Raw genomic sequence first — 72,089 nt, forward strand, 5'->3', positions numbered from 1 at the left:
TGACTGTTATCCACTGGAGGTGAAAGAAGATCCCAAATGTTGAGTTGTCACCAAAACAGGAATAGAAGAGATATCTTACAATGAGGACACTAGTTCTGTTGACTAGCAGGAATATTCCTCACTTTGGAGGTATTTCCTCTCACTTCCTGTATTGGCTATGGAACAGAACGTTTCCTGACGACTGTTATTACCGCAAGTGTAAGAAGATCCCAAATTTTGGGTTGTCACCTGAACAGGAATAGAGGGAAAATCTTCCACTGGGGATACTAGTTCTAGTCAGGAATCTCCTACTTCCTGTTTTGACTATGGGACAGAAAGTGGCCTGGTGACTGTTATTAATGGAAGTGAAAGAAGTTTTGGCTTGCCAAAACTTCTCCAGCGGAGCCCCTCCTTACATCAGGTGTCCCCAGCGGAGGCCCTCCTTACATCAGGTGTCCCCAGCGGAGCCCCTCCTTACATCTGGTGTCCCCAACAGCACCCCTCCTTACATCAGGTGTCCCCAGCGGAGCCCCTCCTTACATGAGGTGTCCCCAGCGGAGCCCCTCCTTACATCTGGGGTCCCCTGTGGAGCCCCTCCTTACATCTGGTGTCCACAACGGAGCCCCTCCTTACATCTGGTGTCTCCAACGGCGCCCCTCCTTACATCTGGTGTACCCAGCGGAGCCCCACCTTTTTTTACAGAAAAAGTTTTTTATTGTTGCACAAATTAACAAAGGAAAACAGTGCAAACGCAGTACAGACAATGACAGTGACACGGTACATAGTTGAGATATACATGTGGGTAGATAGAAAAGTCAAACTGTAAACAGTTAAATTCTAAAAGCTTGCTGGTGTACATTAAGGACTGAGGAAGTAGTTGACCAATTTCAATCACTGCAGTATACTATAAGGAGGCAAGGGGGGGGGGGCGAAGCTTGGACGTAAAGGATCCGCTGTAAGCAGTAGAATGCTACTTAGTAGCATAGGACACCTCCCATGACACTACAATGTACTGATAGGAGTAAAACCCTGTCATTAAACAAGCTATTTGACCTTACAATATGCTTCAAGAGACGGAACCTTGTGCGTCTATCCATTGTGGCCAAACCTTGTCAAATTTTTTTGGGGAGGTTCCTGCTGTTGTAGGTCATTTTATATAGTGGAAGCACAGAGTTAATTGTTGCTACCCAGGATCTGAGGGTCGGAGGTGCAACCTGCTTCCACCTAAGGAGAATCTACCTCCTGGCATAGTATAGAGCGTAAAAAAGAAATAGTTTTACGTGTCTGGAGGCCACAGCATCCTCCAGTGAGCCCTTAGTGTCAGGGTCGGATCTAGACCAAGGGACCAGTCTCCAAACTCATTCAGGGCTCCTATCACCTGCTTCCAGAATGGGCGAATGAGGGGGCATTCCCCAACCACATGGAGAAATGTACAGAGCTACACCTGTTACAGAGGGGGCTTGTACCCGGATACATTTTTGCCAATCTCACCGGGGTATAGTAGGCCCTATGAATAAACTTGAGTTGGATAAAGCGGTCTCTGGCTGAAATCATTGTAGTAATATATCCACTCAGTAGATCCTCCCAAACCTCCTCAGTCAGTCTCGGAATGTCAGACTTCCACTTGTCATACAGTGTCGTCAAGGTGATAGCATGTGCAGAGGCAAGATAAAAGTATAGGGAGGATAGCGGTTTGTCTAGGGTTTTTGAAATCAGAAGTCGTTCTGTGGGGTCCGTCTGAAGAGTTATGGAGGTAGGAAATTGCGCCTGGGTAGCATGCTTAAGCTGATAATACCTAAAGGTCATAGAGGCGGGTACAGCGTATGCGAAAAGGGTGAGAGAGAACCTGCAGGCAAAATGTGTTTAATGGTAACTATACCTTTGGATGCCCAGAGCTGAGGGTCTGGCAGCTGGTAATAGTGCTTAAGCTGTGGGTTACCCCATAGAGGAGTATGCGGGGATAAGGTGAAGTCTGCCCTGTAAATGGCGCCTGCCTGTTGCCATACACGAATAGTCGTTTTCATTGGAGTCGTGGTGGCAGGGTGGGCCTTGGGTCCTCTATACACTAAGTTGCTCAGGGCTGTGTAAGATCCCAAGACCGCTGCCTCCAGTGTTACAGCTGGGTTCTGCCTGGGTTGGCTAAACCACCAGCGGACAGTCACCAGGACTGCCGCCCAATAGTAAAGTTGGAAATTGGGCATCGCTAGTCCCCCCTGTGAAAGAGGGAGCTGCAGAGCCTGCTTTGACCGTCTAGGGGTCTTCCCCGCCCAAACAAAGGTGGTAATAAGAGTGTCCAGTCTATGGAAAATCCGCTTAGGGATAGGGATTGGGGTATTCCTAAAGAAGTACAGGAATTTGGGAAGGTCAACCATTTTCAGCAGGTTTACTCTACCAACCGGTGACAGTGGCAGGGCTTTCCAGATCTGACATTTCGTAGTGAACTGGGCGAGTAAGGGCAAGATGTTATTTTCCAAGTAGGCAGGCAATGATCCCCAGACCCTCACCCCCAGGTATGTGAATTCCTCTACCCACCGAAGAGGCGTCCGAGTGTCTGTTCCAGATCCGGAAGGGTGATCAATAACCTCCAGGGCAGACTCCAAGGAGGCACCTGCATCAGCCAGGTACAGCAGCGTGTCATCCGCATACAGAGACACTTTTTCATGAAGAACTCCAACTGGAATTCCCCTCACCCTGGGGTCCCAACGCAAGAGGATTGCCAGAGGCTCTATCGCCAGGGCGAAGAGTCCGGGGAAAAGGGGGCAGCCCTGTCTGGTTCCTCTACTCAAGGTGAAGGGGCTGGAGAGGAGACCGTTAACTTTGACTCTAGCAGTCGGATCTTTATACAGAAGCTGGATCCAAGAAAGGAACTTGGGACCAAAGCCAAAGCATTCCAGTACCTGCCAGAGGAAAAGCCATTCGACGGAGTCGAACGCCTTCTCGGCGTCTAGAGCTGCAACCACCCCCGAACTCCTCTCATCAGCCAGGTCTATGTGAGTAAACAGTCTGCGAATGTTGATGTCCGTCCCCCTACCCGGCATGAACCCAGACTGGTCCAGATGTACTAGGGATGTAATAACCGTATTCAACCAGTTAGCCAGTATCTTAGCCAAGACCTTGGCGTCCTTGTTGATCAAAGAGATTGGAACGATAGGAATTACAGAGTTCTGGATCCTTGCCAGGCTTGGGGACCACCACTATCGCGGCCTCCGCCATCGAGGTCGGGAGGGAGCCGCTTCCAGAGAGGACAGTAAAATGGCATGAATCCTAGGTGCCAGGTCTTCCTCATAATGTTTATAAAATTCGGTAGGGAACCCATCTGATCCCGGTGTCTTACCCCCTTGAAGCGAGGACATCGCCTGCCTAACTTCCGTGAGGGTAATAGAAGAATAAAGTCGGTCTCTATAGGTCGAGGTAAGGACTGGGAAGTCCACATCTGATTTATGTCTGGTTTATGTACAGGTCTTCTGTGGAGTAAGTCATCTTAGTGGAGTAAAGTTCAGCATAGTAGGAAGCAAAGCAGTCATCGATGGCTCTGGTCGCTGTCTGTCGAGTCCCAGTCACGTCATGTATGCAGGGGATACTCATAGTGGCCGACTACTCTCGGGCTAGCTAAGCAAGCAACCTACCACTATGTTCGCCTTCCTCAAAGATTCTTTGGGATTGTTGTAATAGTTTTTTTTCAGTCAGGGAGGTGCGGAGCAAAAGGACCTCCCTAGTACTTTCTTGAAGTCGGTCATGGACCAGTGGGTCTCGGGACTGGACACACAGTTTCTCCAGAGAGTCACCCTCAACCTTAACCAGGTTAGCCTTCAGCTGTCTTCGCATACCTCCTATTAGCGTCTGATAGTGGCCCCTACAGAAGGCCTTGAAGGCGTCCCAGGCCACATCCTCTGAGGCAGTCCCCGGGTTCTAAGACCAATACGCCCGCAGCTGCTACTGGAGGCCAAGGTCCACTCCAGGGTCAGATATCCAAAATCTGGAGAGCCTCCACAGCCTATCCGAGGGATGTCCCTCAAGGGAGAGTCGGAACAGTACAGGCGCATGGTCCCAAATCCCTCTCGGGAGGATATCTATTTGACTAACTCTAGGGAGTATAGGGCCCCCCGCATACATCAAATCTATGCGGGAGAAGGATTTATATGTGACAGAGTGACACATGAAGGACCTGTCGAGGGGGTGTTTCCACCTCCACAGATCTACCAGGCCATATGCGTCCGCCCAGGTGGAGAGATCCGATGAGGATCCTCCAGCAGAGGTGAAGCGGTCAAGCTCAGGGTTAGGTGGCATGTTGTAGTCTCCCATAAGGACTACATTGTCGGTGCCATATTTGGCTGTAAGAGAGGTAAGCTTGTGAAGCAGTTTGGTGGAAGCAGGAGGAGGTATGTAAAGTCCCACTAAAACAACTTCTAATGACTCTATCATAGCATAAACCACCACGTAGCGCCCATCTGAATATAGTACTAGGTCTAAGAGTCTAAATGGCAGGGATTTATTTATAAGGACACTCACTCCCCTGGCAAAATTAGAGTAGCATGAGTCATACTGGTGGCCCACCCATGGATTTTTAAGGCCGAGCGTCTTCTGCCCCACTAGATGGGTCTCCTGGAACACACAGAAGTGCGGAGTGTAGGTCTTTAGAAACTGGAATACTAGGGACCTTTTGACAGGAGAGTTAAGGCCTCTGGTGTTCCAGGAGATCAGAGTAAAGGACGCCATTGGAGTGGTGGGATCAGCAGCATACAAGGAGGCTTAGAGAACAGTAGTCGCCTAGGTCGGCCACCGCCAAAGGACAATGCGCCAGTTTGTGAGCAGCCCAGCAAGGGTAAGCATAAAATGAGTACAAGTACACGTGTCACATATCTATGATCAAAGGAATAAATGAAACAACAATAAAGAAAAATATAAACCAGAACAAAACCCCCCCCCCCCCACCAGCCCCTCCAAAAATGGAGGTGGTATAGGTTCCCATCCCAGGCACAGCAAACCACCATGCAACATGGGCCATGCGTGAAAGTGGCATACAGTTCAATAGTCTGTTAGCTCCTAATAGCTAGGGTCGTCCGGAGGATAAATGGAGTGCAGGTCTCCCAGCAAGCTGGGGGTACAAAACTTCGTTACAGTCCCAGGAACTGTCTCGCCTGCGAGGATGTAGTCCAGAGCTCCATATAAAAAGGGTGATAAAATTCACAAGTTATAATGTGATCCTGTTCGGACCGGGGGGTTAGGGGGCTCAGGCCTTGAGGTTTTTTAGGCCAGGACAACAGGGCCTCACAAGCTAGGCTGTAGGCATGTAGGCATGAGCTCGGTATCCTGATCCGCCAAGGAAAGGCATAAAGGAGGTATTAGAGCACAGTCTCCCACCTAAACTGCAGGCCAGCAATCAGTGTTCCCAGGAAAACAAAACCAAACAGTACCTGTGAGAGCGAGGTCTAATCAGAGGTGCGGGAGATGGCGCCGCCATCATCCCAGATGGACAGTGTCCAGCCAGGAAGACGCCTTCTCAGGCGATGTGAAAAAGAGCACTTGTTCTCCATCTTGAACACGGAGTCTAGCAGGAAAGAGCATGCTATATTTGAGGTTTTTTTCACGGAGGTGGGCTCGGACATGGTCAAAGGATTTCCGCATCTTCTGAGTTGCAATAGAATAATCCGGGAATATGAGGATTTTTGAATTGTCAAACTATAGCTCCGCCACATTCCGGGCCTCCCGCATCAACAGATCAATGTCCCGGAAATTCAAAAGTTTAAAAATGAGGGTGCGGGGGGTGCCCCAGGAGGGCTTCTAGCAGGGGGAATGCAATGGGACCTCTCTACTACGAATTGAGGGGAGAAGTTGGCTCAGGGTGCGTAAGAAGGTCTCAGTGAATGAAATGGGGTCATTACCCTCCGCACCTTCCGGCAGGCCCAGAACCCGAAAGTTGTTCCGGCGGTTCTGGTTCTCGGTGTCCTCCGCTCTTGCTTCCAGGTGTTTGACCTTGGTTTTCAGCACAAGGAGGTCCGCCGAGTGTTCTCTTAGCACGTCTTCAGTGGAGGAGACCCTCTGCTCCACTTCTGCCATCCGGCCTCGGAACACATCCAGATCCCGGCGGATAAGTCCCAGTTCTGTGTGGACATAGTCAATTTTGTCAGTCAGGGTAGTGCGGCATGCAGTAATTGCCTGCATTAGCGCCGCAAATTCCGTGTAGGACTTAGAGGGCTCAGAGGCAGGGAGAGATTCAGCCATCCTACACGTCTACACGGTTGTTTTGACGATTATTGCCCCGTTTTTTGTTTTTATCCTGGCATGGAGAGTCACAGGAGGGACAATAACCCGCTACTCTCCCGAGGTATTCCTCACTGTCTGCACTCATATAATGCAGGAGTAGACACCGGACCGCGGAGAAGCTCTAAAGCACGTCTGCTCGCTGCGCCATCTTGGACACGCCCCCGGAGCCCCACCTTACATCAGGTGTCCCCAGTGGAGCCCCTCCTTACATCTGGTACCCCCAGCGGAGCCCCTCCTTACATCAGGTGTCTCCTGCGGAGCCCCTCCTTACATCTGGTGTCCCCAGCAGAACCCCTCCTTACATCAGTGTCCCCAGCGGAGCCTCTCCTTACACCAGTGTCCCCAGCGGAGCCCCTCCTTACATCTGGTGTCCCCAGCGGAGCCCCTCCTTACATCAGGTGTCCCCAGAGGGGCCCCTCCTTACATCTAGTGTCCCCTGCAGAGCCCCTCCTTACATTTGGTGTCCCCAGCGGAGCCCCTCCTTACATTTGATGTCCCCAGCGGAGCCCCTCCTTACATCTGGTGTCCCCAGCGGAGCCCACTCCATACATCAGTGTCCCCAGCGTAGCCCACTCCTTACATCAGTGTTCCCAGCGGAGCCCACTCCTTACACACAGAGGTTTGGCGGCAGATCCATTTCCTGTCTTACCCCGTGTGTTTAGTGGAGAGGGGAGGGGCCTTCGATCCTTACAGCCAATCGTCTTCAGTGTACAAGAGAATTGTCTACTTGCACACTGAAGAGAGAAGCCGATTGGCTGCATGGATCGTGGCCCCTCCCCTCTCTACTGAACACACAGGGAAAGTCGGAAAGAGATCTTGCGGCGGCCATGCTTTTGTAGCCCGCTGCAGTCTTTGCCAAAAACAGTCCCGATTCCTGGGACAAAAGCAAAATCCCCGGATTTTCATTGGGACGAGCGTCCAAAAATCGTGATTGTCCCGGGAAAATCAGGACTGTTAGCTAGTATGCAGGAGAAGAGGGGAAATCTTTCAAATTGGGGAACTAGTTCTGGTGACTAGCAGGGTTTTCACTAATGTAAGGGGAATTTATTCTCACTTCCTGTTTTGGCTTTCGGGCAGGAAGTGAAGGGAAATCTCCCCAATCGGGACACAAATGTCAGCAAACTCTATTCAGCATGAACTGAATGTTGGTTATGTGATAAGATGAAGCACTGAGAGAAGAGAGAAAAAAAAGCTTTGTTACATAGTTACATAGTTAGTAAGGTTGAATAAAGACACCAGTCCATCCAGTTCAACCTGAGTGAGTACACACTAACATCAATCCCTACCCTCAAGGAGCCGACAATCCAAGGACCCCAACTCACATTCATATACTAGGGCCAATTTTTGGACAGGAGCCAATTAACCTACCAGCATGTTTTTGTGCAGAATGTAAGAAGATCATAAGAACCGGAGTAGAATGAAATCTTCCACTGGAGATACTAGTTCTAATGAGGATTCTTTTACTTTGGAGGGATTTTCTCCTACTTCCTGTTTTGACTATGGGACAGGAAGTGGCCTGGTGACTGTTATTAATGGAAGTGAAAGAAGTTTTGGCTTGCCACCAGAACAAGAATAGAGGGGAAATATTTCAAATTGTGAACTAGTTCTGGTAAATACCAGAGGTTTCCCTCATGTTGGAGGGTTTTCCCCCTCACTTCCTGTTTTGGCTATGGGACAGGTAGTGAGGGGAAATTCCCCCCAAAGGAGACAAAGATGGCAACAAACGCTATCCAACATGAAATAAATGTTGGTTATGTGATAAGATGAGGCACTGAGGTCTTGAGTGTACACATGACAGCAGTTCACACGTTTCGGCAATATGCCTTAATCATAACCAGTTTACTCATTTCGGCATGAACCTTAATCATAGCCAGTTTACCCATTTCAGCAATGAGCCTTAATCATAGCCAGTTTACCCATTTCGGCATTGAGCCGTAATCATAGCCAGTTTACCCATTTCGGCAATGACCCTTACTCATAGCCAGTTTACCCATTTCGGCAATAAACCTTAATCATAGCCAGTTTACCCATTTCGGCAATGAGGCTTAATCATATCGATGATGGCTATGATTAAAGCTTATTGACGAAACACGCAAGGTGCTGTAATTCACACTCTACCTGCTACAATAAAGTAATTAATTTGGCAGAACAAGCTGCCTGTTCCCCATTATACTTTCTCATGGATGAGAAGACCTGGCTTGCAATCAGTGTTCCAATTCACCCCAAAGTGTCAAGTAGGATTGAGGCAAGACACTCAAGTTCCTCCACACCAAACTGGTCAAACCATGTCTTTATGGAGTCAGTCCACAGTTATCAGACCACGTACTGATGTTGGATGAGAAGACTTGGCTTGCGATCAGTTTTCCAATTCACCCCAGAGGTGATCAATAGGTTTGAGCTCAGGACACAAGAGTTCCTCCTCCACCTGTAATCTATGTTTTGTTTTAGACTCACATGGCTTTGCTGAGGTTTTTTTTTCCCAATGAACTTAGCCATATGCAAGAAAAAAAATCATCGCATTGTTCTGCAAGGACGGAGGAATGTTCTCTCCTCTCACGTGGATTTGCAAGGTACAGCCACAAGGCAAAGGAAGGCACACCTTACAACACGTGGAGCCGCACACAGAACTGAAAGCTGAGCCAAGCCCTTGTTCCTTTGTCTGCCGCTTTCTCCTTTCCTCTTACAGAACACCAATGTGCTCTGTAGATCTGCATAATCGCAGTTGCATAAATGCAGTATTGTGATGTTTCACAATATCTTTTCTGTACAACCAGCCCTTGGTTTATTTCCTTGAGATTCACCTGGGACTTCAATTCTTGGAGACCTCAAATACTGATAAGGGAGACTCTTCTCCACCAGTGCATGCAATGTGAAGCTATCAGAGCTCCAGTAGAAAAAAAAAATAGTGTCCTTTACATCTGCATTGTCCCTTTAGCCCCATCACACCAAATCCGACTTTGAAATCGTGCAATTTCACTTGAAATCGCACAACTTCAAAGCCGCATGTCAGTGTGGCTGTCATGCACAGATGTCTATGTACGTTGCACCTGAAATCAGCAATAGGGTGCAACTTGTCATGCGATTCGGACCCATCAAATCGCATGACAAGTCATACCGGTGTGACCGGGGGCTAAAAGCAGAACTTTAGTTCTAAGTGTATTTCCACTTTTGCATCCCAACGCAAGACTCCCACCGCCCATGTGTTAATTCAGGCACTTTTACCCCCCCCCCCCCTTCCTGCCCAGGCCAATTTTCAGCTTTCAGAGCTGTCACTCTCTGAATGACAATTGCACGATCATGCAACACTGTACCCATATGAAATTTTTATATTTTTTTCACACAAATAGAGCTTTCTTTTGGTGGTATTTAATCGCCACTGGAGTTTTTATTTTTTGCTAAACAAACAAAAAAAGACTGAAAATTTGGAAAAAAACTAAACTTTTTCATATTTTGTTATTTTGCAAACAGGTAATTTTTCTCCTTCACTGATGGACACTGATGAGGTTGCACTGATGGGTTCTTAAGGGACTTACGTTTCTCTAACAGAAGTCAGTCACCGGCTTTATTCTTTTCTTCACACTGATAGCGTGAAGAAAAAAAAAAAAGCCGGTGTCTGGCTTCTGTTTACTTCCGTGATCAGCTGTTGTTGTCTGAAAGCTGATCACATGGTAAAGGGCCCGCTGTGATTGGCCCTTTACCCTGCTCTGTGATCAGCCGAGTCCCAAGAACTCGGCGATCACAGAGCATGGCGTGAGAACATACATGGACTTTCTCCCGGCATTTGAGGTCCACGCTTTAGCTGTTTTTCGGCTATAGCGCGGACATCAAAGTGGTTAAAAGAAGTCGCAAGCAGCAGTGAAATCAGATGTAAAACAATTGCACCGATGTGCGGATCTGAAATCGTGCTGAAGTAGATTTCAAAGCTGCACCGGTGTGAATGGGGGCCGAGGTGCGAAGGTTAAATGTTGGGTGTTAGGATTGGCTGTAATTGTTAAGGTTGGAGGTAATTGTTAGGGTTGGGGTTAGGGTTTGCGGTAATTGTTAGGGTTGGGATTTGAGTTAATTGTTGGGGTAATTGTTAGGGTTGGAGGTAATTGTTAGGGTTGGCGGTAAATGCTAGGGTTGGGGCGATTGTTAGGGTTGGCAGTAATTGGTAGGGTTGAGGTTGGCGGTAATGGTTAGGGTTTGAGGTAATTGTTAAGGTTGGGGTTGGCAGTAATTGTTAGGGTTGGGGGTAATTGTTAGGGTTGGAGGTATTTGTTGGGGTTGGCTGTAATTGTTAGGGTTTGAGGTAATTGTTAGGGTTGGCGGTAATTGTTAGGGTTGGCGGTAATTGTTAGGGTTGGGGGTTTGAGGTATTTGTTAGGGTTGGTGGTAAATGCTAGGGTTGGCAGTAATTGGTAGGGTTGAGGTTGGCAGTAATGGTTAGGGTTTGAGGTAATTGTTAGGGTTGGAGGTAATTGTTGGCTGTAATTGTTAGGGTTGGGGTTTGAGGTAATTGCTAGGGTTGAGGGTAATGGTTAGGGTTAGTGATAGTTATTAGGGCTGGCGGTAATTGTTGGCTGTAATTGTTAGGTTTGGGGTTGTCAGTAATTTGTAGTATTGGAGGTAATTGTTAGGGCTAGAACACTTAGCACCTCCTGTGTGCCGAGGTGCAAAATCCTGGGTAGCTGTATGCCATGTACAACCGTCACTATTAGTGAATATGCGTAGTGAACATGCACAGATAGATTTAACTTTCATTCAAACCTACTTCAAAATTGAATTTGCCTTTGGAGAGAATGAACTTTCCCGAATGAAGGCCACAAACTGATAGAAATTCGTAATGTTGAGAAAAATTTTCTATCCCATTCCTTCAAATTTTCTAGTCACGGTGGTCGAAAAGCAATCATCGATTTGGCCCCACCAACGATTACAAAATTAAATGAATATTCTGAAAAACTAAAAAAAGGCCAGCTTAGGTCCTTTCATTAAAAAAAACAAAAAAAACTGTGCAGTCTATTTGACCCAAAAAAATGTTCCCACCACACACCTAGCAATTTATTTTCGATTAAGAGCACACCCTGGCTCATTCTTGGAATGCCAAAAGCAGAGACAATAGCCAGGGGCAATATAACTCCTCTGCACACGTGCAAGTGTTACATCATCGATGGTTCCTCAATGACAAAAGAGGAGTGACATGGGACCTGATCTGACAATGGGGGACAGAGAGGCATCTGTGAGCCTGTACCAATCATCGGTGGAGGATGGCACTGGGAAGCAAGTGTGCCCTAAAGCCCTATACTTGGCCCTTATGGCAATAGCCAACCCAGTGGACAATAGTTCCCCTTTAACCACTTCCCTCCCAGGCCTTAAAACAAAGCCCTCCAGCGGACAGAGCTTCCATCTTCACCCGGTCTTCCTTCCTGGTTGACAGGCTCCAGGCCTTTGATTGGACGAGCCGCAATGACATACAATGACCACACATACCACTGTTCGTGGCGTAGGGCTCTGAAGAACGGCACAGGCATGCCGCTATTTACATCACCGGTGGCTTCACAAGTAAATCTCCTAAACCAGCAGTTCTCAACTGTCCTCAGGACTCACTAACAGGCCAGAATTTAAGTATTACCTTGGGGAGATGCCGACTAGAATACTGCAATCACTGAGCAGCAAATGATATCACCTGTGATGTATTTCAGTTAGCTTGCAAACCTGGCCTGTTAGTGGGTCCTGAGGACAGGAGCTGAGAACCACTGTTCTAAATGGTGCACGTTTAGGATGTATTTACTGTACCTATAGGTAAGCCTTACCATAAAAAGACATCCATGGGAGTTTACTCCCACTTTAATACAAAAAAAAAAAAATACACAATATAATAGAAATTTTTGGTAAAATATGAAAGATGGTGTTACGTCGAGTAGATAACCAACATGTCACGCTTTAAAATTGCACACGCTTGTGGAATGGCGCCAAACTTCAATAATTAAAATTCTCCTTAGAGGATGCTTTAACATTTTTTTTTTTTTTTTTAACAAGTTACCAGTTTAGAGTTACAGAGGAGGTCTAGTGCTAGAATTATTGCTCTCACTATAACATTCGCAGCGATATCTCACGCGTGGTATGAATGCCATTTACATATGCGAGCATGAGGGGACAGTTTTTTTTTTTTACACTGTCCCTTTAAGTTTTTTTTTTTTTTTTTAATCACTTTTCTTCCTAAAAACAAGAAAACCTCAACATCCCTTGTAATAGGAATAAGGCATGACAGGTCCTCTTAATGGAGACATCTGGGGGTCAAGAAGACCCCACATCTCTCCTCTACCCTGGAAAGCATGGGATGTAAAGAAAAAAAAAACCCACCACACAACAAAACATCAATCTCTGCTTTCCAGGGGGGAAATGGCAGTATTTATATCTGCCAGAGCCAGAAGGGACATCACAACATCACTTCCGGCCTCCCAGGGTCAGAGATGGTAAACCAGCGCCACGGCTGGATTGGATCTCCAGCTCCCCGACCGCATGGGAGAGCTCAGAGAGGCACCAAATGGCCAGGGGATGACCCCCTCCCTGTAAAAGCAAGCCAGCGGCCAATGAGCCGCTAGGATGGCTTTAAAAGTGAGGGAATCACAGGCTGAAAACAAAAGATATCTGGATGATGCCTGTAGCTGCAGGCATCATCCAGATATCTCCACTGCAAATCCAGGACATCACTGGATGTCCTACAGGAGGGAAGTGGTTAAACGTTACAAAATATGGTATAAAGCAGCCATTCTCAACCAGGATTCCTTGGAACCATAGGGTTCCTTGAGCTGTGGCTGAGTGACCTCCCATGTGATGGTGCCTCCATAGTTCTGGGACCACTGCAACTTGGAGCCAGAAGTAGGTTTTTAGCCATCTGTAAGAGGGGCCATCTCACCACCAATGCAAGGGACATTTTTCTCCATTGACCTGGTTTTAGCAGGGGTTCCCCAAGACCTGAACATTTTCAGGGTTGCTCTGGGGTAAAAAGTAGGGTTGCGCCGATACTAAGCATTTGCATGAGTATCGGTACTTGTGCTAATGCACCGAAACTGATACTTTCGGGCTTGGCTCTTTCAGCAGAATTCCCGCACTGAATGCTGAAAGAGATAGGAGATAGAGAGATAGATATCCTTCTCTCTAGCAATTATTGGTAAGGCCAGCCAGGCAATGTTTTACAACATTAGGGCTGAAACAATTAATCGATTACTATTTTCATAATTAATCGGCCAGTAACATAATGGGGTTTAAAAAAAAAAAAATAAAATGAGCCCTTTATTGTACAAAAAGAGCAAATAATCGCTACTGTAAATATTACTTTCACAGTTCTACAGTAAAAAAATGAACCCCTTTCCAGTAGTGATTTGCTTTTTTTGTACTATAAAAGGGCTAATTTTAGATTTTTTTTAACCCCATTATGTTACGAAACGTCTTAGACCTGGCTCACATCTATGTGTTTGTTGGTGCTTTTTGCAGAAACGCACAACAGTTAATTTACATGGTTTCCTATGGGACACGTTCACATCTATGCTTTTTTTCAGCCTCTGCGTATTTGGAAAGGGTCGATTTGACCCCACTAAACGATTAGAAAATCGAATGAATGTTCTTAAAATTAAATTTTTTTTAAAGGAAGATATTGTTTGTTTTTTAAATAAAAAAATTTAAATCGCTGAGTCTAATGATAGTTACCAGATTCATCCTTGAATAGTATATACAGTATATCTCTTCTGTTATTCTCAGAGTGGATTAGATATTTTGCTCCCTAACCATACAGTTGGTTAGTTATATTTACCACTGCATAGAGATATTTAAGAATAAATTGCCTTTTTTTTTTTTAAACTTTACATATTAACTAAAATTATACACCATACTTTTTTTCTAGGGTAATTAGCCGATTAATCGAAACAATATTCGGCCAACTAATCGATTATGAAAATAATCATTAGTTGCAGCCCTAAACAACCCAATACGAAGATAAAACGAAAGACTTTATTTTTGTGTCTTTTGGTTTCATCATCTACAGTTTAAAGGAATGAACTTCTATCTGCAGATGAAGTCAGTTTAAAGCTACCTGCAAGTTTATATTTATATAAATATATATATATATTCTATCTTTTTGCGTTTTTTTTTTTTTTTTAAATAAATGTTCCTCTGTTTAAACCCTTAATTTAATCAACCTTAATTAACTCCTTATGCTCCATTTAATTATTTTCCTGATTTTTTTTTTTTGTTCATTTCTATTTTATAAACCATTAAAATCAAAGTGATTGTAAAGGCTCGTTTTTATTTAAATAACATACATATTATACTTGCACCCACTGTGCATCTCATTTTGCACAGAGTGGCCCCCGAACATCCTCTTCTGGGGTCCCTCGGCCTCTCCTCCTCCTCACAACAGTTAACCTAGGAAAAATGCTCTGCCTGGGGGGGGGGGGGGGGGGAGACACGTTACCTTGCAGGCACGCTCCCGAGTCCAGCATTTGCGTCCAGACACGAATGCCGGACTCTGCCCCGAGTCTTTGGATTCAATTGACAGCAGCAGGAGCCAATGGCTGAGCTGCTATCAATCTATCCAACCAAGAGCCGAGAACCCCAGGCAGAGGGATAGTGCATGTCCGGTGTGTGAAATTCCAGGGCTCAGGTAAGTAAAACAGAGGGGCGGGGGGGCCGGTCACTGTACTATGCATTAAAAGGTAAAAAAAAAAAAAAAAAAAAAAAAAAAAAGAGAAAGAAAAAAAATATTTAGATGGGAGAGGGAGAGGGAGAGGGGGAGAGGGAGAGAGGGAGAGAGAGAGATACCTGGTAAAAGGGTTAAAAAAGGCTGGTCTAAAAATGTTAATTTAGTGGGAAAAAATTAAGGGTCCTCCTATACAGGCACTAAAATGCAGTCTACAATCGGTGTGCCACATCTACTAAAGTAAAATTATACGAGTGGAAGAAAAAGGAGTCACAAAATGCATAATTACTTGGCACAAAATGCCCTTCTTTATTGTACAAATCAGAAATACACTGAAACCATTGAGACGTCATTCTTCACTTTTTTTTTTTAATTTTTTTACCCCGGCTCCCCAAATCTTACAAATGCTGCAAAACTGCATAGAACTATTCAGTGCATAGAGTAACTTCAATTACCCCAAACAGCATTAAATGCGGCTGCCCGTTCCCCATCCGCGGCAATGCGCCATGCATTGTTGTCCGTTCATAGAAGAGAATGTTAAAAAAACAAAAAAAAAAAAAAACACACCTCTCAAACATTAAAAATGCGTTGCTACAGGCCAACGGTACCCATAGATGAGAGATTAGAGTTGTCCCATCTAGCCCCTTTTGTCCAGCTTGGGCAACAATCTTATGTCCATAGACCGTGTCAGACACCCATAGGGGCTGAGAGACCTCAGGGGGTGGGGGGTGGGCGACAGTTTTTTTTTTTAGTTTTCTTGGCGGCAGCTCCATCTTCGTAGAGTAAACAAGCATGATTGACTGTGGCCTTGACTACAGCCACACCACTCTAAATGCGCCCAATCTCGGAACCCAAGTAGGGTCAGGCCTGGTTAGTTGGGAGATGATTGACTGTGCCCAGTTTTCTCAAAAACGGAGAAGGAACCTGGACACATGGGAATAAAGACCGGCACGTGGCTTTGTAAAAATCAGCACAAAAATTACATAGTAAACATTGTTAGGCACACATTTAACCCTTTGATTGCCCCAGATGTTAACCCCCTTCCCAGCCAGTGTCATTAGTACAGTGACAGTGTATATCATTAGCACTGATTACTGTATTAGTGTCAGCGGCAGTTAGCCAGTTCCCACAAAGTGGCAGTTAATGTCAGATTGTCCCGCTGTAAGTCGCTGACAACCACCATTACTACTATAAAAAAAATGTTTTTTCCAGTATTAGAGCTCAATTTGTAGAGTCTATAACTTTCACGCAAGCCAATCAATAGACTTATTGGGATTTTTGTTTTGTTTTTTTGTTAACCAAAGACATGCAGCAGAATACATTTTGGCCTAAATTTATGAAGAAATTTGATTTTGAAAAATTTTTTTATTGGATATGTTTCATAACAGAAAGTAAAAAAAAAAAATTTTTTTTTCTTCATTTATAGTACAGAAAACAAACAAACAAAAAAAAACAAAAACAAAAAAAAAAACAAAAACAAAAAAAAAAACCCAGTGGTGATCAAATACCACCTGATAAAAGCTCTGTGGGGGAAAAAAAAAAAAAAAGGATAGAAATGTCATTGGTCATGTGTTGCATGGCCTTGCAATCACCAGCCCCATACACATCTGAAGACAAAAAGCAAAAAAATGGCCTGGTCATGAAGGGGGTAAAATCTGCCGGAGCTGAAATGGTTAAGGGTGTTGTAAACAATAGAAGTTTATACACACACACACACACACACACACACACAGGCTATAGAAACTTGTGGGCAATTACTTATATTTCATTCAGATACTGTAGGGTGACCAAGCAATCTATCCTATGAGTCTAGCTCTGCCATTCTCAACCAGCATTCCTCTAGAGATTGCCAAGGGTTTCTTTGAGTTGTAGCCAACTGACCGCCCATCATATGGGGCTTTCCTAGTTCTAGGTCATCAATCCTTGGTAGAGCCAAATACATGACCCAATTGATCTTTTTACCTTACTCTAAGAGGGCCATTCTCCACATTGTCCACCAATTAAGGGTCATTGTTCCCAATGGCTAAAAACCAGAGGGCATTCTTCCCACTGGCCACCAATGTAAGGACTATTCTTCCCAATGATCACCAAAGGTCATTGTTCCCAATGACTAACACCAGAAGAGGGCATTCTTTCTACTGGCCACCAATATAAAGGATTACTCTTCCCTCTGGCCACCAACAGAAGAGGGAATTCACCTCACTGGCCATCAAAGTACTATTTTCCCCAATGATCACCAATTAAGGGTCATTGTTCCCCATGACCACCAACAGAAGAGGGCATTCTTCCCCACTGGCCACCAAAATAAGGACTACTCTTCCACTAATCACCAATTTAGGGTCACTGTTCCCACTGGCCACCAATAGAAGAGGGCATTCTTCCCACTGGTCACAAAAATGACTCCTACTCTTACACTAATCACCAATTTGGGGTCATTGTTCCCACTGGCCACCAGCAGAAGAGGGTATTCTTCCCACTGGTCACCAACTGAAGAGAGCATTCAGCTCACTGGCCACCAATATAAGGACCATTCTTCCCATTTACCACCAATTAAATGGGTCATTGTTCCCAATGACCAACAATAATTTTCCTAATGCCCCCCCCCACCTAGCCTAGTCTTGGCAAGAGTTCCCCGACAACTGAAATTATTTCAATGGTTCCCTTGGGGTAAAATGGTTGAGAAAGGCTGGTCTAGATGCTATATACCCATTTCTACTAAATCCAAAATGGGAGAAAAAAAAAAAAAGAAGGAAAATGAAAAGTTATGGCGGATGCTGGCAGCAAACAATAGCCCTAACCAACTGCTATCGTCTCCCTGGAAGTTTTTATGTTTTTTTTTTAAGCTAAAGTTACATTAGTGAAGAACAATCTAGGTCAGACAATCTGTCTATATGGACAATACTGACACCTATGAGAAGAACCATAGGAACCCAAGTACCACCATCCATGGGACTCCCGCACAGTCAGAGCTGGTATAAATAATAAAATTAATAAATGCATACAGACAACCTTTGTTTATCATGAACCCCATTGCTATACACTGAAAAACTGAAGCTACTGCTGCGTAGAAGACGAGATTTAGCCCTCTAGAAACCACCAGCGGCATGGGTCTGTTGTGAACATCGAGGCTGCAGGATCACAGCTATTGCTTTAGAGCACAAAATGGCAGCATAATGTTTAACTAAGGCAACCACGTTCAACATAATTGTGCTTCATCATACAAAGATGAACCTTTTAAACAGAATTCCAAAAACACCTGCCCAACCAAAAACAGAGTCTGGAAACCCATAGAAAAAAAAATAAATAAATAAAAAACCCCCAACCTCAATCCCAACTGAACTTTCAGCTTCAATCCACTAAACATTCCAGGTGCACCAGTTTGTTTTCTTTCGAAAAGTAGCCACAGCCCAAGTAAGAAAGTCTATCACTTGACAGCATTCTGCACAGAAGGACCTCTGCAGAGAGACCACTGCTTCCTCACCGAGCAGAGGTCAGCATACCCTCCACCTCTGCAGAGACATGACCCCCCCCCAGTTGAGGACAGGAAGTAAGGGGCAATATCCTGAGACAGACACAGGCAAGAGAAACGTGACAGCAACTTTAACCCTTTCCTTGCTCTATCCAAAACAAAAGTTTGGCTGTTCCATTTGAAATATTTCAGTAATCAAATGTTAATAATTTGCCTACGTTTCAGTTCGGTGAGACAAAGAGGTTTGCTTTACTACAGGCTGTTAAACTTTGCAGGGGAAATTTCACGTTGTAAGGGAATTTGCCCTTCGTTTAGCAAGTTAGGTTAAGCTCTGTTGACTTCCATCATCCAATCATGTGCAGACAAGATTTTTTCTTGCATGCGATTGGGTATTCTTTGCAAAGTGATATTTTCACTCCATTCATTAAGCCAAGTAAAAAATTCCCTTGGAACGTAAACAGACAATTTGCCTTTATTAAAAGATCAACCCCAAAATGGCCAACAGAGGGGACATTGGAACCCCCCCCCCCCCCCCCCCATTTATGAAGGCCAAGTCTAGGGAATTCACGTCTCAATATTCACTTGGATCTGCTGCACATTGGCTGACAACGTTCCCATAAACTTATAACCCTCAGAACCTCAAGGCAGACAACATCGAGAGAGGACATGGCCATTAGAAATGATGGATATGCAAGTGGTTTGCAGGGAATGTTCAGCGAATGTGCCTCTGATCCAGCAAATATTTGCCATTTCCAAAAGAACAAAGTGACCCAACAGAGAAAGACCAGTTCATTTTATCGGAGGAGCGGGATAATCGGGGGAACCTTTTTGGAATTAACTGGCAGAAAGGGATCATTCGCCCCCCCTCATAAACCTCCCCTTGGAGGACACAAGTTTTGGGGACACTTTTTTTGAAATTTTAATAGTTTGGTCTCTATTTCAAGCAGTGCTGAAAATATATTACCACTACAAAAAATAAAAAATGATGTATGAAGAAAACATTTTGGCCACAAGCTATAGTTTGCATAAATATATAGATAACATGCCAAAAATGCCTTTATGAAAACAGTACACTTATAGACAACAGATATTGCTGTTCGCTCCCCTTCAAGATGCCTTTGTTGGGCGCAGTGCGTCCATCATGTTTTTTTGTTTGTTTTTTGCATCTCTTTGGAATTCAGCTCAGTGTAGCAGAACAAAATCTTAAAGCCTTAAAAAAAGGCTTCACATGGAACAATACAATGCGACATAGTCCGCTCTTGTTTTCCCCCCCGGTTTCGACTGGGTCTCCCCCCCTTTCCAAGGCTAGCTGCCCATGTGATTGCGATGGAGAATTTGAACTGACTGGGAGACAAGATATGATGCGGCTTATGTATTTTCACCCCCGAAGGTCAACTTGCATGTTGTGAACGAACGTGAACGATTCTTCAACTGCCCAAGATCAGTTTGGTCATGGAGGTCAAACACAGCGGGCGCGCTCTGACTTCGGTGAGACGGTTGCTCTTGTGATCCTTCGCCATAACAGCAAAGGTCTAGAGGTTTATCTTCACTGTCTACAGATTCCACTGTGGGGGACACTGAGGCCTGACTGTTCTGTACCAAAAAAATTATGCCACAGCTGTTTCCATTGGGCAAGAGCAAATCCTGGCCTAGAGCAGTGTTGAGATGATGGAGGTCCACCTGGCTTAGAGGAGGGTTGCAGATGGGAGCGGCGTGCATCCAGGTTAAGTTCATGGTCGGCCAGTCTGCCAAGGCTTCTTTGCCGCACACATAGTCTGTATGAACTTGGGCTAAGGTGGGACAGTCTGGTTTATTCATAGTCGGACTGCTCGAAGAAGAAGAAGACGACGCTGGTCTTAAAGGGCAGCTTTTCTGTCCTGTAGATACAACTGGGTGCTGCAAAAAGAACCAAAGCAACAGATGAGTTTAAGCAAAAAAGGTGGTGGAAGACATCAGAAGTAATTTAAAAAGGGGAACTTCAGGTATACTGCTAAGTACAGAGATAAAATACTTCTAGGAACTGTTCTACCTGCCCAATTTCTCTTTGATGCAGTAACCAACTACAGGTCTTGTCCCTTCCCCAGCCTGTGACTGGACAGTGAAAATAAAGGCAGCAGACAGATTAACTCATCATTCTGCCACTTTGCTCCTATGAGCATGTTCTCATCTTTATTGGCAGCTACAGTACAAAGGACTCTTTGTGCTGCTTCTCCTTCTCCCAGTCCAAGCTCTTTTATACACATGGAACTGCAAGAGGCTGAGACCAAGACAAAGATTAACTATAAACCAAGTTGGATAGTGTAGTGAAGGGTTAAAAACACTTTTATGTGTACCATTGGGGACATTTTCCTGGACTTCCTGTCCCACAAACACGAAGTTAGAGGAAATCTCTCAAAGTGAAGGGAAACCCCTCTTAGACAGTTGACCCTATTGGAAGCTTTTCCCTCGCCTTGTGTTCTGAGGACAACTCTAAAATTTCTGATTTTCCCCTCTTCCTCCCGCACCCCCACCACATTTTCTCCCTCAATGACAAAAGGTACAAATATCCCCAATATAAAAAAAAAAAAAAAAGTGAGGGGACTAATCTTTTTGGTCTTTAAAATCTGCCCGTAGAGGTCCTTACCTTGGCCATTTTGTGCTGGGGTTCTTCCTTGTCAAAGTCTGAGGTGGACGAAGAAGAGGAAGAGGAGCTGCTGACTCCGGGGAACCAAATCTTTAGCATCATTTCGACTTGTAGTAAGGTGCTCAAATAACGCTCTCTGAAAAGTAAATTGGTTGAGGTGAGATGAAGTTGGCAGAGAAGGAGGCTATATTATCAAGGTATAATCTTATGTAAAAACACTATATGGCTGAAAGTTTTTAGACCTCTGACCATCACACACCTATAGGAGCTTGTTGGCCATCCAATTCCAGAACCAAAGCCATTAACATGGAGTGGTTTTGTGGCCATAACATCATTTACTCTTCTGGGAAGACTTTCAGCAAGAGTATGGGGAGCATCTGGGGGAATTTGAGCCCATTTAGCCAAAAGAGCATTTGTGAGGTCAGGCACTGATGTTGGAAGAGAGGATCTGGATCACAACTATCACCACAACTTCTCTCAAGTGTTTACAGTAGGGTTGGGGGGGGGGGGGGGGTCAGAGCTCTGTGCAGAATGCTCAGGTTCCTCAACACCAAACTGGTCAAACCAGGTCTTTATGGAGATGCCACCATTTATGAGGTCAGGAACTGATGTTGGATGAGACAATCTGGCTTGCAATCAATGTTGCAATTCACCCCAAAGGCATTGAGTAGGTTTGAAAACCAGGGTTCCTCCACACCAAACTGGTCAAACCATGTCTTTATGGATCTGGCTTTGTACACAGGCCAGAGTCATGATAGAAGAGAAAAGGGCCTTTAAAAAGGCAGAAGTTCACAATGGTTTAAAATGTCTTTGTATGACGTAGCATTAACAGTACCCTTCACCCGAAAACTTTGAACTCAATCATTGCCAAGTATGTGGACACCCTTCCCAATAGGTGGGATGGTCAGATGTTCACAAACATTTGCCAATTAGCGGTAAGTATAGGTATCAGCAGAACAACACCGACGGGTCATTAGTGGGTGACATAACGTGACATGCACCTTCTCAAACACTCACCCCATCTCAGGCTTCTGCAGAACGCCAACAATCCTCTGTATCCGATCCATAGCTACGCTCTGCTGGAAACTGCTCAGGCCTGTAACCAGAATGAAAAGAATCATTACAGCGACTATAGCAATCTGCTACGTAGACCGCAAACAAGGGTGCTTATGCACAACTGCCCACTTAGTGTAGTTACAGAAATACAGCCTCCCCTTTTCATCCCTCTTGGGGCTTATTCAGATGAGCAAACAAGAACTGCCAGATGGAATTAAAAAAAAAAAAAAAAAAAAAAAAAACAAACACACCACACCCACAAAACTAGCCCCATTCACACTTTTAGCGCACAGTCAGATTTGCACCCTGTACAAACCAATGGACAGCATCATAACATATTTGCGTGTATCCGCTCACCCAAATGGTTGCAGGCAGTTAGCCCTCATTCGCATTGGAGCGATTGGGTCATGCTATTAGACAGGTCAAAAAAAAAAAAAAAAAAAAAAAAAAAAAAAAAAAATCGCATGACAAGTCGCACTCTATTGCCAACAATCGCACTGTTCAAAACAGTGCGACGCCACCTTTGCGGTGTTGCGCATATTTGAAAAAAGTAGTTCCTGCACTACTTTCGGCAATTTCAGGTGCGCCTTGCATAGACACCTGTGCCTGAAGCCGCACAGACGTCTTCCAAGTCGCACTGACATGCGGCTTTGAAAAGCGCGCGATTTCAGATGAAGATGCAGTCAATGTGAACAAGGGCTTAATGTCACTGGTTCTGACAAAGTGTCAGACTGTCTGCTACAATATCACAGTCCCGCTATTATAAGTTCTGGATATACAAGTGCTATCTATCTATACACAGTTTGTAAGCGGTATGATTTTTGCGTAAGCCAATATAAGCTTATGGTTTGGTTTCAAAAATATGGAACAGAATACATATTGGCCAAAATTTAAGAAACTGATTTTACATTTTTTTCCATGGGATAGGTTATATAGCAGAAAGTAAAAATTGTTTTTTCAAAATTTTTTTTTTTTTTTTTTTAAGTTTTTTTATTAACTGTGCTATAAACAAAAAAAGGGGAAGAGGTGATCAAAAACCACAAAACAAAAAAACAAAAAAACAAAAAAACACCACTAGTTGTGGGTGAGAAAAAAAAAAAAAAAAAAAAAAAAAGGCACATTTTATTTGGGTACAGCGTCGCATGACTGCACAATTTTCTGTTAAAGTAATGCAGTGTTGTATTGCCAAAAAGGGAGGCTCACAAAGGGTGGTAAATATTTTAGAGGTCAGGTGGTTAATGGGGGGGCGGCTTGGTGGCTCAACCGCAAGTGTAAAAAAGGAGGCCTTATAAGTTTCTATTGTCTGATGGCTCAAGTGCTTGTTTTGGTGCATGCCGATGTTGTAAAATGTGCACCATTCCCCCAGTAGAGTAAATAGAGAAGTGGGGTATACAGCGAGGGGACGCACCGCAGGGGGAAGAGGTGGAGGGGTAATGGACAGGCAGGGCACTACTGCTATGCAACATGCTATGAAGCATCGGATAGGAACACTCAACATGAATTCCTAAACTGCATGGAGGAAAGAAGGAAAAAGGAAGAGAAGAAGGAGAAGACGAAGGAAAAAGGAAAAAAGGAAGAGAAGAAGGAGAAGACGAAGGAAAAAGGAAAAAAGGAAGAGAAGAAGGAGAAGACGAAGGAAAAAAGGAAGAGAAGAAGGAGAAGACGAAGGAAAAAAGGAAGAGAAGAAGGAGAAGACGAAGGAAAAAAGGAAAAAAGGAAGAGAAGGAGAAGACGAAGGAAAAAAGGAAAAAAGGAAGAGAAGGAGAAGACGAAGGAAAAAGGAAGAGAAGGAGAAGACGAAGGAAAAAGGAAGAGAAGGAGAAGACGAAGGAAAAAGGAAGAGAAGGAGAAGACGAAGGAAAAAGGAAGAGAAGGAGAAGACGAAGGAAAAAGGAAGAGAAGGAGAAGACGAAGGAAAAAGGAAGAGAAGGAGAAGACGAAGGAAAAAGGAAGAGAAGGAGAAGACGAAGGAAAAAAGGAAGAGAAGGAGAAGGAAAAGGAAAAAGGAAGAGAAGGAGAAGGAAAAGGAAAAGGAAAAGGAAGAGAAGGAGAAGGAAAAGGAAAAGGAAAAGGAAGAGAAGGAGAAGGAGAAGGAGAAGGAGAAGGAGAAGGAGGAGAAGGAGAAGGAGAAGGAGAAGGAGAAGGAGAAGGAGGAGAAGGAGAAGGAGAAGGAGAAGGAGAAGGAGAAGGAGAAGGAGAAGAAGGAGAAGGAAAAAGGAAAAGGAAGAGAAGGAGAAGAAGGAAAAAGGAAGAGAAGGAGAAGGAAAAGGAAAAGGAAGAGAAGGAGAAGGAGAAGGAAAAGGAAAAGGAAGAGAAGGAGAAGGAAGATAAGAGAAGCTTCTCTACATCCCATTCCAATGAGAAGAAGATGTTCTCCTGATATCCTCGGGGAAATGATTCTTTAGCAGCAGTGATGCAATTAATTAGCAGACAGTAAGAATGTATTCTAAATGAAGACGTGGAGAGGATTGGTAATTGGGTAATAGGAGGATCTGCAGAATGACTCACAAATGAACTCACTGCCACGAAAACCGTAACACACAGAAGCACAGGAGTGGGCACCCGGGGACAAGAAAAGAGGTTATCTGAGGCAAAGCAGATGTAAAGCAATCCAACTGCAATGCAAAGAAAAATACGAGGAAAATGGCATTCTAGGAGCACGAGGTGCAAATACAGCGAGGGAACAAACATTTGTTCAAGAAAACCGAGGTGTCACATGATGGGACAATGCAAGGTTAACCGTTGGTCCTAACTGAATCTATTGGAACCAAAGAAAAAGGAGGGATCACAAGCAAACTCCATTCCGTTATTCAATCGATTTATCAAACCCTGATCAAGGGTGACCCTTGAGCGTCAAAGTGCCATGGAATATATACACTGCAAAAGTTAACCGTAGGTCCCAACATAATCTATTGATACTAAAAGAGAGGGATTGCAATAGTTAAAAAAAAAAAAAAAAAAAAAAAAAGGGACCGGTCACTCTTAGAAGTGCTTTATACATACCTTACAGTGGTTATACACCCTGTAAAACCACTTTTACCTACAGGTAAGCCTATATTAAAAGGCTTACCTGTAGGTGCTGGAAATATCTCCTAAACCGCCACGGTTTAGGAGACATTTACAAAAAAAGCCGTGTGCCATGTCTACTTTAGAAAAGGGCAGATCGTGCCGTTTCTAATAGGGGTCATGCCGTGATTGGCGGCACACGCGTCACGAGACTCCAGCCAGTCACAGAGCTGGAGTTCGCAGTCCCGGAAGTAAGAGGGGTGAAGATGGACGCTCCCTGCTAGTGGGGACATCGCGGGCTTCGGTTTCAGGTAAGTGACACATAATGGGCTACTATGCGATGCATAGTAGCCCATTAAGCTTTACCTTTGCAGGGAAATAAAACCCACCAGGGTTTACTTCCTCTTTAACCACTGGCCTATTGGGCACTTTCACCCCCTTCCTGCCCAGGCCAATTTTCAGCTCTGTCGCACTTGAATGACATTTGCACAGATGCAATGCATCACTTTTTTTGGGGACATCTTTCTTTTGGTGGTATTTAAGCATCACTGGGGTTTATTTATTTTTAGCAAAAAATAAAGGACAACTGAAAAAAATAAAAATAAATAAAAAATAAAAAACCCCAACACACCCTTCTTCCCATTTGTTATAAAATTTTGTAATCAAGAAATTTTTCTGCACTGAAGGGGGACGGCACCGACAATCAATGCCCTGATTATCAGTATAAATGTGTGCAGTCACAGGCTAGCCAGTTACCGGCTTTCCTTTCCTCACACAGTGACCGCGCTGAGAAGGGAAAACGCTAAATAACCAGCGTTTGTGAACATGGGATCAGCTGTGATTGCACACAGCTGATCACATAAGGGGCAGCTGTGACTGGCCCTTTACCTCGATCTGTGATCAGCTGTGTCCAGAAAAAAAAAAAAAAAAAAAAAGAAGGGGGGGGGTTTACACTGCAGAGTGCATGAGCATCATGGGAAATGTAGTTCCAAAATATCTGGGGTGCCAAGGTTCACCATCACTGGTCTAGAGGATTGGGTGTTCATGGTTGAAAGAACTGAAAATTCAATGAATGAAGGGGCGGGGCCAGGGACAGTCATGCTGGGGAGGAGAGGGCTAGATGGTACTGGAGGTCCTCCAGCTAAGAAAAGAGGCGGGGCTCTGACTTGCTGCAGCTTCTAATGCACATTGTGAAAAGCTCACAGCGTGCAGTGAAAATCAGAATAAGCCATTTCAGTCCAGGATAGGAGCCTGTAGACTGAAGGCCGGGGGGGGGGTTCAGATTTTAAACACTATTGTCTTATATGAAGTCCAGCCAAGGGGTCCTAGCCTTCTAGGCGACCATTTTGGCTGGAAATACACATTTAAAAAAAAAAAAAAAAAAGAAGAAGAAGGAAGATCGTAGTGTTTTAAAAAGTAGTTTCATAACAAATTTGTTTTTAATATTATTCATTAATTTTTAAATCATTTTTATTATTAAAAATATAAACATGTACACACAATTTTTTGTATAAAAAAAAATAAAAAACCCTTGTACGCCGATCACTACATTAATGCGCTCTGAAGGGGTTAATCTACGTCCTTTCCCTCTATTGAAGAGAAACCATTTAAAATGAGGGTTGTTCCCCTTTAAGTGTTGAGTTTCTCTGGAGGAGGAGGAGGAGGGAGTCGGATGTCGGCTAGATCTCCTGCAGAGCCATGTGAAGGAAGACTCCTCGTTCTCCGGTTACGTAACCGATATACAATACAACAAAAAGCGCCATATTATCAGAAACAAGGATCTACCTAATCGTTGGCGCCGTTTAATCCCGCCTGATGGATGTGGAGGTATTCCTGGTAAACGGACAGAAACCTTTTGCCAATTGAAGGGATTTAAAGAGAAGGAGAGGACTGCACCTGGCCACATTTGCCAAAGTAAGTACCCTACAGCCAGCAGCAAAGGAAAGACACACTGAACTAGTCGGCTATGACCGATCATGGCCGTGGGAAGAACTTCCCTTCCACCCCCAGTGGCCAGTGGGCAACTGGTTAGTAGTCGATAAAGCATACACGTTTTGGGGGACTTTGACCACCCCTTCTCCAGGGACTTTGGTGAGGTCAGTCGTTGCCGTAGAGCCACATCTGGAGACCGTTACAGTCTATGGGTTGTAACAGACTTTGCTACTTCAGTGTGGCAAATGTCTGGCAACTCCCAACATGATCACTAAGATCCCTGAAGGAGGGAAGTCCACAACCCCCAAGTTGTGTTGGCGATTTGTATTTAGTAAAAAAAAAAAACTACAAATTACTTCACTTGAGACCCTCCTCATTACACTTGCAAAACTACCAGCCTGAAGAACCAGCGCCCAGCCAAATACTTCTGGGAGCAGAGCAGTCCACAGCCCTCATAAGGCTAACCACTATCCATCAGTGAACCCCGAGCCTGAACCCTACAACCTGACAAATAGAGCAGAGTGTGGACAATCGATGTGAAAGAACAGGGCCATGGCAGGCATGTGCGCTTGGCAAAACACCCGGTCAGGATGGCTTCCCTGCAAAGGCCATGTAGTTTTGAGTAGTGAATAGTCAGAAAGAAAGCTTGCAGGCAGCCTATACTAGGTGTTCTTTTTTAGCTAACCCATGGTGCTCTGGGATCCTTTTTTCAAAGTATTATATATTTATGTACAAAAAAAAAAAAAAAAAAAAAAAAAAAAAAAATTAAAAAAATTAAGCTATAGTAAAACATTTAAAAACGTTATAAATAAAATAAAAAGCACACCCAGAACCATTATAGCTTCCCGTTAAAAAACACCTACCTCTGTCATATCTGCCCCTTTTTAATCCATTTAGAAGTTCATTCAGAGGTCTGATAAAGCCCTGGAGTTCCCGGCACTGAAAAGGGGGAAAAAAAAAAAAAAAAAAAAAAAAATTTAATAAAAACAGATCAGCATCATACAGACCATCTGTATATTCTTAATCTAATATAATTGGTTTATAGCATTGTATTTGGCGTATATTCGTAGAAACATTCTATGGATCTACACTTTCCTCTCATGGCACGAAGTATGACGCTAACCCCATCTGAAATGCGTTCCCAATCATTAAACTTACAATTGTGTAGTAGGGGTGGGTGGGTGTGCTAAGTGATATACACTGTATTGGTAAAAGTTTGTGACCCTTCCCCTCCAAAACTACCAATTTCATGTGGTATTCAATGATGGGTACGGTTAATGATACAGCATACAAAGACTTTTTAGACAATTGTGTGCCTTCAACCTTGTGGTAACAGTTTGATGAAGGCCATTTTCTTCTCTACTCTACCTTGACTGTGTGACGCCGCCCCTTTAGGTAGGTAGGTGGAAAACTATATAAGAAATCCAACATGTTTCTGGGATCAAAACAAACCCCTTCCTAAGGGCTTAAGAATGGGAATCAAGCTACTCTACGAGACTGAAGGCCCAGGGCACATGGGCGAGACTGAAGGCCCAGGGCACATGGGCGAGACTGAAGGCCCAGGGCACATGGGCGAGACTGAAGGCCCACGGCACATGGGCGAGACTGAAGGCCCACGGCACATGGGCGAGACTGAAGGCCCACGGCACATGGGCGAGACTGAAGGCCCACGGCACATGGGCGAGACTGAAGGCCCACGGCACATGGGCGAGACTGAAGGCCCACGGCACATGGGCGAGACTGAAGGCCCACGGCACATGGGCGAGACTGAAGGCCCACGGCACATGGGCGAGACTGAAGGCCCACGGCACATGGGCGAGACTGAAGGCCCACGGCACATGGGCGAGACTGAAGGCCCACGGCACATGAAGCGATTGGGGAGACTATGTATATGTACTGAGGTGACCTCCCTCCCACGATGCTGGGATGTCATCACCCTGTGTAACCTCCACACTAGCGGAAGCCATCACTGATGTAATATCAATAAAAGTACATTTTCAAATGTATTTAATGGGAATATTTATTATTCCCAGGTGACCCTGCCATGGAGGTCCTCGGGCCGACACTCCCTGTTACAGGGCGACAATGCTCTGACTCCATCTCCCAATTGTGCTCTTGTCATATGGGCTGCCAAGTGGCCATTTAAGTACAGAGGCCTGGTCCACTGTTGTCACCATTAGGCAACTCGTCCTGCGATGGCAAAGAGGCTGCATGAGAACTACAAAACCAAGATTTAACAAATATGAAAAAAAAAAAAAAAAAAAAACAAACAAAAGCACCCCCTTTTTTTTTCCTGTAAACTAAAATGGTCATCCTGTTTTGGTTGCAACTGTAGAAAGATTTCTATATTGGGCCGGAGGTCTCCTTATTGGCTGCTGCAGGTAGATGGCCGTCCTCTAAAAAGTATTAAATATAAACAAACCTTTTAAAAAGCTGGCAGCTTTCCGTATGCGATTCCTCTGCTGCATACATGGAAAATTTCAGAGGATCACGACGCAAGTCCTAACTCCCTTACCAGGCCAGGGCGGCTGTATCAGCCTGCAGGATTAATGTAATGCAGAGAGGATAGAGCACAATCCAGCTGTACATGACAGCTTCATACTCGTGTCTGATACACTGGTCTGCGGCCAACGCGCCATCAGCTCCTTAACTAATACTGCCCACACAGTGTCAACAGAATTACCACTGGAGGCTCGCTCCCCCCACTGAGAGCCAATTATACATAAGCTCCTGTGATGGGACCCATGTCAGAATTTCATTCAAATAGAATGATGCACGTCCCCCCCTTACAGAGCTTTACTTTCTTTGCACTAAACTGAATTTCTAGCTCAGAGGCTACCCGCAAAGATCTGTCAGCTGCTGACCCGTTACCAAAGTGTGCATAACCAATCTCAATTACCTTTTAAAGTAGTTGTAGACCCTCAACTGAATGACAGTTTGTTAAAAGCACTGCATCATACTTTTTTTAAATTAAAATACGGTTATCCTTTGTCGCATCTCAGTGCTGCTGATCTCCTGCAGCCTCTTCCCATCTACATGCACTTCAGCAACAGCCGAATGGAATTTTAGGGCGGGATTCCTGATAGTGACAACAGTAGACCATGTCTGGGGTAAGGCTCCTTTTTATATGGGCACAGCGGTAGACTCCACAGTGGACCGCGTTGTCAGCCCACAGTTAGCAGGTCGTTTGAAGACTGAAATCACCGTGCTGCAACTAGTGCCGGGACAAGGTTATCCAACGCTCAGGGCAAAAATGCCAAATTGCCCCCCCTTAGGGTTAGCAGTGATGTCGCTGTTCCACAACACAGGTGCACAGTTTGGAAAAAGGAGCAGAGTGTTGTCACCCCATAACAGGAAGTCCCCGACTAAGGACCTTCATGGCACGATTAGGAGGCTACTCTCCATTGGATACCTGTGTGACTACTCAGAAGCGCAACTAGGAAACAGGGGCAGAGTACTGTCACGCCACAACAGGAAGTTGCCAAGGACCTTCATGTCAAAATTACTAGGCGACTCTCCACTGGATACCTTTGCAACTACTCTGAAACACAATTGGAAAACAAGGGCAGAGTGTTGTCACCCTATAACTGAAACTGCCTCAACAAAGACCTTCATGGAAAGATCAGCAGGGATTATTTTAAATGAGCATTGCAGATTAAAAGTATTAGAAAGGAACTGGAAGAAGTATTGGAGTTTAGCAATTGGTTTTAGAACTACTTTGGGGGGGGGGTTCAGGATATGGTGGTAAATTTCTCCAACACAACAGGTACACAAACACATTCCCCTTGGAATCGCCCACAAAATAATGCACTATTCACCACCACATACCTTTTCAGCAAAGATGCGATCTCCATCTGATATTGGAAGGTTCTTCTCTTTTCTCTCCTTCCACCGGTTGGCAAGTGATATGGCATTCTGTAGTCGCTGTCTTTTGAGTCCTTGATGGGCCTCACAATTTGACCCGTCTGGGAACACCAAGTCCTTTAGCTGCTTGTCTTGCTTTCGGCCCATAATCGGTGATCCTCTACTCGCAAGTTTACTCCTACTTGGATAGGATTTCCATCCTTCAACCTCTCCTGAATACCTGCAATTCTGTCCCGTATGTTGATGCCAAAAGGACCTCCTGGCTTGGTACTCATTCTCTAGATGGATTAGGACTGGGTGGCTGGCACTGGTCAGTTGAGAGTTTGGGATCATGCGTACATCTTCAAAGTCCTTGTGGCCTTTGGCGGGCTCAGGCAAACCTTCAGAGAGGAAGACGTCAAAACCAACGTATATTTTATCCTCCTGGTGGGTCGAGGTGGTGGTGCTGGCTGAAGAGAAGAGGGAGTCTGATGAGGACAGAAAATCTGAGGACTCCGTGTCTTCCATGGGTGAGTCAGTGGCCTGTAGGCATAAAAACAAAAGCATTTTTTAGTTGAGCACAACAATGACTGGTTGGCTACACCATGATTTTTATCTTAGCAGTCAACCTATGCCAACATGCTTATCTTTTGCGTTAGAGCAGAGTGAACCAAGGTATAGAAAACAATCTAACCAACTAAAGTCAAAGTGAATAACTTAACATTACGGTAATTTTACTTTTAAGTAAAGTGGGAAGAGACAAAAATGCTTTTCTGCAGTAGAGTAGGCAAAGACCAGAGCTCATGTCAAGGTTTTGTGAGCTGCAATTTTTTACATTTTTTGCTCTTGGGTTTAGATCAGCCATCATCGACCAGGGTTCCTCTAGAGCAGGGGTAGGCAATCTGGGCCCTCCAGCTGTCGCAGAACTAAAAGTCCCATCATGCCTCTGGGAGCAATTGTAAATGCCAGCCTTGCAATGCCTCATGGGAAATTTAGTTCCACAACAGCTGGAGGGCCCCAGGTTGCCTACCCCTGCTCTAGAGGTTGCTAGAGGTCCCTTGAGCTGTGGCTGACTGACCTCCCATCTGATGCCTCCATAACCCCAGTTCCATCATCTTCTCAGCTGTCTGTAAGGGGGACAATGACCACCCCCTAAGGAACATTCTTCCCACCGACCATTCCCCCCCCCCAAACTAAGGAACATTCTACCCACCAACACCCCCACCTAAGTGACATTCATCCCACTGACTCCCCCAACCTAACATTCTTCCCTCCGACCAACAATGAGTACCTGATACCCGAAAATGATTTCAAGGGTTCCTCTGGGGTGAAAAAGTCTTTTTTTGGAAACAAAGGCAGAGCTTTCATTTGACTATTTTTTTTTTTTTTGAGCTCTCAATAAATACAAAGTGTGCTGATGTACATTACTTTGTGAGTTAGGGCAGCCCATTCATATGAATGCGTATCATGACGAGCCAACAAAAGAAAAAAAAAAAGCCCCGCGATGTACGCACCTTTTTGGAATGCAGCATGGCACAAGGTATGGTAGCAGGTTACCGTGTGATGTAATGCACAAGGCAAGTTGAGGTGCTATTTGGCATCAATGGCACCCCAATGTCTTTTCACTTACGCGCTCGTTCTGAGGGCGTTATGGGTCTGACGGAATTTTGCTAATCGCTTCTGATTAGTTGAGAACCGATCATAACATGGAACAATAACCACTTCCGATAGATTGATCAATCCCGTATTTTAAATCATTTAGATGATTTCTACGGTGCTTTCCTCTGTGGGGACTCAAAGCATGGCCACCATTACATATCCAATTATCCCGAGCCTCGAGGCCAATCCCGACGACTGCTGAAATGTAACACCTTCCAGGTATTCACTTCCTTTGAACATTGTGTTCCTACATGTGCTACAGATGGGAAGTGATACATCATTACGGCACGGCTGAGCAACGTACGAAGAGTAAACACATCTGCATTATGTAACCTGGCAATCACATTACTCGAGAGGACGCCGTGGAAATCACTGCGGCCGGGAAGGGTTGGGAATTGGTGTGTGCGGAGGGAGGTGGGGGTGGTGGCAGTCTGGAGAGGAGTGTGCACTTGGCCAAAGTTGCCTTTCTGCTCCAATCAGCTGCTTGGAACACCTGATGAGATTTTGCAAACGGCATGGCTGGGATGGCACTGCCATGTGCCGTGGGCGTCAGATACATCAAGCTGGAACACACGCAGCGCCCTCAACCTGATCTTATCCCAAAAAATGCACATGGATTAAAAACACCATAACAACTGTAACGAGCAACATTATGCAGTTTCCCGGGTTCCAGATATAATATTTTTCTGTAACCAAGACTTTCTTTTATAGAAGACCCAAAATCTATATTTTTCTGTACATCTGGTCTCTGCATATCATTTGGAACCAATGGCAAAGTCTCTTCCCTGGACATCCTGCCACTAATAGCACTTCTTGTATGCAGACACCAAGCCCATGTGTTGCAATTAGCAATAGCATTGTTACTCCACGTTTGCTCCTTCAGCTGGCCGTAGGATTGCCTACCAGGTCTACCGGATAGGAAGCTCAAGGCCAACTAAAAGGAGCTCCAAGGCTTGGGGTTTTGGCCCTTCCTGTTCTAGGGCAACAACGCTCTGTGCTCCCCCCCACCCCCAAACCAGGCATGGCCATTATAGTCCCCATCAAAACCTACCCTTAGAAATGCCATGCAGCCATTGCACATGTAGACCAGAAGCTCCAGTGTCAGTACCCTGGCTGTGCCCATTATGATGAGTTCCCGTCACCCCTGTGCCAAGTTCTCGGGTCAGTACACCTGCTGTGCCCATTATGAGGGGTTCCCACCATCCCTGGGCCGAGTTCTCGGGTCTGCCATGCAGCCATTGCGCATGTAGACCAGAAGCTCCACTGTGCGGCACATGCTGTGCCGATGAGGGGTTCCTACCATTCCTGTGCCAAGTTCCCAGGTCAGATCACCATTTATAAGGGTAAAGTTAGCACTCTCCTTGCTTATTTTTTTAATAAATTTCATATAGTGGATATTGTACAAAAAACTAAAATGTGCAAAAGTGGGCGGGGACAGAGCCCAGAATTATGGCCTAGAGATCTAGCTGAATATCCAAGACATAGATGGGGCCCGACAACCCACTATGCTCCACTTCTAGCCAAAAATAAATTTTTTTTTGAAGGTCTGACGAGTTAAAGGGAACCCTTTACTAAAGAGATACGCCCAATTAGGCAAAAGCAACGAGTCTGTCGGCGTCTGGATTAACATTGCAACATAAAACGTATAAACCTCACTCTAGGTGTGGTGTGTAATTATTTGCAGTTGCTCAGAGCAGTGTCAGGAGGTCAAACTCCATGCAAATTCCAGCAAAAAGCGTCAAAGAATGAACAAAGTGCCAAAACCACAGATGTCCCACGGCTGATTACTCATCAATATAAAAATCAATGCTTACTTTCTTTTACGTTACTGTAAAAACACCGTCACCTAGGATTCTCATCAAGGCGTCTCACTGCTTGACTTGTTGATAAATTTGAAGTGCCCATTATGAGGAGTTACCACTATCCCTGTGCCGAGTTCTCCAGGTCTGTACACCTGCTGTGCCCATTATGAGGGGTTCTCACCATATCTGCACACCTGTTATGAGGGGTACAAAAGCAGCTTGTGGTGGTGGAGGACACACCTGCACCTAACAAGAGGTCTACCATGGTCAATTCCTATATCCCAGAAGATCACAATGGATGCGAGTTCCTGGGGATGGGGAGCCCACCTCAGCAACACAATGGCACAGGGAGAATGGTCCTCAAGAGAAGCAAGTGCTTCATCGAATCAGAGAGAGCTTCTAGCGGTTCAGAGAGCCTTGCAGGCATTTCAGACAGAAATCAGGGGTCGCAATCTCCAGATTCTTTCCGACAATATCACTACGGTTGCGTACCTCAACAAACGGGGAGGTACGAGGCGTCGGATACTTCAATCTGTTGCCCAGGAGATTTTATCATGGGCAGAAGGGAATCTAGCCTCAATTACAGCAGTGCACCTGAAGGGGACACAAAACTGTCGGGGAGATTATCTCAGCCGCTACCGGGTATGTCGAGACAATCGCTCCCTTCATCCTGAAATCTTTGCAGGTCTCACCGACAGATGGGGATGCCCCAAAGCAGACCTGTTCGCAGATCAGAACAATCGCACAAAATCACTTAGAACCCCCAAACACACACACACATATATATTATATTATATTATATTATATTATATTATATTATATTATATTATATTATATTATATTATATATATAATTTTTTTTTTTAGCAGAGACCCTAGGGAATAAAATAGCGGTTGTTGCAATATTTTATGTCACATGGTATTTGCGCAGCGGTCTTTCAAATGCAATTTAAAAAAAAAAAACTAAGCAGTAAAGTTAGCCCATTTTTTTTTTTTTTCATCCAGAAGTTTTGATTACCTGTTTTTGTGTATTTAATATTTAAGAGAGGTGTTTTTTTTTTTTTTATCTAAATTCTACATACAAGTGAACTGATTGGAGGTTTGTTTTGTTTAATGTTTAAATGTAAAAAATGTTCTGTATCACTGAAGGTTGCTTTCACACTGGAGCGGGCATGCGTTGACGGTAAAACGCTGCTAGTTTTAGCGGCTCTTTACCATCATTTTAGCAGCGCTATTCGGCTTCTAGCGGGGCGCTTATAACCCAGCTAGGAGCCGAGGAAGGGGTTAAATGCGCCCCTGAAGCGCCGCTCCTGAAACCCTTTGCAGGCGCTTCGGCAGCGGTGCGCATTCATTTCAATGGGCAGGAGTGGTGGAGGAGCGGTATACACCGCTCCAAAGATGCTGCTTGCAGGACTTTTTTTTTTTAACATCCTGCCAGCGCATCGCCTCAGTGTGAAAGCACTTGGGCTTTTACACTGAGACTGCAGGGGAGCCGTTTGACAGGCACTTTACAGGCGCTATTTTTAGCCCAAAAGCGCCTGAAAAACGCCCCAGTGTGAAAGGGGTCTAACTGTTGTTAGATTTTATGAGATGAAGGGGGGGGAAAAAAAAAAAAAAAAAAAAAAAAATCGGCATCACATATCGGCCATCGGCCACCGCGATTTCTAAATATCGGCATCGGCCAGAGGAAAACCTATATCGGTCGACCTCTAGTCAAGACCCTGGTAAATTGCAGGAAACAAGTCACTAGAGCCATATATTCCAAGGTTTGGAAGAAATTTAACTCATGGTTATCTGAAAATCAAAGATTAACTCATGACGTTCCTTAAAATTTTGGACTTTTCTCAAGAGGGCGTCAGAGGTCTTTCAGTTAGTACAGTACAGGCGGCAGCTATAAGTGTTTTTCTCCAATTTTCTCTCTTGGAAAAATCCCACTATAGCTAGATTCTTCAAATCCAGGTCCAGGCCAGTAGTGGTTAGAAGTTGTCCAACCTGGGACCTGTCCCTGGTGCTTCAAACTCCAGTAGAATTCCCTTTTGAGCCCCTAGAGCAGGGATATGCGATTAGCGGACCTCCAGATGTTGCAAAACTACAAGTCCCATCATGCTTCTGCCTCTGGGTGTCATGCTTGTGGCTGTCAGAGTCTCGCTATGTCTCATGGGACTTGTAGTTCTGCAACAGCTGGAGGTCCACTAATTGCATATCCCTGCCCTAGAGGATATTTCAGTTAAGTTACTTACCTAAACTATTTTTCTTGCGGCAATTACTGCAGCTCGTAGGGCAAGCGAGTTACAGGCCCCATCAGTGAGGGAGCCTTTCCTCACAATTTTTGAAGATTGGGTTGTTTTGAAAACCGATCCAGGATTTCTGCCTAAAGCGGCCAGTACATTCCACAGATCCCAGGACATTGTACTGCCAACCTTTTGTATTTCGCCAAAGGGTGACCAAGAGAGAAAATTTTTTTTTTTTTTTTTTTTTTAGACGCGAGGAGAATTCTCTTTGTCTACCTTGAAGTCTCCAAGACCTTTAGAAAAACAGACGCCTTGTTTGTTCTCTTTTCAGCAGCACACACAAGGGAAAGAGTGCATCTAAAACTACCTTGGCTAGATGGATAAAGCAAGCCATTTCTGAAACTTACAAAGTTAGGGAAGTTCCTCCGCCTTTGGTCACTGCGCACGCAACAGCCTTGTCTGCGTCTTGGGCTGAGAGGGCTGGAGCCTCACCGGAACAAAATTTGCCGGCTTCAATACGGTCCAGTTTTTCAACCTACATTATTGCCTGGATCTCCTATCTGCTCAGGAGCAGGCGTTTGGTTGTAAGGTCCTTCAGGCAGTTGTCCCTCCCTAGACTGGTAAGTTCTGGCTCATCGTCTCATGGGCTGTTCTGGAAGACGCTTAGAAAAGCTGAGTTAGACTTAATTGGTAACTCCTTTTCTGAGTCTTCCAGGACAGCCAGATTCCCACCAGTTTTGTCTTGACATTATGCATATGTTTTACAGGAGCATCCTATGGTTCGAGAATACCGACATGGGGCCCGGAGGACCACCCTTTTATCTGGTGGGGGGTTAACGTGTTTCCTGTCCTGGTAGGAGGCGCCCTAGGTCTCATGGGCTGTCCTGGAAGACTCTCAGAAAAGGAGTTACTGGTAAGTCCAACTCAGCTATTCATTGACAAATCTGAAATGGATACAACTACCAGGTCTGATCAGACACGTGGTGTGTCTTTATAGCGCCATCTACGCGTCTACCACAGAAACACAGTTTCAAAATAAACTTTGTATTAATAAGCACAGTGGGTCCAAGTCTCTGCAATTCACAGATGCAGCCTTGAAGTCACTCAGCCGTCCTCGTGGCCACAGCACCACAACTGCATCACAAAAGCCATGGAACGGCAGGCTCATCATTAACCAGCAGCCAACCGCCAATCCCGTACAATCTTCCATTGTTAGGAGATCCTTTGATGGGAGTCTAAAGTAGCGGGTGACGTCATCGAGAGCCGCGGGGTGTAGACTGTTAACGCTAAACGGAGGGCTAATGGTCTTTACACAGACAAGACGAAAATGGGTCACCTGAACACACATTAATGAATAGTGAAAAATCAATGTAGGAGCCCCTTAACCTCTTCCTGACCGCCGCTATAGCTGAAAAAACGACTACAATGCGGTCATCCCAGTTCTGGGAGGATATCCCTGGATGTCCTCTCAGAACCATGCCCCCCCGTGTGGCAGCTGGGGGGGGGGGGGGGTTGATGCAGCAGGCACGCTTTGTGATTGCTGTGTCCTTCCACAGCTGATCACAGACTGGGGTAAAGGGCCAATCACCGCAGCCCTTTACCATGTGATCAGCTTTGCCCAATCACAAAAACAAACTTGCCAGCGATTGGCTTTCCTTTCCTCAAACGCAGTCATAGCTGATAATCAGAGCACTGATCAGTGTCACCCCAACAGCACCGTCCAAAACTAACCACAGCACGAGAGGCAGGGGGCGCTTGTGCGCCTGTAAACCCGGAAGATCAGGGTGTCACAACAGTACGTTGCTGAGCCTGGGGGAGCCGTCCGCCAGCAATAAATGTACTGCTGGCAGTCAGCAAGCGGTTAAATTGCCCCCTTAAATATTTGGCTATTTCTTTGAAATAAAACCAGTTCTATTCAATCCATACAGTCTAGCAAGGAAAAACAATTACCCATTCAAACCACATCCTTGCGCACACACATACACTTTAATCTGACTTTACAGTAAAGTCACCAGCAGAAGCAACGTTGAGGGCCCAGTCCCAGCATCCTGGTCTGCTGCAGTGCGCTAAACATTGCGTTATGGTAGCCCACTTAAGGCTTTCCAATGCACTTCAATGGACTACACATGGATTTCTCCTAAGCACAACATGTGTCTCAGCATCTGTATTAGGTGATAGCATGAACGGGCTCTCGATGTTGGGGCCATGCATCCTTCGTCAAGAAGGCAACATGACAAAGAACCCCCCCCCCCCATGTTGTCCATAAAGGTTGCTTCCAACGTTGACTTTACAATAAAGTCACATTAATAAATATGTTTGGTGTGCTGGCAATCGGTCAACAGAGGGCGCCATCCATCTGACCACTACGCCAACCCCACGGCTGAACCGTCACCGGGGACTTTAATCTTCCCTAAACCAGAGCCAACATGCAGTAAAAGCAAAGTCAGGACCCCGAGGGTTTGCCAACTCATTCCCAATGAGATTCAAAGCACTGAAGCCTTTCAATTGATATGCAAGGCAGAAAACTGGCATTGAAGAATAAACAATAAAACATAACTGAATATATACAAACACACAAAACTATAATAAAAAAAACAAAAAAAAAAAAAAAGGGAAAAAAAACATTCTAATAAAAAATATAATCATAATATATATCTCAAATAAATCATGATAAAAAAAAACAAAAAAAAAAACAAAAAAAAAACCCTTGTTTAAATTTTTTAATTATATTATGATTTGATATATTTGATTATTTTTAATTATTAATTCATATTAAAATGGAAAATATGCATAATACTAATAATTTTGATATATTTTTTTTTTTTTACAATAAAATAAAAATAATAAAAAATAATAATCACCACTACAAATTAATTTTTAAATATTAAAAATTATAATATAATTTTTTTTAATACACACACCAAAAAAACAGAACGCAATCTATGCATTTTCTTACAATAAAATATTGCTTAGAAAATTTGTCTTTGTTGCACCCCTACTGAACATGATGCAGTCAAAAAATGCACCATGAAGTGCCTGCACCACTTTCCTAGAAGTGCGCTGCATAAGTGTGAATGGACCCCATAGACCAAGGATATGCAATCAGCGGACCTCCAGCTGTTGCAAAACTACAAGTCCCATCATGCCTCTGCCTCTGGGTGTCATGCTTGTGGCTGTCAGTCTTGCTATGCCTCATGGGACTTGTAGTTCTGCAACAGCTGGAGCTCCGCTAATTGCATATCCCTTCCATAGACAATAGTGGGATTGCTCTCGTTGCACAGGTATGAAGGGACAGATCTCTCCCAACGGTTCGGGTGAGCGCGCTAGTCGGTTATAAGCCGCTACGATTGGTCAAGAACTGGTGTCCTATAAGCAAGGCGCCATCCACTCTTACTGGGTGCTTGCGAGTACTGGCTCATCCTATGGCTGGGTTGCTGAGCCGCTCGCTTATACTGACCAATCAGAATTCAACTTCCATGACCGCCATAGACTGCTGGGTGGTTGAGCCGCTTGGCAATGCAGTCTACGGTCACTTTCACCGAAAAAAAATGGGAAATCAACTTTCACAACTGCTACAGATTACAATACGACGGACATTGCTTTCTGTACAATGAAATTACATAAAACAGCTGGGCGGGTTTTGTGACCCGGTAGATGAGAACACGATCGATCATCGGCAATATATATGTGCAGAGTACACTCACCTCCAGTCAGCCTGCCGCCACCCTCTGCCTGTCTGCAGTCTGTCTGGAAGTCTTTGTTCTGGCTGTCTCTATTTCGGGTTGAGTCCCAGGCTGCAGCTCGTGCCACAGACTCCTCCCAGCCAACCCACTGCCTCTGAAATGCCGGCTCTGTCACTATGGACAACCCCAAAAACTATAGACCGCCCCTCACCTCTGTGCTGAACATACGCCCTGTCTCCCCATAGCAGAGGGGGGGGGGGGGGATATTTGGGAGGAGGGGGTTTGAAGGTCTCCTGAGAACTTGGGGTGGAGAAGACGATGTGTGGATATCTAATATAGGACAGGGGTCTGTGCCCGTCTCAGCGACACCGGAAGTGTCTGTAAGGGATGGTCTCACCCATAATGGAGGTCTCCTAGACAGATCCTATGGGGGAAGACATCTCCTTCTGTGCTGGAGGTCTCAGCCTTGGGTCTCTGAGGTCCTATGGGGAAGATATCTCATTCTGGGGGCCTCATCCCACACTGGAGGTCTCCGAGACAGATGCCATGGGAAAGGCATCTTGTTTTGGGGGTCTCATGCCATAGTGGAGGTCTCCTAGACAGATCCTATAGGGGAACATGTCTTGTTCTGTGCTGGAGGTCTCAGATCATATAGGGAAGCCATCTCACTCTCGTGGTCTCTGAGAAAGATCCTATGAGAAAGGTGCCTCATTTTAGGGGTTTCATCCCATAGTGGAGGTCTCCCAGACAGGTCCTATGGAGAACGCGTCTCACTCTGTGGTCTCAGAGATCCTATGGGGAAGACATCTCATTCTGGGGGTCTCAGAGACAGATGCTATGGGAAAGACATCCTGTTTTGGGGGGTCTCATCCCATAATGGAGGTCTGCTAGACAGATCCTTAGGGGAAACACAACTTATTCTGTGCTGGAGGTCTCATATCTTATGGGGAAGACATTTCGGTCTAGAGGTCTCATCCCATAGTGAAGGATGTTGGGACAGATCCTATGGGAAAGCCATCTCATTTTGGGGGTCTCATAACATAATGGAGGTCTTAGCGACAGGATTTTAAAAAGGAAGATCTCTCATCCTAAAGCAGAGGTCTCCTAGACATATGCAAAGGGGGAATATATGTCATTCTGGAGGTCTCGAAGACAAAATTCTATGGGGGAAGATGTCACATCCCATAGTGGAGGTCTCCGAGAAAGATCCTATGAGGGTACTCCATATTTCCATCGCACACATTCTTGGATAAAGCTCTAAAGGTTTGGGTGCTGCAGCAACAACCAGCTGGGAACTGGTTCAGAAAGTCACAATGCAGATATTTGCCAGCATCCCATGAGGGAACACATCTTATTTTGTGCTGGAGGTCTCAGATCTTATGGGGAAGACATCTCGTTCTGGAGGTCCCTGAGGCAGATCCTATGGGGGAACATATCTTGTTCTGTGCTGGAGGTCTCAGATCTTATAGGGAAGACATCTTGTTCGAGGTCTCAGAGAGAGTACCTATGAAAAAGAGGTCTCGTTTTGGGGGTCTCATCCTATAGTGGAGGTCTTACGAGACAGATTTTAAAAGGAACAAGTCTATGAGTGGAGGTTTCCTTGACTTGCTATGGGGGGGGGTACATTTCTCATTCTGGAGGTCTCTGAGATGGATCCTGTGGGGGAACCCATCTCGTTCAGTGCTGGGGGTTTCAGATCTTATGGGGAAGACATATCATTCTGGAGGTCTCATCCCATAATGGAGGTCTCTGAGACAGAGTTAATGGAGAGGATGTCACATTCTGGAGGTCTGAGACAGGTCCTTTGGGGGAACACATCTTGTTCTGTGCTGGAGCTCTCAGATCTTATGGGAAAGACATCTCGTTCTGAGGGTCTCATCCCATAGTGGAGGTCTTGATGACAGATTCTAAAGGGAATTTTTCTGGCAGTGGAGGTCTTATCCTATAGTGGAGGCTTCATAGAAAGATTCTAGTTCCAGGGAGGGCAGTCTCCGGCACTCTAGAGTTTGTTCTCCTCAATGGCTGCATCTCTGACAGTCTCTTGGTGCTACCATATGTCTCGTACCTTCACTGATTGGGTCTGACAGTCTCTGACGTCAGTCATGTCTCTGCTATCAGTGGTCATGTCTCAATGGGAATGTCTCCCTGTGTCGCTATGTCTCCAACAGTCTCTTGGAGCTATTAAATGTCTTAGGGTCAGCAGAGGTCTCCTAGTGTGACAGTCTTCAGCTGTCAGTGGAGGTCTCTGGCATGGCACTCCCTAGAGCCAGTGGATGTGTCTTTGTCTCTGACAATCGCTTGGTGCAAATAAAGGTCTATTACCACCAGTGGATGTCTCAGTTTCTTGGTGCTAATAGAGGTCTCATTGGACATCTCTTTGAGCTAACAGAGGTGTCTTCCCATTATTGGATGCCTCAGACAGTCTCCAGGAGCCAAAAGAGGTCCCTTACCATCAGTAGATGTCTCGGACAGTCTCCAGGAGCCAAAAGAGGTCCCTTACCATCAGTAGATGTCTCGGACAGTCTCCAGGAGCCAAAAGAGGTCCCTTACCATCAGTAGATGTCTCGGACAGTCTCCAGGAGCCAAAAGAGGTCCCTTACCATCAGTAGATGTCTCGGACAGTCTCCAGGAGCCAAAAGAGGTCCCTTACCATCAGTAGATGTCTCGGACAGTCTCCAGGAGCCAAAAGAGGTCCCTTACCATCAGTAGATGTCTCGGACAGTCTCTTGGTGCTAATAGATGTCTCTTCCTATCATTGGATGTCTCTGACAACCTCCTGGTGCTAATAGAGGTCTCACTGGACATCTCTTGGAGCTAGCAGAGATCTCTTACCATCACTGGATGTCTCTTGAAGCCAACAAAATGTCTCTTACCATCATTGGATGTCTCTGACAGTTTCTTGGTACCAATAGAGGTCTCATTGGACGTCTTTGGAAGTCTCTGACCATCCTTGGATATCTATTAATGTGAATGTGTGTGGGGTGGATGGGTCTCAGACAGTCTCTTACCTTGTGTGGAGGTCTGTTATTCGGAGGGTTGCAGGGTGTGTCTCCTGGTAGCAGACAATGTCTCTTGGTGTCGGTGGTCGGTGTGTATGATGAGTGTCTCTCTCAGTCTCTCTCTGGCGGTCTCCTGTAGGCCCCGCCCTCTCTCCTCCTCTCTCAGCCCAGCTTTGCATTCACTCGCGCACACACACACGTGCGCTCCAGCACGTGCCGGCCTCCTTACACTCGTGTCCGGGCGCTGATTGGCCGGCGACCCCCCGCCCACTTCTGTCGGAAAACACACGGAGCGCCGGGCGGATTGGCCGGCGGCGGGGAAGGGCGGGGGGCCGTGGGCTGCGAAGGAGCCCGATTGGTTGGCACGCGGCGCATCTCGCCCCGCCCACTCATGTGGACTCGGCGCGGGTAGCACTAGCAGAGGGGAACGTATGCAATGTGAAGGGGGCGGCGCTGGGGAGGGCGGAGCCAGGGATAAAGGGAAGGCGGGCACACAGCGAGCGACGTGATTGGTGAATGGGTTCGGAACGTGTGAGAAACGTGCGGCACCCTGTGATGGGAAGTGTGGAGGAGATTGTGTGTTGTGTGGGGTCACCTCAGAGACATTCTCCCTCATTTATCTACTGTTGTCACAGCTGAGGGAGAGATAGACCCTGCTCTGCTGCTTATATCTGCATGTTGGTGGTTCCCCCCCCCACTTCCTGTGTCTGGTGACACGTCTGTCAGGTTTCCTCTTACTTCCTGTGTCTGGTGACACGTCTGTCAGGTTTCCTCTCATTTCCTGTGTCTGGTGACACGTTTGTCAGGTTTCCTCTCATTTCCTGTCCCTGGTGACACGTCTGTCAGGTTTCCCCTCATTTCCTGTCCCTGGTGACACGTCTGTCAGGTTTCCCCTCATTTCCTGTGTCTGGTGAGACGTCTGTCCGGTTTCCCCTCATTTCCTGTGTCTGGTGACACGTCTGTCAGGTTTCCTCTCATTTCCTGTGTCTGGTGACACGTTTGTCAGGTTTCCTCTCATTTCCTGTCCCTGGTGACACGTCTGTCAGGTTTCCCCTCATTTCCTGTCCCTGGTGACACGTCTGTCAGGTTTCCCCTCATTTCCTGTCCCTGGTGACACGTCTGTCAGGTTTCCCTGCATTTCCTGTGTCTGGTGAGACGTCTGTCCGGTTTCCCCTCATTTCCTGTGTCTGGTGACACGTCTGTCAGGTTTCCCTGCATTCCCTGTGTCCGGTGACACGTCTGTCAGGTTTCCCCTCATTTCCTGTGTCCGGTGACACGTCTGTCAGGTTTCCTTTCATTTCCTGTGTCTGGTGGCACGTCTGGTGGGTTTCCCCCTCGCTTCCTGTGTCTGGTGACACGTCTTTTAGGTTTCCCTGCATTTCCTGTGTCTGGTGACACGTCTTTTAGGTTTCCCTGCATTTCCTGTGTCTGGTGACACGTCTGTCAGGTTTATCCTCATTTCCTGTGTCTGGTGACACGTCTGCCAGGTTTCCCCTCATTTCCTGTGTCTGGTGACACGTCTGTCAGGTTTCCCCTCATTTCCTGTGTCTGGTGACACGTTTGTCAGGTTTCCTCTCATTTCCTGTGTCCGGTGACACGTCTGTCAGGTTTCCTCTCGCCAGTGTTGCCAACCTACCAGGTTGAAACTTACAAACACGGCACCCAAAACTTACTGGCATTTCCAAAAGTTTAAAAAGACAGTTTTAAGTGCAAATTTCAGTATTTAGGCAACAAACAAGAACAACAGACAATCAGTCATGTGATTTCAGGTAGTTATGAGGTCAAAAATACAATTTCTTACTTTCAGTATATTAGAAGCCGAGTGCATTATAACCAAACTGGAGAGATTTCCACCCCACAGAGACGACTCCCCACTGCTAGACACCCTCCTATGGCTCTTAAGGGGAACCCCACACACCCAAAAAATGGCGTAGAGGACCCCCCTAGAGCCATACCAGACCCTTATCAGAGCACGCAGTCCAGCAGGTCAGGAAAGGGGGGGGGGACCAGCAAGCGCCCCCCACCCCCCGGGACTGTACCATCACATGTCCTCAACATGGGGGGGTGGGTGCTTTGGGGGAGGGTGGGCTCTGCTGCACCCCCCCCCCCACGCCCCAAAGCACCTTGTCCCCATGTTGATGAGGACAAGGGCCTCTTCCTGACAACCCCTGCAGTTGGTTGGTTGTCGGGGTCCGCGGGCGGAGGGCTTATCGGAATCTGGAAGCCTCCTTTAACAAGGGAGCCCCCAGATCCCGACTCCCCCCATGTAAATGTATACCTCTACCCATTCAACTAAAAAAAAAAACAAAAGTGTCAAAAATAAACACACTATACAAGTTTGTAAAGTATTAAGGCAGCTCCCTCTTCTGGCGACGTCTTTTTCACTCTCCGCTGTCTTTACGCTCTTTTGCCGGGTCTTCTCCGCTGGCTTCTCGCTGGATCTTCTCCGCTGTCTTCTCGTTCTTTTGCCGGGTCTTCTCCGCTGTCTTCTTGCTCTTTTGCCGGGTCTTCTCCGCTGTCTTCTCACTCTTTTGCCGGGTCTTCTCCGCTGTCTTCTCACTCTTTTGCCGGGTCTTCTCCGCTGTCTTCTCACTCTTTTGCCGGGTCTTCTCCGCTGGCTTCTCGCTCTTTTGCCGGGTCTTCTCCGCTGGCTTCTCGCTCTTTTGCCGGGTCTTCTCTGCTGGCTTCTCGCCGGATCTTCTCCGCTGTCTTCTCGTTCTTTTGCCGGGTCTTCTCTGCTGTCTTCTTGCTCTTTTGCCGGGTCTTCTCCGCTGGCTTCTCGCTCTTTTGCTGGGTCTTCTCCGCTGTCTTCTCGCTCTTTTGCCGGGTCTTCTCCGCTGTCTTCTCGCTCTTTTGCTGGGTCTTCTCCGCTGTCTTCTCGCTCTTTTGCCGGGTCTTCTCCGCTGGCTTCTCGCTCTTTTGCCGGGTCTTCTCCGCTGTCTTCTCGCCGGATCTTCTCCGCTGTCTTCTTGCTCTTTTGCCGGGTCTTCTCCGCTGGCTTCTCGCTCTTTTGCCGGGTCTTCTCCGCTGTCTTCTCGCCGGATCTTCTCCGCTGTCTTCTTGCTCTTCTGCCGGGTCTTCTCCGCTGTCTTCTCGCTCTTTTGCTGGGTCTTCTCCGCTGTCTTCTCGCTCTTTTGCCGGGTCTTCTCCGCTGTCTTCTCGCTCTTTTGCCGGGTCTTCTCCGCTGTCTTCTCGCTCTTTTGCTGGGTCTTCTCCGCTGGCTTCTCGCTCTTTTGCCGGGTCTTCTCCGCTGTCTTCTCGCCGGATCTTCTCCGCTGTCTTCTCGCTCTTTTGCCGGGTCTTCTCCGCTGTCTTCTCTCTCTTTTGCCGGGTCTTCTCCGCTGTCTTCTCTCTCTTTTGCCGGGTCTTCTCCGCTGGCTTCTCGCTCTTTTGCCGGGTCTTCTCCGCTGGCTTCTCGCTCTTTTGCCGGGCCTTCTCCGCTGGCTTCTCGCTCTTTTGCCGGGCCTTCTCCGCTGGCTTCTCGCTCTTTTGCCGGGCCTTCTCCGCTGGCTTCTCGCTCTTTTGCCGGGTCTTCTCCGCTGGCTTCTCGCTCTTTTGCCGGGTCTTCTCCGCTGGCTTCTCGCTCTTTTGCCGGGTCTTCTCCGCTGGCTTCTCGCTCTTTTGCCGGGTCTTCTCCGCTGGCTTCTCGTTCTTTTGCCGGGTCTACTCCGCTGGCTTCTCGCTCTTTTGCCGGGTCTTCTCCGCTGGCTTCTCACTCTTTTGCAGGGTCTTCTCCGCTGGCTTCTCGCCGGATCTTCTCCGCTGTCTTCTCGCTCTTTTGCCGGGTCTTCTCCGCTGGCTTCTCGCTCTTTTGCCGGGTCTTCTCGCTCTTTTGCCGGGTCTTCTCCGCTGTCTTCTTGCTCTTTTGCCGGGTCTTCTCGCTCTTTTGCCGGGTCTTCTCCGCTGTCTTCTCGCTCTTTTGCCGGGTCTTCTCCGCTGTCTTCTCGCTCTTTTGCCGGGTCTTCTCCGCTGTCTTCTCGCTCTTTTGCCGGGTCTTCTCCGCTGTCTTCTCGCTCTTTTGCCGGGTCTTCTCCGCTGTCTTCTGGCTCTTTTGCCGGGTCTTCTTCCAATGTTGACTCAATGCGATCTCCCGGTGTATAATGCTGGGTCCGCCGTGTGCAATGACTTATACTGGCATGGGGCAGATCCACCTGATGATGCAATTTGGAGGCCATGCCCCTTGTGACATCACTGCCCGGGGCATGGCGGGGATGCGGTCACAAGGGGGCCTGGCCTCCAAATTACGTCATTAGTGGCCCCGCCCCATGCCAGTATAAGTCATTGCACACAGCGGACGCAACATTACATCGGAAGATCGCGGCGAGTCAACATCGGAAGAAGAACAGAGGGAGAAGACCCGGCAAAAGAGCGAGAATACAGTGGAGAGAGGAGACCCGGCGGCAGAGGGAGAAGACATTGCCGGAGCTGATTTAATAAGTTACTTAACCTATATTCCTTAATACTTTTTTTTTGGAGTGAAAGGGTAGGGGTACAATGTACCCCATACTCATTCACCTAGGGTAGGGGGCCAGGATCTGGTGGCCCCCTTGATAAAGGGGGCTTCCAGATTCCAATAGCCTGCAGACCCCGACAACCACCGGGCACGGGTTGTCAGGAAGAGGCCCTTGTCCTCATCAACATGGGGACAAGGTGCTGTGGGGTGGGGGCAGAGCCCCCCCCGCCCCAAAGCACCCACCCCTCCATGTTGAGGGCATGTGGCCTGGCACGGTCCGGGGGGGTGCTCGCTCGCCCCCCCCCCCCCCTTTTCCTGACCTGTCGGGCTATGTGCTTGGATAAGGGTCTGGTATGGTCCTGGGGGGGGGGGGGCATGCCATTTTGTTTGGTGTGGGGGTTCACCTTAAGATCCATACAGACCGAAGAGTCCGGTATCGTCTTGGGGGGGGGGAGGGTAGCCTCGCGCAAAAATTATTTTTTTTTACATTTTGGCAGCGTTCCACTTCAAGATTCTCAGCATACAAGTCGCACCGCAAGTTGGATCACCTTGATGCGTCTTCTATTCAAATCAATGGCCTCCAATAGGGAACCATTGATTTTGACTAGAGGCAGAGAAATGCCGGACGAGGCTTAACGCTGTGTGTTTACAGCGTTAAGCCTCCTCAAACCGCGTTTAACACCTTTTACCGGCGTCTGGCGTTTTTTTTTTTTTTTTTTTTTTTTTATTTATTTAATTTTTTTTTTACAGCTCTAGCGCTGGAGCCTCAGAATGCGCTGGTCCTGGGATATTTTTTTTTTTTTTTTTGGAGCTTAAAAACACCATGGTGTGTATGAGGCCATTGAATAACATGGGAGTGGCGTTTTTAAGCTGCAAAAAAAAAAAAAAAAAAAATGGCGGTACACTTAAATGGTTTTAGTTAACAAGCTTTCCCAGGCCGAACGAGTCTTCAATCCCCCGTGTCTCCATGAATCCTAAACAGATTAACCGATGAAACCGATACAGCGCACTTTACATTTCACCCCGTACGCTTTTTTTTTTTTTTTTTATATGACCAATGATCAAGTCTATTAAAAGGATCAAGTCTGCAAACCATCAAATGGCCACACCTTCCCTTCCAATTGTTGGACTCGGTTTCGATCAAGCAGAGCTTTGCACCAAAATCGGTAGCACTGAGATACTTTGTTCATGAATACACTGGTATGTAGATCGATCGGATTATGAGATTACATGGAGGAAACGGTGGATGTGATCAATAATTTATGATTTAAAGTTAGGATGATGTCTTCATTATTGATTGGCACCCCCTTCCCTGTGTGTGTGTGGCATGGCGATCAGATCGGTTGTCAACCATAGATTTATTGTCCCTATCACAGGTGATCGATTGGAAAATAAATAAGTGTGTATGGTTACCATAAAAGGAAAAGTAAATTCATCTATTTGCCAACGTAATGGAGATTCTCTGATCGTTAAAACCTATAAACCACGAAAATGTAATATACTGCACCTGACCAGTCCGTGGTGGCTGCATTCGTTCTTTTTTCACATGGTGATCCTGCCAGTAAAATACTTCCTGTACTGTGACAACACTTCCTGTACTGTATCTATGGAGGGGCAGTGTTGTCACCCTAGGATGCTCTCCTGATTTTTATTTTTATTATTTCAGATACTTGTATAGCGCCGTCAATTTACGCATCGCTTTACATATTACGCTTACAGATTTAGACTACAAGTAACCCCCCCCCGTAGTTTGTAGTTCACAGAATATCAGTGAGAACTTTGAGATTTCAGCTCAGTACAGTCAGGAAGTTTGCTGGTGGGATCAGCAGGAAACAATTTACCACTTGCCGACCGGCTCACGCCGATATACATCGCAAAGTGGCACAGGTGTGCAAAATCCTGTATGGGCACGTCGGTCCTTTAAGAGCCGCAGGAGGCATGCACGTGCCCGCTGCGCAGCGGGGAGGGGGAACCCGATGCGCGCGGCCGGCGGGCCCGATCGCATGCCAGAGTGCCAGCACAGGGATGTGTGTGTGTGTGTGTGTGTGTGTGAACACACAAATCCCTGTGCTTTCAGAGGAGATGAGACATGTCGTTTGTTCCTAGTAAATAAGAACAGCGATATGTCTCCTCCCCTATTCAGTCCTATCCCCCATACAGTTAGAACACACTGAGTGAACACACATTTAACCCCTTGATCGCCCCCTGGTGTCAACACCTTCTCTACCAGTGACATTTACACAGTAATCAGTGCATTTTTATAGCACTGACCGCTGTATAAATGTCAATGGTCCCAGAAATGTGTCAAGTGTCCGATCTGTCTATCGCAATCCCGATAAAAATCGCGGATCGCCGCCATTACTACTAAAAAAAAAAAAAAAATAATAATAATAAAAATGCCATAAATGTTTCCCATAGTTAGCAGACGTTAACCAATCAATATACACTTATTGCGATTTTTTTTTCTTCTTTTTTTTAAACCAAGAATATGTAGAAGAATACATATCGGCCTAAACTGATGAAGAAATTAGTTTTTTTTTTTTAAATAATTTTTGGGGATATTTATTATAGTAAAAAGTAAAAAATATTGTTTTTTTTTTCCAAAATTGTCGCTCCTTTTACGTTTATAGCGCAAAAAATAAAAACCGCAGAGGTGATCAAAAACCACCAAAAGAAAGATGGAGGTATGGCTAGATAGGTTGCACTAGATACAGCACCTCATCCCGAAATAGTTATAATGGAAATTTGGGGGTTTAGAGGGATTATAGCGGTGCCAGAGAGAAGGAAAAATAGAAATTCTGGTAAAATTAACAGAGACACTTTATTAGCAAAAATTAGCACATACAAAAAGACAAGTCATTAAAATGGGTGCAGTTCACACATTAGTTGATACAGAGCAATTACAGTGGAGTAGGCCTGGTGAGGAGGGCCTTCAAAACAGGTGCTCAATTCCAACATGTTTCGCCAAGTCATTGGCTTCTTCAGGGAATAGTGTGAGCCTGTAGCAACATTAAAGATCTATACATAGGAACAAAAAAGCAAAATAAGATACAAGATAAAAACAGATAATTTTGAAGGTGTACAAGTCAACAAACATAAATTAGGATGTGTGGCTGAACTAGATCCCTAATGGGAGGCCAGGAACCCCCCAAAGTACCCAGACAAAGTACCCCGAATTTGTGGGACCTACACTAGTAATAGAATGGAAGATCCTTTGTCTCAACCATGGGAGCTGTTTTTTTTTGGGCTGGAGCACCCCTCCCCCTCCTCATTACCTCCTATTTAGTGGCCACCAGTGTTTAGGATGTATCCCCTTCAGTTCTCCCACATAGAGGAGTTCAGCTCCCATGGTTGAGACAAAGTATCTTCCATTCTATTACTAGAGTAGGACCCACTAATTCGGGGTACTTTGTCGCAGTAAGTGGGCTTAGCACTATATGACCATATAGTGTGACCAAACCCCCGTATTTTTTGAATATGTTCAGGTGTTTTTAACTAGCCTTCAGGAAATGTCATTCTTGTATGTGTGCAATGTAAAATATTTTGTACAATTTTAAACCATGACATGTTGGGTATCTATATACTCGGCATAACATCATCTTTCATATTATACAAAAAAAAATGGGCTAACTTTAGAGTTTGTTTGTTTTTTTTTTTTATTTTTGAAAGTGTTTTTTTCCCCCAAAAAAGTTGCGTTTGAAAAACCACTGCACAACACCCACCAATTTATTCTCTAGGCCCTCTGCTTAAAAAAAAAAAAAAATATATATATATATATATATATATATATATATATGTGTGTTTGGGTGGTTCTACGTAATTTTCTAGCAAAAAAAAAAACAGTAGCTCTTTACATATAGGAGCAAAGTGTCAGAATTGGCCCGTGTGGTAAGTGGTTAACCTTTTCCTGACCACCCCATGCAGATATACTGTGGCAGGGCGTCCGCTCTGCACCAGATCACGTGCTAGTTATGTGATCTGCACTTCCAGGTCTGAGGGCGCACACACGCGCTGCCGGTGACCCGCTCCCACTGTGGTTGAACATAGCGGAAGCCAATCAGCTGGTCACGTCCGCCGGGACCCGCCGATCATTTGGGAGACAGGCAGACCGCCGTTCTGTATATGTAAACAAGGCAGATCGCCATTCTGTGAGAAGGCAGGGCAGTGATCCTGTGTTTCTGCTAAGCATAAACACCGATCTCTGTCTTCCCACAGTGCAACCATCCCCCACACAGTTGGGAAACACTACCAGGGAACACAGTTATGCCCTTTGATCACCCCTGATGTTAACCCTTTTCCCAGCCAGTGTCATTAGTACAGTGACAGTGCATATTTTTAGCACTGATCACTGTATTAGTGTCACTGGTCCCCAAAAAGTGTCAGGTGTCCAATTTGTCTGCCACAATATCGCAGTCCTGCTATAAGTGGCTGATCACCACCGTTATTAGTTAAAAAATGAACATGAAAAAAAAATTAATAAAAATATCCCATAGTTTGTAGACGCTATAACTTTTGCGCAAACCAATGAATATACGCTTTTTGGGATTTTTTTTAACCAGAAATATGTAGCAGAATACATATTGGCCTAAATTCATGAAGAAATTTGATTATTATTTTTTTTCCTTTTTTTAAAATATGGATATGTTTTATAGCAGAAAGTCTTTTTTTTATTTTATCAAAATTGGTGATCTTTAGCGCAAAAAAATGCAGAGGTGATCAAATGCCACCAAAAAAAAAGCTCTATATGTGGGGAAAAAAGGACATCAATTTTATTTGGGTGCAGCACGACACGACCGCACAATTGTCAGTTAAAGTAACGCAGCGCCGCATCGCAAAAAATGGCCTGGTCATGGGGGGGGGGTAAATCTTCTGGAGTTGAAGTGCTTACTTCTGAACTGCCCACTGTATATATACGTCATTACTTTGACGTTTATATACCGGGGTTATGGCAGCAGCTAGCTGCCATTACCCTGGTATATTTTTACACAGTGGGCGATCCTCTTTCACATAAAAGTGGTCCCGGCGGTAGGATTTGCGGTGGATTTGCGGTGGGTTTGCCCCCTGTCACGGAACGTCCCTCACTCCGCTTGAGTGCTTCCGTCATATACCGCTTCCTAAGTTCTGGAACACGAGTCCAATGGATCTAGCTATAGGAACCCCCAAGAACTAGACAACACCAGTCTTGGAGTACATCAGGACTAAGTCTTTATTTGAGATCTCACACACATTTATACAGCAGGCTGACTCAAAGCTAACCTAATTAACATGAGCTAATTTACTAAAACATTTACCCAGACCAGATGACAGACTTGTGGGCACTGAGCTTCACACAGTAGTATAAACACAATAGCTGGAGCTAATTACAATTAACAATACAAACAACAATCTCCCCCCCTCCTCAGCCTAGTCATCAACAGTTCATCTCCTAGCCAGTGCTGGTGGCTAATGTGATCAGCTCACTCAATTAACTAGACACAGGTAGTTGGAGTTGATGACACCAGCATCTCCTCACAGGATGTGTCCCAACAGTATAATTCAGTCTTATCATTCTAATATGGCATATAAAGGGTTCCCAGAGTCTGTGTGTTTTGGGGGGACATGGAGCTGAATCCAAAGTAACACCAACCCCAGGGTCCCCAGGCATACAGCTCACAGAGAGCACCATTCCCCCAAATGCTAGGACCCATAATCGGTGGGCAAGAGGCTTGCGTTCAGTCCCCTCCAATAGCCTCTGTCCCGGGTGAGTCTGTCACATTTCTCCCCCATCAAAGGTTGACTAACAAGGTCCCAGACCTCCACCTGGTCTGGACATGCGTTAGTCAGGCAGAGTGAACTCACATAGTCTTCCCGCATGATCTCCTTTCTTGGCTGCACGGAATAGTTGACCTCAGTAGGTGTGGGGCAGAGGTCATTTACTCTCTGGCTGCCAGGGCTTCAGCTGGATTGTTTTTAACATTCCTGGGCTCGGTCTGCTGCTGGGCAGAGGGGCCGATCACCCCAGCTTCCTGAAGCTGTAGAGAGACACTAGGTGCTAGGCAGAGGCCAGCGGTGCTCTGCCCTGTTGCCAGCGATTAGGGATGAGCTTCGTGTTCGAGTCGAACCCATGCTCGACTCGAACATCGGCTGTTCGATCGTTCGAGGAATTGCGAACGATATGGGCCGTTCGCGCCAAATTCGTGTGGCGCGTCACGGCCCATAATTCACTGCGGCATCGCAGTGCATTGCTTGCTGATGATTGGCCAAGCATGCACTATGACCCGCATGCTTGGCCAATCACAGCGCCGCCTTAACAGAGAGCCATAATTGGCCAAAGCCAAGGAGGCTTTGGCCAATTATGGCTATGGGGATTTAGTACACGCCCCACACTATATAAGGCCGCCTGCACGGCGGCCCTGTGCAGTGTGTTCCGGTGTGCTTAGAGAGAGAGAGAGAGACAGTGTCATTTCATTTGAGTTAGCTAGATTAGGCAGGACAGTCAGTCAGTTAACTGCACTTAAAGTGTATTGTGTATATATATGCATCCCAGGTGTTGCATATATATATATATATATATACACTGTATTCAGTTTAGCTAGATCCGTTCCTGTTATCTTCTAGACTATTTACATTTAGTGCAGTGCGTCCTGCTCACAGTGTTCAGCTAGATCCGTTCCTGTTATATTCCTACTGACAGGCAGGCTTGTCTTGTTACAGTAAATACAGCTACCTGAAGAAAATTGCTGGTGTTCTTTTGATCCTATTAGTACCACAGTCAGGCAGCTAGACTATTTACAGTTAGTGCAGTGCGTCCTGCTCACAGTGTTCTGCTAAACCTACAAGTTAGTGGGGTGCGTCCTGCTCACAGTGTTCAGCTAAACCTACAAGTTAGTGGGGTGCGTCCACCTCACAGTGTTCAGCTAAACCTACAAGCTAGTGGGGTGCGTCCTGCTCACAGTGTTCAGCTAGATCCGTTTCTGTTATCTTCTTACTGACAGGCAGGCTTGTCTTGTTACAGTAAATACAGCTACCTGAAGAAAATTGCTGGTGTTCTTTTGATCCTATTAGTACCACAGTCAGGCAGCTAGACTATTTACAGTTAGTGCAGTGCGTCCTGCTCACAGTGTTCTGCTAAACCTACAAGTTAGTGGGGTGCTTCCTGCTCACAGTGTTCAGCTAAACCTACAAGTTAGTGGGGTGCGTCCACCTCACAGTGTTCAGCTAAACCTACAAGCTAGTGGGGTGCGTCCTGCTCACAGTGTTCAGCTAGATCCGTTCCTGTTATCTTCTTACTGACAGGCAGGCTTGTCTTGTTACAGTAAATACAGCTACCTGAAGAAAATTGCTGGTGTTCTTTTGATCCTATTAGTACCACAGTCAGGCAGCTAGACTATTTACAGTTAGTGCAGTGCGTCCTGCTCACAGTGTTCTGCTAAACCTACAAGTTAGTGGGGTGCGTCCACCTCACAGTGTTCAGCTAAAGCTACCTGTAGAAGGTTGGTGGTGTTCTCATACTACAGGCAGGCAGTTGATTTTGCTAGCTGCAGTATCAGTACATATATATATATATATATATATATATATCCCAGCTTAGTGCAGCTACAGGCCATTAGTATGTCTGGAAGGCCAAGAAGGAGAGGCAGACAGTCACAAGCCAATAAGAGAGGGCAAGCAGGCTCTGTGTCTAGTGCTGGTCGTGGAGACGGTGCATCCTCATCAGCACGTGGCCATGGGACACGCTTGGCCTTTTTTTCGGCAGCTGGCCATGTTGAGCCGCAACATGCGGAAGACTTGGTCGAGTGGATGACCAAGCCGTCCTCATCCTCCTCATCCTCTCTCACCCATGCCCAGGGTACTTTGTCTGGCAATGCAGCGGCCTCTTCCCTCGGCTCAATGTCATCAGTGACTCCTTCCCTAGCCCCACCATGTCCTCCTGAGGAGTCCCTCGAACTGTTTGACCACAGTGTTGGGTACATGCTCCAGGAGGATGCCCAGCGTTTGGAAGGCTCTGATGATGATACTGAGCTCGATGAAGGCAGTAACACGAGCACGGACAGAGGGGGTGCCCAAGAAGGACAGCAATCTGGCAGTCATGCTCCCCCTGCTGCAGCATACTGCCAGGTTTGCTCCAGTGATGAGGAGGGAGGGGATGATGAGGTCACTGACTCAACGTTGGTGCCTGATAGGAGAGAGGAGGAGGAGGAGGAGGAGGAGGCGGCACATCACCAACGAGGCAGGATGCCCTCCAGGGGCCAGCCTAAGGGCAGCACATTGACTGCATCACACCCCAAAGCTCCACATGTGCAGGGCGCTGCAGTCTCTGCGCGTTATTCAAAAAGTTCTTTGGTGTGGGCCTTTTTTGAGACGAGTGCATCAGATCGCACCGCTGCTATTTGCAACATATGTCTCAAGCGTATCTCGCGTGGCCAAAACATCTCCCGCTTGGGTACCACATGCTTGACCAGACATATGTTGACCTGCCATGCAGTTCGTTGGCAAGCGTATCTAAAAGACCCTCACCAAAGAACAAAGAGGACCTCTGCTTGCTCCTCATCAGCTGAGATTTCCAACCCCACTAGACCTTCAGTCCTCTCTGAGACCTGCACTGAGAGGAATGAAGGTGTAGAATTAGGTGTGTCACAGCCACGTACTTGTGGGCAATCTGATTTTGGTACACCGACGTCAGATTGTACCAGGCAAATTTCCCTGCCCCAGCTGCTGCACCGCCGAAAGAAGTTTGCTCCCAGCCATCCACATGCCCAACGGTTGAATGCTAGCTTGGCAAAATTGCTAGCACTTCAACTGCTGCCTTTTCAGTTGGTAGACTCTGCCCCCTTCCGTGAGTTTGTGGAATGTGCGGTTCCTCAGTGGAAGGTACCCAAACGCCACTTTTTCTCACGGAAGGCGATTCCGGCTCTCTACCAGCATGTGGAAGGCAATGTCCATGCCTCGCTGGACAGGGCGGTCAGCGGTAAGGTGCATATTACCGCTGACTCATGGTCCAGCAGGCATGGACAGGGACGTTACCTAAGTTTCATGGCGCATTGGGTGACTCTGCTGGCAGCTGGGAAGGATGCAGGACAAGGTGCAGTAGTGTTGGAGGTTGTTCCGCCACCACGCCTCCAAAATGCTAATGATTGTGACACACCTCTCTCCTCCACCCCCTCCTCTTCTTCTTCCTCCATGGCCTCTTCCTCGGAACCAGCGGTGCTCCGTAGTCGTTCAAGGGGCTACGCAAGTACGCAGGCCAAAAGATGCCATGCGGTGCTTGAGCTGGTGTGCTTGGGAGACAGGAGCCACACTGGGGCAGAGGTTCTGTCAGCTCTGCAGGGGCAGGTTCAGAGGTGGTTGAAGCCACGCCAACTTAAGGCAGGAATGGTGGTTTGCGACAATGGCACCAACCTCCTCTCTGCCCTCCGACAGGGACAAATGACCCATGTGCCCTGATTGGCTCACGTCCTTAACTTGGTGGTGCAGCGGTTCTTGGGCAGGTACCCGGGCTTACAGGATGTCCTGAGGCAGGCCAGGAAAGTCTGTGTGCATTTCCGCCGGTCATATAATGCCAGTGCTCGGCTGACGGACCTCCAAAAGGAGTTTAACCTGCCCAAGAACCGCCTAATCTGTGACATGCCCACCAGGTGGAACTCAACGTTGGCCATGCTGCAGCAGCTGCACATGCAGCAGAGGGCCATCAATGAGTACCTGTGCGACTATGGCACCAGGACAGGGTCAGGGGAGCTTGGTTTTTTTTCCCCACGCCAGTGGGCCATGATCAGGGATGCATGCACTGTCCTGTCACCATTTGAGGAGGCCACGAGGATGGTGAGCAGTGACAGTGCATGCATCAGTGACACTGTCCCCCTTGTCCACCTGTTGGAGCACACGCTGCGTGGAATAATGGACAGGGCACTTGAGGCAGAACAGAGGCAGGAAGAGGAGGACTTCCTTAGCTCTCAAGGCCCCCTTTATCCAGACAGTGTTCCTGCGTGCCCGCCGATCACACAGGAAGAGGACGAGGAGGAAGAGGAGGAGGAGGAAGATTGTGTCAGTATGGAGGTGGAGCCTGGCACTCAGCATCAGCAGCAGTCTTTAAGGGATCAGTCCCAAGAAACACATGGACTTGTACGTGGCTGGGAGGAGGTGGCTGCGGACCATGTCGTCCTTAGTGACCCAGAGGACTCCGGACCGAATGCCTCAGCAAACCTACGCTGCATGGCCTCCCTGATCCTGCAAAGCCTGCGTAAGGATCCTCGTATTCGTGGTATCAAGGAGAAGGACCAATACTGGCTGGCAACCCTCCTTGATCCACGTTACAAGGGTAAGGTTGCAGACCTTATCTTGCCATCGCAGAGGGAGCAGAGGATGAAACATCTTCGGGAGGCCTTGCAGAAAGGTCTGTGCAACGCGTTCCCAGAGACTGGGAGGTTACAAACTCCTGTTTCTGGACAACGTGTTGCTGAGGCTTCGGTCAGTCAAAGAAGGAGCGGTGGAGAAGGTGGCCGTCTGACCGATGCGTTCAGACAATTTTTTGGTCCGCAGCCCCAAGGTATGATCGGTTCCAGCAACCATCGCCAGCGTCTGTTTTACATGGTGCAGGAATACCTAGGGGCAAGATCAGACTTGGACACCTTTCCCACCGAAAATCCTCTGGGTTACTGGGTCTTGAGGATGGATCACTGGCCAGAGCTTGCACAGTATGCAATTGAGCTACTGGCCTGTCCTGCATCCAGCGTTCTTTCGGAACGCACATTCAGTGCTGCTGGAGGCGTGGTAACCGATCACAGGGTGCGTCTGTCCACTGACTCGGTCGATCGACTGACCTTCATAAAAATGAATGAGTCTTGGATCACCACCAGCTACCAAGCACCTGATGCTGATGTAACCGAATAATTTTTTTTGAAATCTCAGATCCCTTCAAAGACTGCCTATGCTGATGCTGAGTGACTATCCCTGAGTAATTATCCTCTTCCTCCTCAATCATCACGCTGATAGCTTGTAAGAACATTTTTGGTTCTGGGTGCCACCACCAGTGCCTAAGGCACAATTTTTCAGCCCCTGTTTAACAGGGGCGTGTAATTACGATTTTTGATGTAATACTTTGCAGCAGGGCTCGTTCCTGCATTCCAACTATAGTGTCTGTGAGGGGTTGCAGTGTTGTGGCACCAGCACCAGTGCCTAAGGCCCAATTTTTCAGCCCTTGTTTAACAGGGGCGTGTAATTACAATTTTTGATGCAATACTTTGCAGCAGGGCTCGTTCCTGCATTCCAACTAGAGTGTCTGTGAGGGGTTGCAGTGTTGTGGCACCAGCACCAGTGCCTAAGGCCTAATTTTTCAGCTCCTGTTCAACAGGGGCATGTAATTACAATTCTTGATCTAATATTTCACAGCAGAGCCCTGTGAGGGCTTACAGTGTTGTGGCCACAGCAACACCTAAGGCCCAAATTTCTGCTGAGTATATAGGGCAGGACCCTACTTTCAAACAACTAACTTACAAACGAATCCTACTTGCAAACGGAAGGAGACAACAGGAAGTGAGAATAAATCTACCCCTAGGAAGGGAAATTCTCTCCTGTAAGAGTTAATATGGGAAAAACATTTCTCCTTTCCACTGATGCTTTCCAATCCATTGGGACAAAAAGTGAGGTGAAATCTTCTGAAGAGGAGGAAAGACAGCAAAACAAATGTCACAGGGGTGATAACCCTTCCCTATGTTTTCCAAAAAGCTTAAAAAAGATTTTTTGGCTGGAGCTAAACACGTTAAAAATGTACCCGTTCAAAATTACAAAGAGATTCTACTTAACAACAAACCTACAGCCTGTATACTGCTGTTCAGAGTATATAGGGCCTGGTGGCCCCACACCTTTCCTTATTTTAATTTGGGTGCGGGGTTCCCCTTAATATCCATACAAGACCCAAAGGGCCTGGTAATGGACTGGGGGGTACCCATGCCGTTTGTCTCACTGATTTTCATCCATATTGCCAGGACCCGACATTACATTAAACCCGCAAGCAGTTTTAAATGAGATTTTTTCCTTTAAAAATGACATTTGGTGCAGGGACTGTTCTAAACACGGGAAACACGCTTCACTTTACAGGCATACTATAGACACCCCTCAGGTACGATATTTAAAGGAATATTTCACTTTTTTTTTTTTTTACTTTAAGCATCATTAAAATCACTGCTCCCGAAAAAACGGGCGTTTTTAAAAGTTTTTTTTGCATTGATACATGTCCCCTGGGGTAGGACCCGGGTCCCCAAACCCTTTTTAGGACAATACCATGCAAATTAGCCTTTAAAATGAGCACTTTTGATTTCGAACGTTCGAGTCCCATAGACGTCAATGGGGTTCTAACGTTCGTACGAACTTTCGGTCCGTTCCCAGGTTCTGGTGCGAACCGAACCGGGGGGTGTTCGGCTCATCCCTACCAGCGATTCAGCTGGGAGTAGCAGCTCCACTACATCAGCTTGTCGTCGAAGAGAGGGGCCAACTGCCCCGGCTCCCTGGAACTCCACAGTTGCCGGTGCTGGGAAGAGGTTGGTAGCACTCTGCTCTGTTGCCAGCACTTCTGCTGGGGACTCCGCATCCTCCGCTCCAGCTAACCATTGGGGCAGGAGGCACTCCCAAACTGTGTAGTTGCCATTGGAAAAGGGAGCCGGCTGCTTCCTTTTCCATTCCCTCATCTGGCTGCTGGGACGACATGTCGATGGTACTGTCTCCCAGGTGTACGGATCTTTGCTGGGGAGGAAAGTCCGCTTCCTCCACCCTGGCCAACTGTTGGGGAGGGACAACACACACCTCCTCTCCCGTCTCCCCCTGTATCTGCTGCTGGGAAGTGATTGCCACCTTCTCACCCTGAGCCTCCAAAACTGCCACAGGTGTGGGGCAGGGGTCTTGGACCCTCTGTCCGGTTGCCAGCACTTCTGCTGGGGGTTTGCTAGGTGGTTCCTCCTCTACAGAAACGTCTATTAAATCCCCAGTCTCTGGAAGTGGTAAAAGTGTGGGACAGAGGTCTTGGACCCTCTGTTCAGTTACCAGATCTTCAGCTGGAGAAGTTTGTTTTAACTCCATAGATGCTGCTGGCAGAAAATCACATGTCCCTGTCAGTGTTGTGGGAGAAAGGCCGACTACCTCTTCTCTCAAGAAGGCCGAAGCCACTGTTGGTGCTGAGCAGAACACAGTGAACTTTGGCCCTGATAGCAGCTCTTCTGCTGGAGGCTCATCAGGTTGTTCTTCCTCAGCAGAAAAGTCTATCAAATCCCATGTCTCTGGAACTGATGTCTGGGGATAGAGGTTCACCATCTCCTGTCCATGGAACCCAGAAGATGCTATCATTTCTGGGCAGAGGTTAGCAGAGCTCTGCCCTGTTGTCAGCACTTCAGGTTTGGGGACGGCAATCTCCGGATTTTCCACTGCCGATTCTCTGGCATGCTGCTGAACTTGTTCTAGCAGTTTCCTCTATGCCCTTTCCAGATGCTGTTCCTTCCTTAGCAAATGGTCCAGATCAGGTTTGAGCTCTGAGACTCCTGCAAGACCGAGCATAGACTCTCTATATTCTCTCAGGTCTTCAAGGTCAGGTTCCCCTTCATCGCCAAACATAAAATGATCTGTAAGGCTTTCCAGGGCCGCCAAAGTCATATCCCTCTGGAGAGCATTCTGTTGTCTCCCCTAAATATCCCTCCTCTGCGTGCCATTGCAGAGCCCGATAACGATTGTCCAGCTCTATCTCCTGCTGGACCAGCCTGTCCAACTCAGTCACCCATTGCTCCTGGGGCCGCTCTCCCAGGAATGCCATCCACAATGCCCGTTGATCACTGGCCCGTTGCTCTTGGGTTGGAAAGCACTTGCCCTGTTTTATACCAGCGAGCTGGAGGGCTCCGATCCAGAGCCCCACCTGAATCTGCTGCCTGAGCTCCAGGTATTCATCCTTAGACACAGTCCTGGTGTATGTTGAAAGGATGATCCGCAGCAGCTCCGGGAACTCTGATGCCAGGTCCATATTTCTGCTGGGGTGACTGAAGTCTGCTATGCTGATCTTAGATCCAGTTGGAGGTTTGGATGTCCCAGACTGCAGGAAGCTTTCCCGCTGCTTGCCACCAATGTCACGGAACGTCCCTCACTCCGCTTGAGTGCTTCTGTCATATACCGCTTCCTAAGTTCTGGAACACGAGTCCAATGGATCTGGCTATAGGAACCCCCAAGAACTAGACAACACCAGTCTTGGAGTACATCAGGACTAAGTCTTTATTTGAGATCTCACACACATTTATACAGCAGGCTGACTCAAAGCTAACCTAATTAACATGAGCTAATTTACTAAAACATTTACCCAGACCAGATGACAGACTTGTGGGCACCGAGCTTCACACAGTAGTATAAACACAATAGCTGGAGCTAATTACAATTAACAATACAAACAACAATCTCCCCTCTCCTCAGCCTAGTCATCAACAGTTCATCTCCTAGCCAGTGCTGGTGGCTAATGTGATCAGCTCACTCAATTAACATAAACACAGGTAGTTGGAGTTGATGACACCAGCATCTCCTCACAGGATGTGTCCCAACAGTATAATTCAGTCTTATCATTCTAATATGGCATATAAAGGGTTCCCAGAGTCTGTGTGTTTTGGGGGACATGGAGCTGAATCCAAAGTAACACCAACCCCAGGGTCCCCAGGCATACAGCTCACAGAGAGCACCATTCCCCCAAATGCTAGGGCCCATAATCGGTGGGCAAGAGGCTTGCGTTCAGTCCCCTCCAATAGCCTCTGTCCCGGGTGAGTCTGTCACACCCCCCTTCCCCGCCGCTTCCTGGTCATTTTCCCCACTTACCGGAGCTGTCGATAGCGGCAAGAACGATCCAATCCTGTGGAGCGATAGGCAGGAAGTTGAGTGAGGGCAATATGGCCCCCACTCGACTCTATGCCCTTGGAAGACCGGACTGATGTCTGATGTCACTTCTGCCTCTGGGCCTTAAAGGGCTTTTTTTTTTTTTTTTTTATTAGTAAAGTTAAAATTACTTTTTTATTTATTAGTAAAGTTAAACTTATTTTTTTATTATTTTTTTTAATTTTTAGTAAAGTTAAAATTACCTTCTTTTTTTTAAGTGTAAATGTGATATCTGAGGTCTTTTTGACCCCAGATCTCACATTAAAGAGGACCTGTAATGCTTATTTCTATTACAAGGGATGTAACGCGAACCTTCAGCTCCCTCCTCATATTTTCTATCGGATTAAGGTCTGGAGACTGGCTAGGCCACTCCAGGACCCTAATGTACTTCTTCTTGAGCCACTCCTTTGTTCCCTTGGCCATGTGTTTTGGGTCATTGTCATGCTGGAAAACCCATCCACGACCCATTTTTAATGCCCTTGCTGAGGGAAGGAGGTTCTTACCCAAGATTTGATGATACATGTCCATTGTCCCTTTGATGCGGTGAAGTTGTCCTGTCCCCTTAGCAGAAAAACACCCCCAAAGCATAATGTTTCCACCTCCATGTTTGGCGGTGTGGATGGTGTTCTTGGGGTCATAGGCAACATTCCTCCTCCTCCTAACACTGCGAGTTGAGTTGATGCCAAAGAGCTTGATTTTGGTCTCATCTGACCACAACACTTTCACCCTGATTCTCCTCTGAATCATTCAGATGTTAATTAGCAAACTTCAGACGGGCCTGTACATGTGCTTTCTTGAGCAGGGAGACCTTGCAGGATTTCAGTCCTTCACGGCGTAGTGTGTTACCAATTGTTTTCTTGGTGACTTTGGTCCCAGTTGCCTTGAGATCATTGACAAGATTCTTCTGTGTAGCTCTGGGTTGATTCCTCACCGTTCTCATGATTGAAACTCCACGAGGTGAGATCCTGCATGGAGCCCCAGACCGAGGGAGATTGACAGTTATTTTGTGTTTCTTCCATTTGCGAATAATCGCACCAACTGTTGTCACCCTCTCACCAAGCTGCTTGGTGGTGGTCTTGTAGCCCATTCCAGCCTTTGTGTAGGTCTACAACAGAGATGGGCAATTAGTGGACCTCCAGCTGTTGCAAAACTACAAGTCCCATCATGCCTCTGCCTCCGGGTATCATGCTTGTGGCTGTCAGAGTCTTGCTATGCCTCATGGGACTTGTAGTTCTACAACAGCTGGAGGTCCACTAATTGCATATCCCTACAATCTTCTCCATGACATCCTTGGACAGCTCTTTGGTCTTGGCCATGGTGGGGAGATTGGAATCTGATTTCCTTCCATGGACAGGTGTCCTTTATACAGCTAACAAGCTGAGATTAGAAGCACTCTCTTTAAGAGTGCTCCTAATCTCAGCTCATTACCTGTATAGAAGACACCTGGGAGCCAGAAATCTTGCTGATTGGTATGGGATCAAATGCTTATTTCACTGTATCTGCAAAAATGTGTATTGCCCATTTTGTCCACTAAGCTATTTACGACCGGGTATCAGGGCCTTCTTTAGCGCAGGGCAAACGGGGCACTTGCCCGGGGCCCAATCTTTGTTGGGGGGCCCGCGCTGGCCGTGAATTGGGGCCCGATCACAGCTTTGCAGAGCGCACAGAGGACACGGGAGGATGTATTCCTCGCTAGCCAGCTGAGAGGGGGCGGGGCCGGGAGCTCCACTGACGCTCTGACCCCACCCACGTGCAGCCTGTGTACTCGAAAAAGAGCTTCTGTAGTTAGAGCCAGTGATCGGAGTGCGAGTGTCAGTGGAGCTTCCGGCCCCGCCCCCTCTATACTGGCTGGTGAATACAGAGGTCCGGGGGCGGGGCCGGGAGCTCCAATGACACTCCCACTCCAATCACTGGCTCTCACTACAGGCGCTCTATTCCCAGTACACAGGCTGCACGTGGGTCAGTGGAGCTCCTGGCCCCACCCCTGTCAGCTGGCTAGCGCGGAATACATCCTCCCATGTCCTCTGTTCGCTCTGCAAAGCTGTCATCGGGGTGACAATTCACGGGTGATGTGGGCCCCTCAACAAAGCATCAGTGGAGCTCCCAGCTGCTTTAGTGAGAGCAGAGAGTGGAAGCCCCTCCCACACACCTGAATGTATGTAATGAGTTTGGCTGGCCAGGTATGTCCTTACAACCATAGAATGCCTGACTGTTTAAACCCTGAGCTGTGTTATTTAACTGTAAAGCTGTGCATTGCTGAAAGTTCTCTGACCATCCCCTGTATAATGTCTGCAGTCTCTGTCTCCTGCAGTATGTCCGCAGTCTCTGATTGTCTCCTGCAGTATGTTCGCAGTCTCTGATTGTCTCCTGCAGTATGTCCGCAGTCTCTGATTGTCTCCTGCAGTATGTTCGCAGTCTCTGATTGTCTCCTGCAGTATGTCCGCAGTCTCTGATTGTCTCCTGCAGTATTTCCGCAGTCTCTGATTGTCTCCTGCAGTATGTCCGCAGTCTCTGATTGTCTCCTGCAGTATGTTCGCAGTCTCTGATTGTCTCCTGCAGTATGTCCGCAGTCTCTGATTGTCTCCTGCAGTATGTCCGCAGTCTCTGATTGCCTCCTGCAGTATGTTCGCAGTCTCTGATTGTCTCCTGCAGTATGTCCGCAGTCTCTGATTGTCTCCTGCAGTATGTCCGCAGTCTCTGTCTCCTGCAGTATGTCCGCAGTCTCTGATTGTCTCCTGCAGTATGTCCGCAGTCTCTGGTAATCTCCTGCAGTATGTACGCAGTCTCTGATTGTCTCCTGCAGTATGTCCACAGTCTCTGATTGTCTCCTGCAGTATGTCCACAGTCTCTGATTGTCTCCTGCAGTATGTCCGCAGTCTCTGGTAATCTCCTGCAGTATGTCCGCAGTCTCTGATTGTCTCCTGCAGTATGTGTATTAATGTGCCCCTTTACTTGCTCAATTATTTGGGATTGCTCCACTGCTCAGTGAGAGGTAATGATGTGCATGAACCTCTAGCAACCAATCAGCAAACAGTAGTGATCTGCTTTAATCTCTAGCAACCAATCAGTAAGTGCTAATGATGTGCTGTAACCCCTAGCAACCAATTAGTGAGCGCTAATAATGTACATTAACCTCTAGCAACCAATCGGCAAGCAGAAATTATGTGTTGTAACCTCTAGAAACGAGCCATTGAGCAGTAAGGATAGGCTGTAACATCTGGCAAACAATTGCAGTCGCTGCGTGATCTGCTGCAGTAAACTGATTTTGTGTCTACCTGCTATTTTTTGTATGTCTCAGAATGGAGGGGGAGGCCCAAGAAAATGTTTGCCCAGGGCCCAATCAAAATTAAAGACGGCCCTGCCGGGTATCTGTTAGTTCTCTGGATTGCTTAAGCTTGCGAGAGGGTGACAGTTTTATTGGATTTTCTAGACGGGAATGTGGATTGGGTAATGGAAAGGGTGTGTGTGTGTGTGTGTGTGTGTGTCCGATCAATGGACTGATAAGGTCCTGGCATCAGTTAACAGACTGTACATTGTATAAACTGAAAGAAAAAGGTGTTAGTGTGGTGGGGGGGGGGGGGCAAGGTCACTATGGTTATGCCCTTTACATGACAACATGGTGGAGATGAGCCGAGGTATAAACACACAGCTAGTTGTGGGCCCAGTACGCACGACCATTACAGGTTGATTTACTAAAACTGGAGCACTCAGAATCTGGTGCAGCTGTGCATGGGAGCCACTCAATTTCTAACGTCAGCTTTAGGGATGAGCTTCGAGTTTGAGTCGAACCCACGTTCGACTGGAACATTGCGTGTTCGACCGTTCGTTGAATTACAAACGACATGGGCCGTTCACGCCAAATTCGAGTGGCGCGTCACGGCCCATAATTCACTGCGGCATCGCAGTGCATTGCTGACTGTTGATTGGCCAAGCATGCGCTATGACCCGCATGCTTGGCCAATCACAGCGCCGTCTGTACAGAGAGCCGTAATTGGCCAAAGCCAGGGTGGCTTTGGCCAATTATGGCTCAGGGGGTTTAGTGTATGCCCCACACTATATAAGGCTGCCTGCACATCGGCCCTGTGTAGTGTGTTCCGGTGTCTTGTCGAATACTGTCCCCCATCGGATAGTGTCCGCCCTGTACTGCGCAGGTGCTGTACGGAGGACAAACGAGACGCCGAAAGTCTCCGAAGTTCAACAGCTGATCGTCAGCTGTACACGGCGCCTGCGCACTTATTCTGCCCTGTGTCCAGGTTCATTCCCCACTATCCAAGTGGACATAGAGTTAGAATAAAAAGATGCCGAGCGCAGCGAGGCCGTGCCCGAAGCATGGCGAGCGAAGCGAGCCCGCAAGGTTCCCTCTTACAAAGCCTTCACTATTAAGTGCCCAAGCGCCGTGTACAGCTGATGGTCAGCTGATCAATTTCGGACACTTTCGGCGTCTCCTTGTCCTCCGCCAGCGCAGTACGGGGCGGACACTTTCCGATACGAGGACACTTCTCGTCAGAACACCGGCGTTGAGAGAGAGAGAGACACAGTGTCATTTGATTTAAGTTAGATAGATTAGGCAGGCGAGTCAGCTGCACTTAGTGTATTGTGTGTGTGTGTATATGTGTATATACAGTGTATATATATATATATATATATATATATATATATATATATATATATATATATATATATATATATATATACATACACATCCTAGGTGATGTGTGTGTGTGTGTGTGTATATATATATACATTGTATTCAGTTTAGCTAGATCCGTTCCTGTTATTCTCTTCCTACTGACAGGCAGGCAGGTGTTTTTACAGTATTTACAGCTACCTGAAGAAAATTGCTGGTGTTTTTCTGATCCTATTATTCCTATTAGCTACAGTATTTACAGTTAGTGTAGTGTGTCCTCTGCACAGTGTGCACCTAAAACTACCTGAAAAAAATTGGTGGTGTTCTTCTGATCCTAATAGTACCACAGACAGCTGTAGTATTTACAAGTTAGTGTAGTGCGTCCTCAGCACAGTGTGCACCTAAAGCTACCTGAACAAAATTGCTGGTGTTCTCATACTAATAATACTACAGGTAGGCAGTTGATTCTGCTAGCTGCAATATCAGTGTATCTCTATCTATCTATCTATCTATCTATCTATCTATCTATCTATCTATCTATCTATCTATATCCATCCCAGCTTTGTGCCGCCACATCTCACTGCATGCTATTAGTATGTCTGGAAGGCCAACAAGGAGAGGCAGACAGTCACAAGCCAATAAAAGAGGGCAAGCAGGCTCTGTGTCTAGAGGCAACAGTGCTGGTCGTGGAGACGGTGCATCCTCATCAGCACGTGGCCACGGGACACGCTTTTCTTTTTTTTTCAGCAGCTGGCCGTATTGAGCCGCAACATGCGGAAGACTTGGTAGAATGGATGACCAAGCCGTCCTCATCCTCTCTCACCCAGGCTCAGGGTACTTTGTCTGGCAAAGCAGCTGCCAACACGGCCTCTTCCCTCGGCTCAATGGCATCAGTCACTCCTTCCCTAGCCCCACCATGTCCTCCTGAGGAGTCCCCCGAACTGTTTGACCACAGTGTTGGGTACATGCTCCAGGAGGATGCCCAGCGTTTTGAAGGCTCCGATGATGGTACCCAGCTAGTGGAAGGCAGTAACATGAGCCCAGAGAGAGGGGGTGTCCAACAAGGACAGCAATCTGGCAGTCATGTTCCCCCAGCTGCAGCATACTGCCAGCTTTGCTCCAGTGATGAGGAGGGAGGGGATGATGAGGTCACCGACTCCACGTGGGTGCCTGAGAGGAGGAGGAGGCACATCACCAACAAGGTAGGATGCCCTCCAGGGGCCAGCTTAAGGGCAGCTCACTGACTGCATCACAACGCAGAGCTCCGCATGTGCAGGGCGCTGCTGTCTCTGCACATTATTCCAAAAGTTCTTTGGTGTGGGCCTTTTTTGAGACGAGTGCATCAGATCGCACCGCTGATATTTGCAACATATGTCTCAAGTGTATCTCGCGTGGCCAAAACATCCCCCGCTTGGGCACCACATACTTGACCAGACATATGTTGACCTGCCATGCAGTTCGTTGGTAAGCGTACCTAAAAGACCCACACCAAAGAACAAAGAGGACCTCTCCTTGCTCCTCATCAGCTGGGATCTCCAACCCCACTATACCTTCAGTCCTCTCTGAGACCTGCACTGAGAGGAATGAAGGTGTAGAATTAGGTGTGCCACAGCCAAGTACTTGGGGGCAATCTGCTATCGGTACACCGAAGTCAGATTGTACCAGGCAAATTTCCCTGCCCGCCGAAAGAAGTTCGCTCCCAGCCATCCACATGCCCAGCGGTTGAGTGCTAGCTTGGCTAAATTGCTAGCACTTCAATTGCTGCCTTTTCAGTTGGTAGACTCTGCCCCCTTGAGTTTGTGGAATGTGCGGTTCCTCAGTGGCTGGTTCCCAAACGCCACTTTTTTTTTATAGAGGGCGATACCGTCTCTCTATTGGCATGTGGAAGGCAATGTCTTGGCGTCGCTGGACAGGGCGGTCAGCAGTAAGGTGCATATTACCGCTGACTCATGGTCCAGCAGGCATGGACAGGGGCGTTACCTATCTTTCACTGCGCACTGGGTGACTCTACTGGCAGCTGGGAAGGATGCAGGACAGGATGCAGTAGTGTTGGAGGTTGTTCCGCCACCACGCCTCCAAAATTCTACTAGTGGTGATTCTGCCACACCTCTCTCCTCCACCCCCTCCTCTTCTTCTTCCTCCATGGCCTCTTCCTGTGCTTTGTCCTCAGAACCAGCGGTGCTCCGTAGGCGTTCAAGGGGCTACGCAAGCACGCAGGCAAAAAGATGCCATGCGGTGCTTGAGCTGGTGTGCTTGGGGGACAGGAGCCACACTGGGGCAGAGATTCTGTCTGCTCTGCATGGGTAGGTTCAGAGGTGGTTAATGCCACGCCAGCTTAAGGCTGGTATGGTGGTTTGCGACAATGGCACCAACCTCCTCTCCGCCCTCCGACAGGGACAACTGACTCATGTGCCCTTTTTGGCTCACATCCTTAACTTGGTGGTGCAGCGGTTCTTGGGCAGGTACCCGGGCTTAGGAAAGTCTGTGTGCATTTCCGCAGGTCATATAATGCCAGTGCTCGGCTGGCTGACCTCCAAAAGGAATTTAACCTGCCCACCAGAACCACCTAATCTGTGACATGCCCACCAGGTGGAACTCAACATCGGCCATGCTGCAGCAGCTGCACACTCAGCAGAGGGCCATCAATGAGTACCTATGCGACTATGGCACCAGGACACGGTCGGGGGACCTTGTTTTTTTTTTCCCCACGCGAGTGGGCTATGATCAGGGATGCATGCACTGTCCTGTCACCATTTGAGGAGGCCACGAGGAAAGTGACAGTGCATGCATCAGTGACATTGTACCTCTTGTCCACCTGTTGGAGCACACGCTGAGTGGAATAATGGACAGGGCACTTGAGGCAGAACAGAGGGAGGAAGAGGAGGACTTCCTGAAAAGAAGATTGTCCCCCATGAGGGGTTTTCTAGGCAGCAACAGATAATTAAAAAATGTGTAACGAAAATTTATCGTAATTGAAATTCTTTATTTATAACAAAGTATCAAAAATATCTGCTATGGACATAAATAGTCAAAACATGAGCTGTGGTACACAAATGGTAAATAAAAACAACGTCACTGGTATGACAGTATACAATAATAATACACCATGATCAAACACCATGGTGAAAAGTGGTACATGAGTCTTGTATGTGAATCCTGACGTGTTTCGACCCCAGCGGGTCTTCTTCAGAGGATTTTATAAGCTGTAAAAATGTTAACACATATTGAAATTCTTAATTGATGAGTAAAAAAGAAAAACAGTGATAGGCATTTTCGTGTATTTACCGATCACAATGTATTAAGCCATATTAAGTAGCCTCTGTATGGAGAGAACCCCTTGCTCGATCACAGCGTCTCAATGGTCGGTAAAGTTGACAAGAGAGCCTGCTGCTCATGCGCGCCTTACGAGGAGTCACACTGCAGGTGATCCCAAGGGTTCAGGGAGGCTGAGCAAAGGGACGGGCAGCACCTGTAGTAGAGGTATTATATGTACCAAATGGACAACTGAAGAGGATAATTAAAGAATATTATCCTCTTAAGTTAATATGGGAAAAACGTGTCTCCTCTCCACTGATGCTTTATCACCAATCCTTGTTTCACTAAAAACCCCACATTTTCAAAAAACATTTGTCATTGGGACAGAAAGTGAGGTGAAATCTTCTGAAGAGGAGCACATACAGCAAAACAAATGTTACAGGGGTGATAACCCTTCCCTATATTTTCCAAAAAGCTTAAAAATAGATTTTTTGGCTGGAGCAACACTTTAAAAATGTACCAGTTCAAAATTACAAACAGATTCTACTTAACAACAAACCTACAGTCCCTGTCTTGTTTGCACCGCCTGTATACTGCTGTTCAGAGTATATAGGGCCTGGGGGCCCCACGCATTTCCTTTTTTTAATTTGGGTGCAGGGTTCCCCTTAATATCCATACAAGACCCAAAGGGCCTGGTAATGGGGAGGGGGGGGTACCCATGCCGTTTGTCGAACTGATTTTCATCCATATTGCCGGGACCCGACATTACATTAAAGCCGCAAGCAGTTTTAAATGACTTTTATTCGTTTAAAAATGTCATTTTGTGCAGGGACTGTTCTAAACATGGGAAACACGCGCCACTTTACAGGCATACTATAGACACCCCCCAGGTACGATATTTAACCACTTGACGACCGCCTCACGCCGATGTACGTCGGCAAGGTGGCACGGACAGGCAAAATCACGTACATATAAGTGATTTGCCTTCCGCGGGTGGGGGGTCCAATCGGACCCCCTCCCGGTGCCCGAGGCGGTCGTCTTTTGTCCCACGGCGATCGGAGGTGAGGGGGAGGCCATCCGTTCGTGGCCCCCCCCTCGCGATCGCCGCCGGCCAATCGAATCATTCCTTTGCTGCTGTATGCTAAACAGCAGCAAAGGAAATGATGTCATCTCTCCTCGGCTCGGTAATTTCCGTTCCGGCCCGAGGAGAGAAGACAGGTATGTGAGTGCAGCAACACTACACAACACAGTAGAACATGCCAGGCACACAAAACACCCCGATACCCCCCCCCCCCCCGTCACAAACTGACACCAGCAGTTTTTTTTTTTTTTTTTTCTGATTACTGCATTGGTGTCAGTTTGTGACAGTTACAGTGTTGGGACAGTGAGTATTAGCCCCCTGTAGGTCTAGGATACCCCCCTAACCCCCCCTAATAAAGTTTTAACCCCTTGATCACCCCCTGTCACCAGTGTCGCTAAGCGATCATTTTTCTGATCGCTGTATTAGTGTCGCTGGTGACGCTAGTTAGGGACCTAAATATTTAGGTTCGCCGTCAGCGTTTTATAGCGTCAGGGACCCCCATATACTACCGAATAAATGTTTTAACCCCTTGATGGCCCCCTAGTTAACCCTTTCACCACTGATCACCGTATAACCGTTACGGGTG

General features: G+C 46.7%; 1 protein-coding gene across 2 annotated transcripts; it reads right to left on the minus strand.

The window, feature by feature from the left end:
- Positions 1–15,198: 15,198 nt before the first annotated feature.
- On the minus strand, positions 15,199–43,394 carry CIART (circadian associated repressor of transcription). 2 transcript variants are annotated; one of them, XM_073610286.1, is made up of 6 exons: positions 43,232–43,394; positions 30,835–31,392; positions 27,870–27,945; positions 22,030–22,108; positions 21,013–21,148; positions 15,199–20,285 (listed from the first exon to the last, which is right to left on the minus strand). In XM_073610286.1, exons 2-6 carry the CDS (start codon positions 31,375–31,377, stop codon positions 19,758–19,760), a joined length of 1,362 nt encoding a protein of 453 aa, XP_073466387.1. In that variant the 5' UTR covers positions 31,378–31,392; positions 43,232–43,394; the 3' UTR covers positions 15,199–19,757. The 2 variants fall into 2 exon arrangements, with proteins under 2 accessions (XP_073466387.1, XP_073466388.1); XM_073610287.1 differs by lacking the exon at positions 43,232–43,394 and adding an exon at positions 40,245–40,384.
- Positions 43,395–72,089: the final 28,695 nt, after the last annotated feature.

The sequence above is a fragment of the Aquarana catesbeiana genome, linkage group LG13 (genome assembly GCF_042186555.1).
Source record: "Aquarana catesbeiana isolate 2022-GZ linkage group LG13, ASM4218655v1, whole genome shotgun sequence".
In the NCBI taxonomy this organism is placed as follows: Eukaryota; Metazoa; Chordata; class Amphibia; order Anura; family Ranidae; genus Aquarana; species Aquarana catesbeiana.

Coding starts and splice junctions, on each gene's coding strand:
- CIART (XM_073610286.1), bottom strand. CDS start 31,377: ATGGAAGACACGGAGTCCTCAGATTTTCTGTCCTCATCAGACTCCCTC. Junction 27,946..30,834: donor ATCGCATCTTTGCTGAAAAG/GTATGTGGTGGT, acceptor CCCCCTTTTCAG/TGCCGGGAACTCCAGGGCTT. Junction 21,149..22,029: donor CTGCAGAAGCCTGAGATGGG/GTGAGTGTTTGA, acceptor TTTACTTTTCAG/AGAGCGTTATTTGAGCACCT.